Below are 72,089 nucleotides of genomic sequence, written 5' to 3'. Positions count from 1 at the left end.
CTGCATCCGTATGTCCGTTTTGCTGTCCCTGCCCTATGGATCACTGTATATACAACGCTGACCGAGCGCTGTCGATACAGATCAGGAAGCGATATGCCGCTTCATGTTCTGTATGACTGCTGGGGTCGGGAGACTGCAGGCGCTGCCGGGTCTTCCTGAAACCGCAATCAGGCCTGCCTGGGGGCTCTCTGTGGGCTAATATGTCAGCCCTAGTTACAGGAGAAACCAGCATTAACAAAAAATGTGATGTTAAATGCCCCCCAAAGGTCTTGTATGACTTTATGGGGGACACAAAGTGTAAAATAAAAGTAAAATAAAAAATTCCGATCCACATATCTGGTACCAGTCCGTAACAACCGGCTCTATAAAAATATTGCATGATCTCCCCCATCAGGTGAATGCTGCAAAAAAAAATATAAAAAGTATGCTTTTGTCACCTGGCCTCCCAAAAAACATAATATCAAGTCATCAAAAAGTCTTAAGTACCCCAAAATGGTACAGATAAAAAGTACAGTCAGTCCTGAAAAAGGCAAGCCTTCAGACATCTACTTTGGCAGAAAAATTAAAATGTTATGAATGTTAGTATATAGCGATGCAAAATATAACATATTTTTAATAAATGTGATTTTATTATGTAAAAGTAATAAAACATGAAAAAAACTATATATATTTGGTATCACTATAATCGAATAAACCTGCAGAATAAAGTTATCAGGTCATATATACTACACTGTGAATTAAAAAACATTGACAGAATTTACATTTTTGCCCACCTTACCTCCCAAAAAAGAAAATAAAAAGCGATCAGAAAGCCAATTGTACCCCCAAATAGTGCCAATAAAAATTAAAGCTTGTACCGCAAAAAGTAAACCCCCACACAGCTCAGTCAGGGAAACATTTACCCATGTGCTATGCCAGGAGTTAGTAATCCTCCAGGCAGCACGGGCAGGAGCAGCAATGTGCGCTCCTCGCTGCTGCAGCCCCTTTGATAAAATGTACTCCTGAGCTGTCAGCGGTGTACGGAGAACTGAGTGTTAAGCGCACAGGGATTGGTGCGCTTTAGGGAAGTAAAAGTGTCATATAAATAGAAAATTGATTAATAAAGTAAATTAAAAATAGTTTTATTAGGGCATTAGGGACAACATATAAAAAATTGTAACAAAGGTTACACCCTTCTTCCTTAAGTGTTGTATGCACCATTCTACTTGGTGTCAACACCCTCCTTATTCTGGTTACCGACTGCGGCACAGTGTCTGACGAAGACCTACGCGCCGAAAACGTTAACACACGAACTGCCACATGTCTTCTTAATGTACTCGGCAAATAAAAGCATTCCAATTGAAGATTACCTGCTGTGATTCATAATTAATTGTAAACTGGGGTGGGAACCCTTTGCACAGCAATACTTGCACAGTGTGCGACAAAGCTCTGACAATCGTAACAAAGGTTTTGTTACTTTTTAAATTTTGAAATTTCATTGCCATATTGCTTTAATTCCTGTGGAATACCTAAAGGGTTAAAAACATTTCTAAAATCTGTGGACTTTCTAAAATGGGGTCGTTTATGGGTGTTTTCTATTGTAAGCTCCTTAAAGGGGTTGTCCGAGTTCAGAGCTGAACCCGGACATACCCTTTTTTTCACCCAGGCAGCCCCCCTGAGGCTAGCATCGGAGCATCTCATGCTCCGATGCGCTCCCTTGCCCTGCGCTAAATCACGCAGGGCAAGTGGTCTTTTATTTACAATAACACACTGCCGGGTGGAAGCTTCCACCCGGCAGTATGTTCAGTGACGTCATCGGCTCTGATGTTTTACTGGCTAGGGCAGCGCTAAATCCCACCCATCAGTGCTGGTGATGTCACCGGGCTTGCTGGCAGCCCCATGGAGAGCCCCGGTGCGTCACCGGGTCTCCAAAAAACGCCTTAGTCCTGCGCGATTTAGCGCAGGGCAAAGGAGAGCATGGGAGCATGAACTGCTCCGATGCTCAAGTCAGGGGGGCTGCCGGGGTGAAAATGGAGGTATGTCTGGGTTCAGCTCTGAATCCAGACAACCTCATTAAGTGACTTCAGAATTGAATTGGCCCGTAAAAAAGTAAATTTTGGAAATTTTCTTAAAATTTTTAGAAATTGCTTCTAAAATTCTAAACGTTCTAATGTCCAAAAATAAAATAACATAATGCCAACATAAAGTAATAATAATTTAGACTCAAATTTACCATTAACATGACATACAATTTGTCACAAAAAAACAGAATGGCTTGGATAAGTGAAAACTTTCCAAAGTTAATACCAATAAAGTGACACATGTCAGATTCACAAAATTAGGCTTGGTCAGGAGGGGGGTAAATGGCCTGGTCTGAAAGTAGTTAACTTATAGTAAAGAGTCGATGGTCTCACTGTTCTTACAGTAAAAGAGTCCACAGTCTCACTGCACTTAAAGTAAAGAGTCCATACCAGGTCCGGACCTGAATGTGGGGGATCTGGTGTGGTTGTCTACAAAGAATATCAAACTGAAGGTTCCCTCCTGGAAGTTGGGTCCTAAGTTTATTGGGCCATACAAGATCTTGTCGGTCATCAATCCCGTTGCCTTTCGTCTTGATCTTCCTCAGACTTGGAAGATCCATAATGTTTTTCACAGGTCCCTATTAAAACAGTATGTCCAACCCACTGTACCCTCCTCTTTGCCTCTTCCTCCGATTGTCGTTGATGGTAATCTTGAATTTCAGGTCTCTAGGATTGTGGATTCTCGCATTATCCGCGGTTCTCTCCAGTACCTCGTTCATTGGGAAAGTTATGGTCCTGAGGAGAGGATGTGGGTCCCAGTGGCAAACATTAAGGCCACTCGTCTCATCAGGGCATTCCATAGGTCTCATCCTGAGAAGGTGGGCTCTGAGCGTCCGGAGTCCACTCGTAGAGGGAGGGGTACTGTCGCCGCCAGCTCTCTGAGAAGGTCTGACAGACGTTCTTCTGTACCTCTTGCATGATGTTCTTTGTTTTGGTTTCACTTTCTCATCTCCTTTCCTTCTCCCAGCTGTCATCTTTTTACACTGATTGCCTCCCTTTATATTCCCTCCCATACTGCCTCACTTTGCGGTTTATACTTCTTCCTGGATGAGTTGTGCACTAATGGAGGCTCCTTCTCCTGATTCCTCAGATAAGTCTGTTTCCTTTATTTGTGTTTACTTGCTGGCTTGATTGTAGGTGACCCTGACTCCATCCGTATTAAGTGCAGGGAGCCGGTGGTCATGTCCCCTCACTATTATAGGGTTTTCAGGTGTCAGATAGTATAAGGTACGTGGACATGCAATCCTCTACCATAAAGATCTTTGCATGGGCATAGCAGTCAGGGAGAGCTCTAGGGGTTTTATAGGGCTCACCCATATGCTCCTTAGTTTGGGATCAAGCCAGTCGGATGTTTATTTATAAGTTCCAGCTTTCTGAAACTTGTTTTGACCCACAACCATTTTCTCTTTAAGGATCAGTATTATTTACAATTGTGGGGAGTGGTGATGGGGGTGACTTGCGCGCCCTCTTATGCCAATTTATTCCTTGGCTTTTGGGAACGCGAGTATGTACAACAAGCAATGGATGAAGCAGATGGTCAGGTTATATCCTGGATGCGCTTTATAGATGATATTCTGTTTATTTGGCAGGGGTCTAGGACGGCACTGGAGACATTCCTGATACAGCTTAATATGAATGATTGGAATATTAGGCTGACACAGACCATATCTCAACCTCAAATGACGTTTCTGGACATCAACATCAAGATATCTGCAAATGGTGCCCTGCTAACTGGAGTTCATCGTAAAGACACTGCCGACAATGCCCTTCTCCATGATTCTTCATTCCATCCTCAACATCAAAAGCGATCTATACCAATTGGACAGTTCTTACAAGCTAAAAGACTGTGCACATCCACGGAGGACTTTGAAGAGGAGTCAATATTACTTCGGCAACGTTTTGAGCAAAGAGGATACCATCCTGCGGTCATTGAGCGGGGCTACCAACGGGCCCAAAATACATCTCGGCAGACCTTGCTTACAACCAAACATCGCAAAATGTCAGACGGCACGTCTGATAGATCACGATCAGTCTGCATGATTACGGACTATAATGCACAATGGAATAACATCAGAAAAACCTTTGTGACGTTTTGGCCGATCTTGCAGACTGATCATGTTCTTGACTCAGTGCTTACCTCCACTCCCACATGGGTGGCCCGACGCAGTAAAAACCTTAATGACATTCTGGTATCTAGCCATTATGTTCCACCAAAATCTCAAGATTTTTTATCTCAAGCTAGGGGACCAAGGTGGGGGTCGATATCTTGTGGGCACTGTAGCATTTGTAAGGCTATGATTAAGACTGACTCATTTTGTGATTCATCCGGAAAAAGTGTGTATAAGATTGTACATTTTATTAATTGTAGCACAACGGGTGTTATATACTATGCGACATGCCCATGTGATTGATCTACATAGGCATGACAACACGTGAACTACGCATACGGATTCGGAACATCAAAGTGATGTACGCACTGCATCCAAAATCGGTGATCATGATAGAGACAGGATAGTGAAACTCAAACCAGTTGCGCATCATTTTCACCTGAAACATAATAATCGATGGCAGGACCTCAAGGTCCGTGGCATTGATGAGTGAATCTTGGCTCCAGGGGGTGGTGACCTCTTTAGACGTCTAGAACAGGTTGAAAGTAATGGATAATTAAACTCCAGACCCAAGTACCATATGGGCTTAATGAGAAGGTTCCCTTTTGCCTCTTCTCTGTGATTGACTCCTCCTTGAATCTCCTTGCTGTGTCCAGGTTCTTTTATTGTAATTATGATGGTAGTGTGAGTGTGAGTCCTGAATGGGCTGTTAATCGTGTAAATGACTAATCCACTTTCATGTGTATGAATGTAGCATCTACGGTAGGCGCATATAGTGTGTCTCTTTAGGGGCTATTGAGGCGGGTAAGATGGGCATGGGTTCTATCATTGGGTGATGGGGAGATATAATGGCTTAGAATGTGGCATAATTATAATTGTGTAACTACAAATAGTTGGTATTTATGGTTCTTGCTATAGTAATAATCACGGCCGGATGTTTTTTATTTGTATGGATGTCGTTCACCTTAGATCCTGGTTTATTATGATATTGTATATTGATTTAACACATATATGGTATAATACATTTTCTCCACAGGTCTTCTACTACATCATATAATTTTTTTACAGCATCATATAGATTTCTGTGAGCACGCCAAAAAATATTCTTTTTACTTGTTTGTCCTTTTCTTTTTTTGGTATTTTATTTTATTTTTGTTGTTTTAGTTTCATCACTAGATTAGTCATCAAATAATTGACAAATTAATCTACATACACCATGCTATTGGGTATCATCACATAGATAATTGTCATCTTAATGTATTTGCATTATGCACACATATATCACATCGGTGTTTTTTCTAAAATATGATTGCCCTCTAAGCAGGATAGATAATATTTGTCTATTCTCGTTTTATTATGCTCTTCTCCCCTCCCTTGTCTTTCTCTTCCCGCCTTGTTGTCTCTTCTTTTTTTGCTCCCCGGGTGCTGCATTTATACATCTGAATTTGCATTCAAAACTTGCTGAATTGTGGTGTTATATATGTATGGGATGGCGTTTTATACCCCAATTATATTGGGGTTGAGATTTGGTAAAATAACCCCATTGCCTACATTGATAGTAGTTGCCAATCCAGATTGCCCTCACCTAATATGGTGGTTGCGGTGCGCCCGACGGTCCGCGCATGCGCCAGACTCGAGCCTCGCCCGCCGCTCCTGGGTGACGATCGTCGCGCAGTAATTGCGTGGACTCTCCTCCTCCAGAACCGGCTCTGGGCGTGGCTGCGTGCTCGGCGTTCATGGCGGAAGTGCCGGGCGCCAATAATGAGCACTCACCACTTTATATAATTCAGGTGAGTTGAAACGGATAGACGACAGGCCAGCCAATAACATTAGCAAGGGAATCAATGTAAACCTATCAGCAAACACGGTATAGCCACGCCACCTATTTAAGAGACCACCCTCACCACATCAGCCAGTTCCCCTTGAAAAAGCTAAACGCGAAACGTGCGTTGGGGAGTGGACCGGTGGTGTTCGTGTGTGGTATACTAGGTAGGTTGGTCAGTATTTTCTATTGCCTCAGTCGGCCCTTGTGGTGTGTATTATCACCCACATGCTTTGGTGTCTGTTGTACGAATATGCATATGAGTTGTTTTGTACTATGTATTTTTGTGCCATAGTGGTTTGGTGTAATATACCTTTCTATTAGAGACCAATCATAATTATTGCACTTGCACTTTATAAATATATACCAACAGTCCCACCATCGGTCCCCTTGGTTTTTAATACTTTTATGTATTGTGACCTGTGTTAAATGTGTTTTGTGACTTGGGCCCAATTATGTCCTTTTGTGATTCTCAATAAAATCATGTTTTTTTTTATTACTTCAGTATTATAAGTGTTTTTGTACCTAATTGACCCATTCCTTTTGGTTGGTTTTCATGATATAGTTAGGGGTGGGTCCTGGACTTTATTTTGGGCTATATATATGTTCCGTAACACCTTGTTAGTTAGCAAGTGAGCTACTTCTCGCAGCACTACCTGCATTGCTGCTTTATTTACTTTTTTAGATATTTGTCGTGAATCATGTGTTGTTGTAATTATTTGTCATTATTAATTACCTAATAAAGTTTCATATTTTTCATATGTGTGTCCCTATGGGTTTTTTTTGGTGTTTGTGTAATATCATGCATCTTTCCAACATCTTGTTGGTTTAATAGGTTGTACTATGTATATATCTGTATGTAGTAAACTCCAGAGCTCCCTCTAGTGGTGGCTGTATATATCTGTATGTAGTAATCTCCTGAGCTCCCTCTAGTGGTGGCTGTATATATCTGTATGTAGTAATCTCCTGAGCTCCCTCTAGTGGTGGCTGTATATATCTGTATGTAGTAATCTCCTGAGCTCCCTCTAGTGGTGGCTGTATATATCTGTATGTAGTAATCTCTGAGCTCCCTCTAGTGGTGGCTGTATATATCTGTATATAGTAATCTCCTGAGCTCCCTCTAGTGGTGGCTGTATATATCTGTATGTAGTAATCTCCTGAGCTCCCCCTAGTGGTGGCTGTATATATCTGTATGTAGTAATCTCCTGAGCTCCCCCTAGTGGTGGCTGTATATATCTGTATGTAGTAATCTCCTGAGCTCCCTCTAGTGGTGGCTGTATATATCTGTATGTAGTAATCTCCTGAGCTCCCCCTAGTGGTGGCTGTATATATCTGTTTGTAGTAATCTCCTGAGCTCCCTCTGGTGGTGGCTGTATATATCTGTATGTAGTAATCTCCTGAGCTCCCTCTAGTGGTGGCTGTATATATCTGTATGTAGTAAACTCCTGAGCTCCCCCTAGTGGTGGCTGTATATATCTGTATATAGTAATCTCCTGAGCTCCCCCTAGTGGTGGCTGTATATATTTGTATGTAGTAATCTCCTGAGCTCCCTCTAGTGGTGGCTGTATATATCTGTATGTAGTAATCTCCTGAGTTCCTTCTAGGGGTGACTGTATATATCTGTATGTAGTAATCTCCTGAGTTCCTTCTAGTGGTGACTGTATATATCTGTATGTAGTAATTTCCTGAGCTCCCTCTAGTGGTGGCTGTATATATCTGTATGTAGTAATCTCCTGAGCTCCCTCTAGTGGTGGCTGTATATATCTGTATGTAGTAATCTCCTGAGTTCCTTCTAGTGGTGGCTGTATATATCTGTATGTAGTAATCTCCTGAGTTCCTTCTAGTGGTGACTGTATATATCTGTATGTAGTAATTTCCTGAGCTCCCTCTAGTGGTGGCTGTATATATCTGTATGTAGTAATCTCCTGAGCTCCCTCTAGTGGTGACTGTATATATCTGTATGTAGTAATCTCCTGAGTTCCTTCTAGTGGTGACTGTATATATCTGTATGTAGTAATTTCCTGAGCTCCCTCTAGTGGTGGCTGTATATATCTGTATGTAGTAATCTCCTGATCACCCTCTAGTGGTGGCTGTATATATCTGTATGTAGTAATCTCCTGAGCTCCCTCTAGTGGTGGCTGTATATATCTGTATGTAGTAATCTCCTGACCTCACTCTAGTGGTGGCTGTATATATCTGTATGTTGTAATCTCCTGAGCTCCCTCTGGTGGTGGCTGTATATATCTGTATGTAGTAATCTTCTGAGCTCCCTCTAGTGGTGGCTGTATATATCTGCATGTAGTAATCTCCTGAGCACCCTCTAGTGGTGGCTGTATATATCTGTATGTAGTAATCTCCTGAGCACCCTCTAGTGGTGGCTGTATATATCTGTATGTAGTAATCTCCTGAGCTCCCTCTAGTGGTGACTGTATATATCTGTATGTAGTAATCTCCTGAGCTCCCTCTAGTGGTGGCTGTATATATCTGTATACAGTAATCTCCTGAGCTCCCTGTAGTGGTGGCTGTATATATCTGTATGTAGTAATCTCCTGAGCTCCCTCTAGTGGTGGCTGTATATGTCTGTATGCAGTAATCTCCTGAGCTCCCTCTAGTGGTGGCTGTATATATCTGTATGTAGTAATCTCCTGAGCTCCTTCTAGTGGTGGCTGTATATATCTGTATGTAGTAATCTCCTGAGCTCCCTAGTGGTGTCTGTATATATCTGTATGTAGTAATCTCCTGAGCTCCCTCTAGTGGTGTCTGTATATATCTGTATGTAGTAATCTCCTGTGCTCCCCCTAGTGGTGGCAGCTAGTAGTTGGAATTTATATTAGTCAGAGGTTTGCTAATTTCATATTCTCCATAATTTGTCTACACCTCCTTTGTCAAGATTTATGTTCCTTAGGCAATGTGGGCATCGCTAGGCATGTGAAATGTAATTTAGTAATACGTAATAACAACAGTATTTCCATCTGTCAGTATAAAGTAGGCCCTTATCAAAAACAGCGCCACTCTTATCTCTGGTTGTGTCCAGTATTGCAGACCAGTTACTTGATTGTACATAGAGAAAAGGTGTATCAATTTGGATTCTTTATTTTCCAGACACTCCAGTAGATGTCTCCTACCAAGGTTGCACCACTCTGAGTACCTGCCCAGCCAACCCAGTGTCACCAGTTGATATAAACAGCGACATCAGATATAGCTGCACTAAAGCCTTGCACCACTGGTGTGAAGAGGAGAGCCATAACCTGCCTGTCATCAGATAAACATTTCTTCATATACCCCAATACAGCAGTGATGGTAGTCCAAGACTAATGCAACACTGACATATTTAAGGAATTCACAAATCGTGGGCGGGTGGGGGGGCTATTGTACTTAATAAAGAGAATTGCTGTATTCAACAATAAGTGGTTTTTCTTGCTGCTAACGTCGCTGACGGGTCCCAGGCTGTTCCTCAAGCTCATTGTTGAGCTGGTGCCCACTCATTCTTAAAGGGTTTTCTCATTTCAGACAATGGGGGCATATCGCTAGGATATGCACCCATTGTCTTATAGGTGCGGGTCCCACCACTGGGACCCGCACCTATATCGAGAACGGAGCCCCAAAAGTGAAGGAGAGCGCACTGCGCATGCGCAGACGCCCCTCCATTCATTTATCAGGGGCCGCCGGAAAATAGCCAAGCACTGGCTTAGCTATTGCCGTCTGCCCCATAGGAAAGAATGGGAGCATGGGCCCGCGTCTCACAAATGCATTGCAATACGGATCCGTCTCTCCGGTTGTCATGGTATTTTTTTTCTTTTACATTTATTAAAGGTCTGCGCAAAACCGGTTCCATTTTTCAGAACACTTAGGGCTGGATCGGCATTAATGCATTTCAACGGAAAATAACTCCGGCATTCCGGCAAGTGTTCCAGAATTTTAGACTAAGAAAAATACCGCAGCATGCTGCGATATTTTCTCCGTCCAAAAACCGCACAGTAACTGACTGAAGACATCCTGATGCATCCTTAACGGATTGCTCTCCATTCGGAATGCATGGTGATAAAACTGATCAGTTTTTTCCGGTATTGAGCCCTAGGACGAAATCAAGACGGAAAAGTTTAACGCAAGTGTGAAAGTACCATAAGGTGCTTTGGTGGCTGGGCCCCTGTGTTCGTGACGCCAGGACCGTAAGTTGCAAATGTTGAGTGTAGTAGTAATGAAGAGTCAGTTGTCTCTCTCTCAGCTGTGCTAAACTGTACTTAGGTCTGGTTACTGGACTTTAGGTCGGTTCTTGTATCCTTGGATTGGGGTACCTTCGACTGTTGTCCCCTCCTGACACTCAGTAAAGTAAATTAGTATGGAGTCCGTGTGCTCTACAAGCTACTTCCCTTCCGTGTCCCCTGCTCCAGCCAAAGAACAATTTCATCTGGCTGCTATATGTTCTGGCAACCAATAAACACTTTCCTCGGTTGCTATATTTTTCAGGTCTTCTCAGCTCCAATATGGAGTCTAAAACTGGAATAATGTAGAACTGCACCCCTCCCTTCAGGTAGGAAGCAGGACTGGCCCACTTCTGCCCAGAGGGGGGGTAAATGGAATGGTGAGTTCCATTCTCTCTAAGTATATCTCTGTCATTTACACTGTAATAACAGTTGTATAACAATCAAATCACTGCACAATGCAAAGGGCCTAGAAATAATACTAAGATGACATTAATGTTAACCATTAGAGACGGTGACGGAGTGCAGAAATGGTATTACACATCACCTTTAAGTTTCCCTGCTACTGCGATGATTACTGTGCATGAGACAATTATAGAATCTATGGTGCATGCACAAGATTACAGGGCCAGGCAAGAGACCAATGAAGATGGGTGGGCCTTTCCATCAAGGGGAAGGGTCATGGCAGACAGAGGAAATCAGAGGAGCTACGGAGCAATGAGGAACTAAGGAGAAAAGAGGAACTAAGGAGAAAAGAGGAGCTAGAGGGCAAAGAGGAGCTAGGGAGCAATGAGGAGCTAGGGAGCAATGAGGAGCTAGGGAGCAATGAAGTGCTAGGGAGCAATGAAGTGCTAGGGAGCACCGGGAGGAGCAATGAGGAGGTAGGGAGCAATGAAGAGCTAGGGAACAATGAGAAGCTAGGAGCAGTAAAAAGCTAGGAGCATTGAGGCGTTTGGGAGCAATGAGGAGCTTGGGAGCAATGAGGAGCTTGGGAGCAATGAGGAGCTTGGGAGCAATGAGGAGCTTGGAGCAAAAGGGAGCTGGGAGCAATGAGGAGCTAGGGATAAATGAGGAGGTAGGGTGCAATAAGGAGTTAGGGAGCATGAGGAGCTAGGGTGCAATGAGGAGCTAGGGTGCAATGGGGAGCTAGGGTGCAATGGGGAGCTAGGGAGCAATGGGGAGCTAGGGAGCAATGAGAAGCCACGGAGCAGTGAGGAGCTAGGGAAAAATGAGGAGCTAGGGAGCATTGAGGATCTTGGGAGCATTGAGGAGCTTGGAGAGCAATGAGGAGCTAGGGTGCAATTAGGAGCTAGGGTTGCAATTAGGAGCTAGTGAGCCAAGGGGAGCTTGGGAGCAAAAAGGAGCTTGGGAGCAATGAAGAGCTAGTGACCAGTGAGGAGCTAGGTAGATATGAGGAGCTAGGGATCAATGAGGAGGAAGGATGCAATGAGAAGCTAGGGTGCAATAAGGAGCTAGGGTGCAAATGAGGAGCTTGGGTGCAATGAGGAGCTAGGGAGCAATGGGGAGCAAGGGAGCAATGAGAAGCTAGGGAGCATGAGGAGCTAGGGAGCAATGAGGAGCAAGGGAGCAATGAGGAGCTAGGGAGAAATGAGGAGCTATTGAGCAATAAGAAGCAAGGGAGCAATGAGTAGCAAGGGAGCAGTGAGGAGCTAAGGAGCAATGAGGAGCTAGGGTGCAATGAGGAGCTAGGGAGCAGTGAGGAGCTAGGGTGCAATGAGGAGCTAGGGTGCAATGAGGAGCTAGGGTGCAATGAGGAGCTAGGGAGAAATGAAAGCTAGGGGGCAATTAAGAACTAAGGAGCAATGAGGATCTAGGGAGCAATGAGGAGCTAGGGTGCAATGAGGTAGGGTGCAAAGAGGCTCTAGGGAGCAAAGAGGAGCTAGGGTGCAATGAGGAGTAAGGGTGCAAAGAGGCTCTAGGGAGCAAAGAGAAGCTAGAGTCCAATGAGGAGCTAGGGTGCAATGAGGAGCTGGGGAGCAATAAAGAGCTAGGGAGTAATAAGGAGCTAGGGTGCAATGACTCATGAGGAGCTATGGAGCGATGAGGAGCTAGGGAGCAATGAAGAGATAGGGAGTAATGAGGAGCTTGGGAGCAATGAGGAGCTAGGGAGCAATGAGAAGCTAGGGTGCAATGAGGAGCTAGGGTGCAATGAGGAGCTAGGGAGCAATGAGGAGCTAGGGAGCAATGAGGAGCTAGGGTGCAATGAGGAGCTAGGATGCAATGAGGAGCTAGGGAGCAGTGAGGAGCTAGGGACAAATGAGGAGCTAGGGAGCAATGAGGTGCTAGGGAGCAATGAAGAGCTATAGAGAAATAAAGAGCTAAGGATCAATAAAGAAGCTAGGGAGCAGTGAGGTGCTAGGGAGCAGTGAGGAGCTAGGGAACAATGAAGAGCTAGGGAGCAATGAGGAGCTAGGGAGCAGTGAGGAGCTAGGGAACAATGAAGAGCTAGGGTGCAAATGAGGAGCTAGGGAGCAGTGAGGAGCTAGGGAACTATGAAGAGCTGGGGAGTAATGAGGAGCTAGGGTGCAATGAGGAGCTAGGGTGGAATGAGGAGCTAGGGAGCAATGAGGAGCTAGGGAGAAATGAGGAGTTAGGGTGCAATGAAAAGCTAGGGAGCAATGAAGAGCTAAGGAGCAATGAGGATCTAGGGAGCAATGAGGAGCTAGGGTGCAATGAGGAGTTAGGGTGCAAAGAGGCTCTAGGGAGCAAAGAGGAGCTAGAGTGCAATGAGGAGCTAGAGTGCAATGAGGAGCTAGGGTGCAATGAGGAGCTGGGGAGCAATGAGGAGCAAGAGAGTGATAAGGAGCTAGGGTGCAATGACTCATGAGGAGCTAGGGAGCGATGAGGAGCTAGGGAGCAATGAAGAGCTATGGAGTAATGAGGAGCTAGGGTGCAAAAAAGAGCTAGGGAGCAATGAAGAGCTAGGGAGCAATGAGGAGCTAGGGTGCAATGAGGAGCTAGGGTGCTATGAAGAGCGAGGGAGCAATGAGGAGCTAGGGTGCAATGAGGAGCTAGGGTGCAATGACTCATGAGGAGCTAGGGAGCAATTAAGAGCTAGGGAGCAATAAGGAGCTAGGGTGCAATGACTCACGAGGAGCTAGGGTGCAATGACTCATGAGGAGCTAGGGAGCAATGAGCAGCTAGGGAGCAATAAGAGCTAGGGAGCAATAAGGAGCTAGGGTGCAATGACTCACGAGGAGCTAGGGAGCGATGAGGAGCTAGAGAGCAATGAAGAGCTAGGGAGCAATGAGGAGCTAGGGAGCAATGAGGAGCTAGGGAGCAATGAGGAGCTAGGGAGCAATGAGGAGCTAGGGAGCAATGAGGAGCTAGGGAGCAATAAGGAGCTAGGGTGCAATGAGGAGCTAGGGTGCAATGAGGAGCTAGGGAGCAATGAAGAGCTAGGGAGAAATGAGGAGTTAGGGGGCAATGAAAAGCTAGGGGGCAATGAAAAGCTAAGGATCAATGAGGATCTAGGGAGCAATGAGGAGCTAGGGTGCAATGAGGTGCAATACCTGCGCCAGTGTGCATAACCCCAATCCAGTTTACTGCACAATGAGGAGCTAGGGAGCAATGAAGAGCTAGGGAGCAATGAGGAGCTAGGGAGCAATGAAGAGCTAGGGAGCAATGAGGAGCTAGGGTGCAATGAAGAGCTAGGGAAACTATGAAAAGCTAGGGAGTAATGAGGAGCTAGGGTGCAATGAAAAGCTAGGGGGCAATGAAGAGCTAAGGAGCAATGAGGATCTAGGGAGCAATGAGGAGCTAGGGTGCAATGAGGAGCTAGGGTGCAATGAGGAGCTAGGGTGCAAAGAGGCGCTAGGGAACAAAGAGGAGCTAGAGTGCAATGAGGAGCTAGGGTGCAATGAGGAGCTGGGGAGCAATGAAGAGCTAGGGAGTAATAAGGAGCTAGGGTGCAATGACTCATGAGAAGCTAGGGAGCGATGAGGAGCTAGGGAGCAATGAAGAGATAGGGAGTAATGAGGAGCTTGGGAGCAATGAGGAGCTAGGGAGCAATGAGGAGCTAGGGTGCAATGAGGAGCTAGGGTGCAATGAGGAGCTAGGGTGCAATGAGGAGCTAGGGTGCAATGAGGAGCTAGGGAGCAATGAGGAGCTAGGGAGCAGTGAGGAGCTAGGGAGCAATGAGGAGCTAGGGAGCAATGAGGTGCTAGGGAGCAATGAAGAGCTAGGGAGTAATGAGGAGCTAGGGAGCAATGAGGAGCTAGGGAGCAATGAGGAGCTAGGGTGCAATGAGGAGCTAGGGAGCAATGAGGAGCTAGGGTGCAATGAGGAGCTAGGGAGTAATGAAGAGCTAGGGAGCAATGAGGAGCTAGGATGCAATGAGGAGCTAGGGAGCAATGAGGAGCTAGGGACAAATGAGGAGCTAGGGAGCAATGAGGTGCTAGGGAGCAATGAAGAGCTATAGAGAAATAAAGAGCTAAGGATCAATAAAGGAGCTAGGGAGCAGTGAGGTGCTAGGGAGCAGTGAGGAGCTAGGGAACAATGAGGAGCTAGGGAGCAATGAGGAGCTAGGGAGCAGTGAGGAGCTAGGGAACAATGAAGAGCTAGGGTGCAATGAGGAGCTAGGGAGCAGTGAGGAGCTAGGGAACTATGAAGAGCTGGGGAGTAATGAGGAGCTAGGGAGCAATGAGGAGCTAGGGAGCAGTGAGGAGCTAGGGAACAATGAGGAGCTAGGGAGCAATGAGGAGCTAGGGAGAAATGAGGAGTTAGGGTGCAATGAAAAGCTAGGGAGCAATGAAGAGCTAAGGAGCAATGAGGATCTAGGGAGCAATGAGGAGCTAGGGTGCAAAGAGGCGCTAGGGAGCAAAGAGGAGCTAAAGTGCAATGAGGAGCTAGGGTGCAATGAGGAGCTGGGGAGCAATGAAGAGCAAGGGGAGTAATAGGGAGCTAGGGTGCAATGACTCATGAGGAGCTAGGGAGCGATGAGGAGCTAGGGAGCAATGAAGAGCTAGGGAGCAATGAAGAGCTAGGGTGCAAAAAAGAGCTAGGTGTAACGGTCACGTCCACACACACACAGGGGGAAGGGTATTGACCACTGCGCTCCACCCTCACCCCTGGCCCTGTCTACTTGCCTCACGAGTCCTGATGACAGGGGACAACTGGACGGCAGTCCCTAACTTAGGATATGTGCAGGGAAGACAGACAAGACAAAATACGGAACATGAACGGACCGGGTCAGAACCAAGAGAGCTACGCAGTACAACGGATTAAGCAAAGAATGGTCAGGAGAAGCCGGGGTCAAATACCAGGAGAGTAGCGAAGTACAAGAGGAGTCCTAAGAGAGTAGTCAGGTGGGAGCCGAGGTCACAATACCAGGATGTATGCGCAGTACAGGAGGAGCAGGCAGAGGATCGTCAGGGAACAGGATCAGGTAAATATTCAGTAGTCCAACAAATAGCCAGGAACCTAGAAAATTAACAGGCAACCTGTAGCCAGCAGGCTGCCTGTATTTATAGTAGGGAGTGAGGGTCATGTGACGTGGCCAGCGTCACATGACCGACAGACCAACCAGTCGAGCACCGAGTGATCAGCTCGGCGCTCAAGGCAGACTAGGAGAAGGGAGCCACCCAGCTAGTAAAGCCGCCCTGGGAATGAGGTCAAAACACAGATCCTCATTCCCAAAGCTAAGCAACAGGTCTGCGGGCGATGGGGGACCGAGTGCACCTTCGGAACCCCGTGGCAGTACCCCCCTTTTACGAGGGGCCACCGGACCCAAGACTTCAGGCGATGGCTTTTCAGGGTGTTCTAAATGAAATTTACGAACAAGTCTAGGAGCATGAACCTCCCTGGCAGGTACCCAGGATCTCTCTTCAGGTCCATACCCCCTTCCAGTGAATCAGTACTGCAAGGAATTATGCACCTTCCTGACATCCACTATTTTAGACACCACATACTCGACCCAGCATCATTAACAAGAACCGGCGGAGGCGAGGCTTTTGATGGTACTACCGGTTCAAAATATTTTTTAAGCAGAGATTTATGGAACACATTATGAATGTGGAATGACTCGGGCAGCTCCAACCTAAATGATACCGGGTTAATCACCTCCGTGATCTTATATGGTCCAATAAAACGAGGAGCAAATTTTCTAGAAGCTACCTTGAGAGATAGATTCTTGGAGGACAACCATCTTTATCCCAACCTGAAAGTTCACCCCCCTTGAACGTCTCCTATCGGCCTTGAGTTTTTTGAGAACTTTGAGCCTTTTCTAGGTTCGATTGAACCCGGGCCCAAACTGTGCACAGTTCGGAGGAGAGTTTATCAGCTTCAGGGTTTAGAGGAGGAGACGGACGACCCCAGAATGAAAACCATGGTTACAAAAGAAAGGGGAGACCCAGCAGAAGAATTGACACGGTTATTCAGAGCAAATTCAGCCACGGAAGGAATTTGACCCATAATTGCTGGTCATCAGCAACATAAAACCTCAGGAATTGTTCCACAGACTGATTAAGGCGTTCAGTCTGCCATTACTCTCAGGATGGTAGGCGGAAGAAAAAGACAACGAAATTTTACATCTTTGACAGAAGGCCTCCAGAATTTGGACACAAACTGCACACCCCTGTCCGAAACAATATTTTCCAGGATGCCATGTAAACGAACAATCTCTCTCACAAAAATAGACGCCAGGGTTTTAGCATTCGGCAAGTTTAGACAGGGGAATGAAATGAACCATCTTGCTAAATCTAACGACCACTACCCAAACCACAGTCTTACCCTCCGCCAGCGGTAGGTCAGTTATAAAGTCCATCGAGATATGGGACCAGGGTCTACTGGGAATGGGTAGGGGTCGTAGGTTACCAGCAGGGCGAGTCCTAAGGTGTCTTAGACCTGGCACAAACCTCACAGGCTGACACGTAGGACTTGACATCCCTGGTCAGAGTGGGCCACCAATAAGATCTAGGAAACCAGATCCTTAGTGCCCTCAATACCCGGATGTCACAAAAGGCAGAATCGTGACACTCACCCAACAGCTGGAGACGAAATTGTACGGGAACAAACAACTTATCTGTTGGGGTGGATGCCGGTGCCAGATGTTGTTCAGCCTTAATGCGAGCCGAGATAACCTGGTTAGAGCCGCTAAGAAGATGTTTGCTGGTAGGATGGATTCAGGCGGCGTCTCAGTGGGTTGAAAAGCATGGAAGCTCCGAGATAATGCGGTCTGCCTTCACATTTTTACTTCCCGGCTTGAACGTAATGGAGAAATCAAAACGGGTAAAAACAGAGCCCATCGGGCTTGTCGGGGAATTCAACCTCTTAGCGGACTCGAGAAACATTAGGTTTTTATATGGTCAGTGACAACAGTTACTCGATGCCTTGCCCCCTCCAAAAAAATGTCTCCACTTCTCAAATGCCCATTTAATGGCCAACAGCTCCCTATTCCCTATGTCGGAGTTTCTCTCCGTGGGAGAGAATTTCCTAGAGAAGAAGGCACACGGTCTCAGGTTAGTGAGGCTAGCAGGACCTTGTGAAAGGACTGCTCCTGCGCCGTCCTCGGACGCATCCACCTCCACAATAAAGGGTCTCTTCTGATCAGGCCTGGATCAGAATGGGAGCGTTACTAAATGCCTTTTTTAATGTTTCAAATGAAGAAATGGCCTTGGTAGACCCAATTCTCCAAATCCACCCCTTTCTTAGTAAGGGTCGGTCAATGGCTTAGCAATTACAGAAAAATTCATGATAAATTTCGGTAGTAATTTGCGAAACCCAAAAACCGTTGTAAAGCCTTTAAGGATGAAGGCCTTACCCCATTCATTAATTGCCTAAAACCTTACCAGGATCCATCTTAAAGGCGGAGGAGTCAAACAGTGCCCTAGAAACGTATCTCCTGTACACCAAAGACACATTTCTCTTGCTTAGCGGATAGCTGGTTCTCCCTAACACCTCTAATACTTGTTTGACATGGACACATGAGATTCGAAATCAGGAGAGAATATCAAATGTCGTCAAGATGGGACAATAAAAATTTACCTAAGAACTCCCTAAGAATATCGTTCATTAAGTTTTGGAACACATCTGGGGCATTGCTGAGTCCAAAAGGCATCACCTGATATTCAAAGTGTCCTATCGGAGTATTGAACGCTGTCTTCCATTCGTCTCCCTCCTTGATTCGGATTAGATTGTATGCCCCTTTCAGGTCAATCTTGGAAAACCAGGTTGCCCCCAAAACCTGGTTAAATAAATCCGGAATCAATGGGAAAGAGTATCTATTTTGGACAGTGATTTTATTTACTCTCCGGTAATCACTACAAGGCCTAAGACCACCATCCTTCTTTTAACAAAGAAAAACCCTGCTCCATAGGAGAGACTGAGAAGGTCTAATATGCCTTTAGCAAGGCTCTCCTTAATATAATCTTCCCTAGCCTTGCGTTCAGGCCCTGAAAGATTATAAATTCGACCTTTAGGAAATTCGGCCCCCCTCAATTAGCTCTATGGCGCAATCATAAGGTCTATGGGGGGGGTAGAACCTCTGGAGTAAGGGACGAGAACACATCAGAATATTCCTTAATAACAGAGGGTAATGTAGTAGACCTTACTGAAACCCCAGCCTGGACCATGGACAAGCATGAGTCACACTTAGGGCCCCAATTTCACCAACTCTCCTTTGGACCAATCAATTGTGGGGTTATGTAAACTGAGCCAATGCAACCCTAGTACTACCTCAACCGGTAGGTTTTCCCAGGACTAGAAGAGAACATCTCTCAGAGTGGCACACACCCACGGACAGAGAAATTTCAGAGGTACATGACCTCACCGTACCACCAATCAGGGGAGTAGCATCAATAGCCATGACATGGATAGGTGTAGGTAAAGCAAACATTGAAATACCCAATTTACAAGCAAACTCAAAGTCAATAAAGCTGGCCGCTGAACCGGAGGTCAATAAAGGCCTTACCCAGCCACTTATTAACCCCCAGAGAAATTGTTATGGGTACCAAAAAGCTTACTTTAGAAAAATCAGGGTTTACCTGGTCTTTAGGTTGTCTTGCCTTAGAAGACTTGTCAGAGAGGTCCCTCTTAGGACACTTGTTGATCCAATGGCCAGGATCTCCACAGTAGAAGCACTCTCCGCGTCTGCGACGAAGATTACCCCGGGTCATGCAAACCTGCATGGGATCCTCGGTGGAGACCTCAGTGTTGTCCCTGGAAAAGGTCTCTGGCTGGACCACCATCTGAGAACAGAACTGGTCGTTCTTGTCGTCTCTCTCTAACTCGTCTGTCAAGTCGGACAACTAGGGTCATCATCTCGTCTAAGGTCTCAGGAATTTGGTAATTGACCAATAGATCTTTTAAATTATCAGATAGACCAGAACTAAACTGACTCTTCAGGGCTGGTTCATTCCATCCTGAGGGGACACACACCGTCTGAATTGGGTGAAATACTCCTCCGCAGGGAGATGGCCCTGAACCAGTGTCCTAAGAGCTGTCTCGCTACCAGGGCCCTGTCTGGTTCATCATAGAGGGTACCCAGGGCCTGAAAAAACCCCTCCACAGAAGTTAGACAACTGGCCCCAGGAGGTAACGAAAATGCCCAGTCCTGGGGATCACCCTGTAGTAGAGAAATGATAATCCCCACGCGTTGGCTCTCGGGACCGGAGGACACGGGGCGCAAACGGAAGTAGAGTTTGCAATTCTCCTTAAAGGAGAGAAACCTCTTCCGGTCTCCAACCTACTTGCCTCACGAGTCCTGATGACAGGGGACAACAGGACGGCAGTCCCTAACTTAGGATATGTGCAGGGAAGACAGACAAGACAAAATACGGAACATGAACGGACCGGGTCAGAACCAAGAGAGCTACGCAGTACAACGGATTAAGCAAAGAATGGTCAGGAGAAGCCGGGGTCAAATACCAGGAGAGTAGCGAAGTACAAGAGGAGTCCTAAGAGAGTAGTCAGGTGGGAGCCGAGGTCACAATACCAGGATGTATGCGCAGTACCAGGAGGAGCAGGCAGAGGATCGTCAGGGAACAGGATCAGGTAAATATTCAGTAGTCCAACAAATAGCCAGGAACCTAGAAATTAACAGGCAACCCTGTAGCCAGCAGGCTGCCTGTATTTATAGTGGGGAGTGAGGGTCATGTGACATGGCCAGCGTCACATGACCGACAGACCAACACAGTCGAGCACCGAGTGATCAGCCTCGGCGCTCAAGGCAGACTTAGAAGCAGGGAGCCACCAGCTAGTAAGCCGCCCGGGGAATGAGGTCAAACACAGATCCTCATTCCCAAAGCTAAGCAACAGGTCTGCGGGCGATGGGGGACTGAGTGCACCTTCGGAACCCCGTGACACTAGGGAGCATTAAGAGCTAGAGAGCAATGAGGAGCTAGGTGCAATGAGGAGCTAGGGTGCTATGAAGAGCAAGGGAGCAATGAGGAGCTAGGGTGCAATGAGGAGCTAGGGAGCAATGAAGAGCTAGGGAGTAATAAGGAGCTAGGGTGCAATGACTCATGAGGTGCTAGGGAGCAATTAAGAGCTAGGGAGCAAAAGGAGCTAGGGTGCAATGACTCACGAGGAGCTAGGGTGCAAGGACTCATGAGGAGCTAGGGAGCGATGAGGAGCTAGGGAGCAATTAAGAGCTAGGGAGCAATAAGGAGCTAGTGTGCATGACTCACGAGGCGGCTAGGGAGCGATGAGGAGCTAGAGAGGCAATGAAGAGCTAGGGAGCAATGAGGAGCTAGGGAGCAATGAGGAGCTAGGGAGCAAGTGAGGAGCTAGGGTGCAATTAGGAGTTAGGGTAAGTAATGAGGAGCTAGGGAGCAATAGGGAGCTAGGGTGCAATGAGGTGCTAGGGTGCAATGAGGTAGCTAGGGAGCACTGAGGAGCTAGGGAGCAATGGATGAGCTAGGGAGGAATGAGGAGTTAGGGTGCACTGAAAAAGCTAGGGGGCAATGAAGAGCTAAGGATCAATGAGGATCCTAGGGAGCAATGAGGGAGCTAGGAGTGCAAGTGAGGTAGGGTTGCAAAGAGGCTCAAGGGAGCAAAGAGGAGCTATACCTGCGCCAGTGTGCATAACCCCAATCCGGCTTACTGCACAATGAGGAGCTAGGGTGCAATGAGGAGCTAGGGAGCAGTGAGGAGCTAGGGAACTATAAGAAGGTAGGGAGTAATGAGGAGCTAGGGGTGCAATGAAAAGCTAGGGGGCAATGAAGAGCTAAGGAGCAATGAGGATCTAGGGATCAATGAGGAGCTAGGTGCAATGAGGAGTTAGGGTGCAAAGAGGCTCTAGGGAGCAATGAGGAGCTAGAGTGCAATGAGGAGCTAGGGTGCAATGAGGAGCTGGGTAGCAATAAAGAGCTAGGGAGTAATAAGGAGCTAGGGTGCAATGACTCATGAGAAGCTAGGGAGCGATGAGGAGCTAGGGAGCACTGAAGAGATAGGGAGTAATGAGGAGCTTGGGAGCAATGAGGGAGCTCGGGTGCAATGAGGAGCTAGGGTGCAATGAGGACCTAGGGAGCAATGAAGAGCTAGGGAGCAATGAGGAGCTAGGGTGCAATGAGGAGCTAAGGTGCAATGACTCATGAGGAGCTAGGGAGCGATGAGGAGCTAGGGAGCAAAGAAGAGCTAGGGAGTAATAAGGAGCTAGGGAGCAATTGTAACGTCCCAGAGTTATGTTACTAAACTCTTTCTCCCCGCTACAATATGTTAAGTGTATTTGCATTGTCATTCTGCGTAATTTAATATCACATCCTACTAGGGGAAGGCTGTGTTGATAGGAGCTCCCAGTTTTAGGGATCCCAACCCAGGATCGTGTCTCGGCTGAGACCAAAGATCACCAACCCCAGACTGAGCCATCAGCCTCAGTGCTGGAGGAAGCCAGCAGCACCTCCAGTCCTCCAGGAAGAGCCATTCCTGTGGCAGAACTGTGAGTAACCATCCAGAGACCTGGAGAAGCCAAATTCCTCCTCAGCTAGTCAGGCCCACACCAAGCAGAAGATAGAGCAGAAGACAAATTCCGCCCCATATTCTCCAGACACATAGTTCAGAAGCAGGAGAGATATTGATCCCTGCCATACATTGCCAGAAACCTGCTGGGACCTAAAGACTAATGCTGTATCTCGTATGGATTTATGCTGCCTTCAGTAAAGACGAGTTGGATTATATCTCAAGTCTGTATCTCATTTACTTCTACTACAATCCTCAATTACTCCTACTAGCAACACTCATTTATTGCAAGTGAGCCAGGATCCAGGAGTCCAGCCGTACCCAGTAGGAGACACCGTTGACACTACACAGAGACATTATCCCCACTCTGGCATTCCTCACCTGGTACGTGAGTTTGCAACACCTTAAAAGGGCCCTGAGACAGTACCTGCGCACATTGCAATTGGCATCACGAACAAAAAACTCTTAACCATCAGTTATACCTGCGCCAGTGTGAATAACCCCAATCCGGCTTACTGCACAATGAGAGCTAGGGAGCAATGAAGAGCTAGGGAGCAATGAGGAGCTAGGGAGCAATGAAGAGCTAGGGAGCAATGAGGAGCTAGGGTGCAATGAGGAGCTAGGGAGCAATGAAGAGCTCAGGGAGTAATAAGGAGCTAGGGTGCAATGAGGAGCTAGGGTGCAATGACTCATGAGGAGCTAGGGGAGCAATGAAGAGCTAGGGAGCAATGAGGAGCTAGGGTGCAATGAGGAGCTAGGGTGCAATGAAAAACTAAGGAGCACTGATGATCTAGGGAGCAATGAGGAGGTAGGGTGCAATGAGGAGTTAGGGTGCATAGAGGCTCTAGGGAGCAAAGAGGAGCTAGAGTGCAATGAAGAGCTAGGGTGCAATGAGGAGCTGGGGAGCAATGAAGAGCTAGGGAGTAATAAGGAGCTAGGGTTCAATGACTCATGAGGAGCTAAGGGAGCGATGAGGAGCTAGGGAGCAATGAAGAGCTAGGGAGTATTGAGGAGCTAGGGTGCAATGAGGAGCTAGGAAGTCATGAGGAGCTAGGAGCAATGAGGAGCAAGGGTGCAATGAGTACCTAAGGGAGCAATGAGGAGCTAGGGTGCAATGACTCATGAGAGCTAGGGAGCGATAAAGAGCTAGAGAGCAATGAGGAGCATAGGGAGCAATGAGGAGCTAGGGTGAAATGAGGAGCTAGGGAGCAATGAGGAGCTAGGGTGCAATGAGGAGCTAGAGAGCAATGAGGAGCTAGGAGCAATGAGGAGCTAGGGTGAAATGAGGAGCTAGGGAGCAATGAGGAGCTAGGGTGCAATGAGGAGCTAGAACCCGCCTCCTTGGTGCACTGAAGTTCTAATGTGCATATGGAGTTAAACCCTGTTTTCTGCAGAACAGCACAACAGATTTTTGCCATCGGGTATCATTTTAATATTCAACCCCCCACCAGGCATTATGTCTGGTATACATGAGTTGATCCTGCTAATTGGTCCCCTTTATTTGAATCACCATTGACTTGAACAGCAGGAGATCCCCTTGATCATATTGCTGACTTCTCCAATAATCCAGGAAAGTCTCGTTGATAACCATGCAACCTCAGTAATTAATCCTTTACATACCATAGTGTAAAAGGTGTCTTACATCATTGGAAGCTTTCTTCTCATTGTTTGCCAAGCGTGGGCAGTTTTATTTAAAGGAGCTTCGCCATCTCACCCACTCCTTTCCGCAGAGGCGGATTTCCGGTTATCATCTCTCATCTCGTAATTTTTATCATTCCTAGGATTTCCTCCTGGGATTACAGAAATCAATGTGGCATTATTACGTCTTGCTCCATTCATGCAGAACACGATGTTCCGGGGAATTCAGGGATGCATTTGCCACATGTTTTGCTGCCAACTGGTGAACTACGGCAGCGCCAACTGTCTACTCGACAAGAGCATTTAAAGGGGTTCTCCACCTAAGTTTACTTTTTGCAAAAACTTAAATTAATATAGGCAGAAGATAGGGAAAGCCACATCCCTCCCAACTTTAGAAAATCGCTAATAGGGACAATATGTGTGGCGCCACGGCAATTCTTTTCATACTAGTTCACGCCTTCTAAATCTGCTCAAAGCATAACTATACCCACCCAGTCCTCTTAATACCCCCAAACAGTAAATTTTTCCCACTTTGTGCCAGCATACAATAGTAATGCCCACACTGTGCAACCTTCACACTAGACATGCCCACATATGCCATTTCACAGTTGTTATGCCCATATATGTGCCACCTCACAGTAGTTATGCCAGTATGTGCCCTCTCACAGTAGTTATGGCCAGATATGTGCCTCCTCACAGTAGTTATGGCCAGATATGTGCCCCCTCACAGTAGTTATGCCCAGATCTGTGCCCCCTCACTGTAGTTATTACCAGATATGTGCTCCCTCACAGCAGTTATACCAGATATTTGCCCCCTTCACAGTAGTTATGCCCAGATATGTGCCCCCTCACAGTTGTTATGCCCAAATATGTGCCCCCTCCACAGTAGTTATACCAGATATGTGCCCCCTCACAGTAGTTATACCCAGACATGTGCCCCCTCAAAGTAGTTATGCCAGGTATGTGCCCCCTCACAGTAGTTATGTCCAGATATATGCCCCCTCAGTAGTTATGTCCAGATATGTGCTCCCTCACAGAAGTTATGCCCATATATTTGCTCCCTCACAGTAGTATATGCCCAGATATGTGCCCCCTCACAGTAGTTATGCCCAGACATGTGCCCCCTCACAGTAGTTATGCCCAGATATGTGCCCCCCCCACAGTGGTTAGCCCTAGACATGTTCCCCCTCACAGTAGTTATGCCCAGATATGTGCCCCCTCACAGTAGTTATGCCCAGACATGTGCCCCCTCACAGTAGTTATGCCCAGATATGTTCTCCCTCACAGTAGTTATGCCCAGACATGTGCCCCCCCTCACTTTAGTTATGCCCAAGATATGTGCCTCCTCACAGTATTTATGCCCAGATATGTGCTCCTCACAGTGTTATGCCAGGTGTGTGCCCCCTAACAGTAGTTATGCCAGATATGTGCCTCCTCCGTAGTAGTTATGCCCAAAAATGTGCCCCCTCACTTTAGTTATGCCACAGCCTATGTGCCTTCCTCACAGTATTTATGCCCAGTTATGTGCTCCCTCACAGTAGTTATGCCCATACATGTGCCCCCTCACTTTAATTATGCCCAGATATGTGCCTCGTCACAGTAGTTATGCCTAAGATATGTGCTCCCTCACAGTTGTTATGCCCAGATATGTGCCCCCCTCACAGTAGTTTACGCCCAGATATGTGCCCCCTAACCGTAGTTATGCCCAGATATGTGCTCCCTCACAGTTGTTTTGCCCAGATATGTGCCCCCTCACAGTAGTTATGCCCGATATCTTGCATCCTCACAGAGTTATGCCCAGACAGCTGTAATGGTCTTCCACAAAAGAAACTAACTGAGGCAGGATCTGCAGGGCGGAGAAAGACATGTGCCATGAACCACCCTTGAGACTCTGAGAAGCAGCCAAAACTTCTGATAATTGATTATTACAGTTTAAAATCTTGCTATAATTCGGAAAGATATCCAGACCAATTACATCACTAAATAAAATAAAAGGGTTGATACAGAAAATGTGGGTTCCCCCAGTTGTTTAGTGATATGGACATTGGCCTCCATCAGAGATGCTAATCATGGCATGTGTGGGCCAGTTTTCACTGAGTGTTCACTATTACCCATTGAAATCAAAAGTTTCACCATGAACACATACCCACAGTTGACCACTGATGGTGCGATGACCCAGCCATACGAGCACTGGAAGCTGTGCCACAAACCATCATTGCAGCCAGCGACCTGCTTGATGCCAGGACTTTATACTGCAGGCACGCTCCTGATGAAACACTGCAAATTATGTGCCACCTCACAGTAGTTATGCCCAGATCTGTGCCCCCTCACTGTAGTTATTACCAGATATGTGCTCCCTCACAGCAGTTATACCAGATATTTGCCCCTTCACAGTAGTTATGCCCAGATATGTGCCCCCTCACAGTTGTTATGCCCAAATATGTGCCCCCTCACAGTAGTTATACCAGATATGTGCCCCCTCACAGTAGTTATACCCAGGACATGTGCCCCTCAAAGTAGTTATGCCAGTATGTGCCCCCTACAGTAGTTATGTCCAGATATAGTGCCCCCTCAGTAGTTATGTCCAGATATGTGCTCCCTCACAGAAGTTATGCCCATATATTTGCTCCCTCACAGTAGTTATGCCCAGATATGTGCCACCCTCACAGTAGTTATGCCCAGACATGTGCCCCCTCACAGTAGTTATCCCAGATATTGTGCCCCCCCACAGTAGTTATGCCCAGATATGTGCTCACCTCACAGATGTTATGCCCAGATATTTGCTCCCTCACAGTAGTTATACCCAGATATGTGGCTCCCTCACAGTAGATATGCCCAGATATGTGCTCCTCACAGTAGTTATGCCAGGTATGTGCCCCCCTCACAGTAGTTATGCCCAGATATGTGCTTCCTCACAGTAGTTATGCCCAGAGATGTGCCTCCTCACAGTAGTTATGCCCAGTTATGTGCTCCCTCACAGTAGTTATGCCCAGACATGTGCCTCCTCACAGTAGTTATGCCAGGTGTGTGCCCCCTAACAGTAGTTATCCCCAGATATGTGCCTATCACAGTAGTTTTGCAAAGATATGTGCCTCCTCACAGTAGTTATGCCCATTTATGTGCCTCCTCACAGTAGTTATGCCCAGACATGTGCCCCCTCACAGTAGTTATGCCAGGGATGTGCCCCCTAACAGTAGTTATCCCTAGATATGTGCCACCTCACAGTAGTTATGTCCAGATATGTGCCCCCTCACAGTAGTTATGCCCTGATTTGTGCTCCCTCACCGTAGTTATACCCAGATATTAGCTCACTTACAGTAGTTATGCCCAGATATGTGCATCCTCACAGTAATTATGCCCTGATATGTGCTCACCTCTACAGTAGTTATGCCCAGATTTGTGCTCCCTCACAGTAGTTATACCCAGATATTTGCTTCCTTACAGTAGTTATGCTCAGATATGTGCATCCTCACAATAATTATGCCCAGATATGTGCCTCCTCGCAGTAGTTATGCCAGGTATGGTCCCCCTAACAGTAGTTATGCCCAGCATATGTTCCTCCTCATAGAAGTTATGCCCAGATATGTGCACCCTCACAGTAATTATGCCCAGATATGTGCTTCCTCACAGTAGTTATGCCCAGAGATGTGCCTCCTCACAGTCGTTATGACTAGACATGTTCCCCCTCACAGTAGTTATGCCCAGATATGTGCCCCCTCACAGTAGTTATGCCCAGACATGTGCCCCCTCACAGTAGTTATTGCCCAGATATGTGCTCCCTCACAGTAGTTATGCCCAGACATGTGCCCCCTCACAGTAGTTATGCCCAGTTATGTGCACCTCACAGGATTTATGCCAAGGACATGTGCCTCCTCACAGTAGTTATGCCAGGTGTGTGCCCCCTAACAGTAGTTATGCCCAGATATGTGCCTCCTCGTAGTAGTTATGCCCAAAAATGTGCCCCTTCACTTTAGTTATGCCCAGATATGTGCCTCCTCACAGTATATATGCCCAGATATGTGCTCCCTCACAGTAGTTATGCCCATACATGTGCCCCCTCACTTTAATTATGCCCAGATATGTGCCTCGTCACAGTAGTTATGCCTAGATGTGTGCTCCCTCACAGTTAGTTATGCCCAGATATGTGCCCCCTCACAGTAGTTACGCCCAGATATGTGCCCCCTAACAGTAGTTATGCCCAGATATGTGCTCCCCTCACAGTTGTTTTGCCCAGATATGTGCATCCTCACAGTAATTATGCCCAGATATGTGCTCCCTCACAGTAGTTATGCCCAGATTTGTGCTCCCTCACAGTAGTTATACCCAGATATTTGCTTCCTTACAGTAGTTATGCTCAGATATGTGCATCATCACAATAATTATGCCCAGATATGTGCCTCCTCGCAGTAGTTATGCCAGGTATGGTCCCCCTACAGTAGTTATGCCCAGATATGTGCCTCCTCATAGAAGTTATGCCCAGATATGTGCACCCTCACAGTAATTATGCCCAGATATGTGCTTCCTCACAGTAGTTATGCCCAGAGATGTGCCTCCTCACAGTAGTTATGACTAGACATGTTCCCCCTCACAGTAGTTATGCCCAGATATGTGCCCCCTCACAGTAGTTATGCCCAGACATGTGCCCCCTCACAGTAGTTATGCCCAGATATGTGCTCCCTCACAGTAGTTATGCCCAGACATGTGCCCCCTCACAGTAGTTATGCACAGTTATGTGCTCCCTCACAGTAGTTATGCCCAGACATGTGCCTCCTCACAGTAGTTATGCCAGGTGTGTGCCCCCTAACAGTAGTTATGCCCAGATATGTGCCTCCTCGTAGTAGTTATGCCCAAAAATGTGCCCCCCTCACTTTAGTTATGCCCAGATATGTGCCTCCTCACAGTATTTATGCCCAGATATGTGCTCCCTCACAGTAGTTAATGCCCATACATGTGCCCCCTCACTTTAATTATGCCCAGATATGTGCCTCGTCACAGTAGTTATGCCTAGATATGTGCTCCCTCACAGTAGTTATGCCCAGATATGTGCCCCCTCACAGTAGTTACGCCCAGATATGTGCCCCCTAACAGTAGTTATGCCCAGATATGTGCTCCCTCACAGTTGTTTTGCCCAGATATGTGCCCCCTCACAGTAGTTATGCCCAGATATGTGCAATCCTCACAGTAGTTATGCCCAGATATCTGCCCCCGCACAGTAGTTATGCCCAGATATGTGCCCCCTCACAGTAGTTATGCCCAGACAGCTGTAATGGTCTTCCACAAAAGAAACTAACTGTGGCAGGATCTGCGGGGGCGGAGAAAGACATGTGCCATGAACCACCCTTGAGGACTCTGAGAAGCAGCCAAACTCTTGATAATTGATTATTACAGTTTAAAATCTTGCTATAATTCGGAAAGATATCCAGACTAATTACATCACTAAATAAAATAAAAGGGTTGATACAGAAAATGTGGGTTCCCCCAGTTGTTTAGTGATATGGACATTGGCCTCCATCAGAGATGCTAATCATGGCATGTGTGGCAGTTTTCACTGAGTGTTCACTATTACCCATTGAAATCAAAAGTTTCCACCATGAACACATACCCACAGTTGACCACTGATGGTGCGATGACCCAGCCATACGAGCACTGGAAGCTGTGCCACAAAACCATCATTGCAGCCAGCGACCTGCTGATGCCAGGACTTTATACTGCAGGCACGCTCCTGATGAAACACTGCAAATTATAGCGTGGGAAACACCTGCAGCTAGCCAGGGCAGCAATGCTATGCTGTGAGAATTATATAGGCAGAGGTACAGTCACACAGTGGGGACACATTTACTAAAGTGTTTGCGCCTGTTTTTTTAGTCTGTTTTGCACCTCGTTCGACTATTTAGATTTTTCATACTAATTCAGAAGCTTTCTAACTTTTGTGACTTTTTTCCAACCTTTTTTTTGCACCTAAATTTGTAGCACAAACAGTCTAATTTCTACTCCACTTCAGGGCTTTTCTCTGCAAAGATGCAACTTTTTTCATGTGCAAATAAATGAGACCAGTCAAAGTGAATATGAACCTGTCATACTGAAAAGCAACCACCAGAGGGCAGAATAATACCAATACGCCAAGTCTAATTCATCAACGGCTGTGCCACTTTTAATAAATACTCGTCAAAAGACCGACAGATGAATGAAATACACCGGTCTAATTTTATGGCCCAAAACAGGCGAGCTTGATAATTGTGCCCCGGTATGTCTGAAGGAAATGAGACAACTGAGTGAGTGAACTGCTCGGGAATATGTATGGCCCTTCCTATAGGGCACAGGTCCCAGTCCAGCCACCCGAAAACTGCGTCTGACCAGTGAGAGATTGTCTGTCTATGTGCATGAGATTGCTAGGGGCACAATCCCCCCTTATTCATTTGTATGGTGTCATTGGGGTATGTGGGGAAGACGCGTAGTGTGCACCGTCAGTGGTCAACTGTGTCTGAAGAGAGGGTTCATGGTGAAACAGGACACATTCATGTGATAATAGTGAACCCTCTCAGTGAAAACCAAACCCACACATTACATATACCTGGCCGATTATCTGAGATAGCCAAAGGGGCTGTGACACCCTACTTTTAATACTTAATTTTAATATTTTTTTATTAATTTTTTATTACCATCTTTTCCAGGCAGTGACTATACATCAGAGATGCTATCCTAAAAAATGTCAGGGCTGTAATGTCTGAAGAGGTAGTAAGCGGTGGAACTGGTTGGTTTGTTAAATATGGGGGGCCTGTTATGCAGTGAGGTTATATTGTTTCTATTATACTGTACTCTGCTGTATATGCGGGGTGGTGGCATCTGACATGGCGGTCTGTTTAGGGATGAGCCATGCCTCATTAATTTGGAAATTGGGAGTATCAGCCCCAGGTGCCCTTATTAATAGCTCATTTGTATTCTCTCTTTGTAGATGGTAGGATATGGGCGGGTAGGATAAGGGGAAAAGAGAGGAGCCAAAGGAGCATCAAATTCTGCATAGACTCAGAGAGTAGAAGTCTTCATAGTGGTCTGGGTAAGATGGAGAAAAAAAAGGAAAAGTGAAAGACCCCTATCAAAGAGGAGGCTGCTGTGACCGTCAAAATTACCAAAATAGTAGAGGAAGCTCATCCTGGAGCCCGGCCACTGACCACCCCTCAGAGTTGCTATAATCAAGATAATAATAATAAAAAAAATGTTGGAGTTGTGGGAGAGTACAAAATTTATCCCTTCTAGTAGAGAAGAAGGGATTCATTTTAAATTCTAGAAGGGATTCATTTTGTACTCTCCCACAACTATTTTTCTTTGGCTCTGGTTACTATCTGCAAATAACAGGGACCGTCATGGGCACCAGGTTCACCCCCCATCTACGCCAATTTATTTATGGCACCATGGGAACAGGAGACCATCACTCCCAAAGCTGGGGTCAAACCTGGTGCTCTTGCGTAGGTATATAGACGATATCTTAAGTGTATGGGGAGGTTCATATCAGTCATTGACAGAGTTTATAGACTCAATTAATAGTAACCAACTCAATTTTAAAGTTTACACCTAACATCGATTCTAAAATGGTGGAATTTTTAGATCTTAAAATAGAGATATGGGATGGATCATTTATATGTAGAACTTATCAAAAGAAAGTGGCCAAAAACAGCTTTATTTTAATACAAGTTGCCATCTACCAAGATGGCTACTTAATGTCCCAAAGAGCCAATTTCGACGTCTAAAAAGAAAATTGCACCCAAGTACAGTAATTTGAAAAAGAAGCTAAGATATTAAAAACCCAGTTTTTGTAAAAACAATATCCACTAGAGACGTTAGATAAATCACTAGATATAGTGAGAGGCATGGACAGAAAGTCGTTGTTTTGTACAGAAACAAACAGAAGGTAAACAAAGTAAGGCAGATTCATGCAAAATCATATTAGCATTTAACACAAATTATATGAAAGTATCCAAGGTTATTCAAAAACACTGGCACTTGTTGAAGGAGGATAGAATATTGGGACCTGTAATTCCTACTCATAGTATATACTCGGGCACCCAATTTGGGCCTACAAATAGCACCAACACTTAACGACAATAATAAGAAGGCCGCTATACTTAATTGGATGAACTTGAAAGGCTTTTACAGGTGTGGTCTATGCCAAAATTGGAAACAAACCAATTTTCTGAGGAAAACTACTGTAGTAAAATCTACAACAAATTATTTCAAATAGGAGATAAAGGAAACTCTTACATGTAATAGTAAATTGGTCATTGATTTAATAGAATGTCCATGCCAAAAACAGTATATAGGATGAACAAAGAGGGCCCTTAAAATAAGAATCACTGAACACATCAATAGTATCAAAAAGGGATACGAGAAACATACATTATCTAATCACTTCAGAACACCACCATGCGAGTAAACCAATGGGCTTGAAGTTTATTGCACTTGAGTCTGTTAGTGAAAATTGGAGGGGGTGGGGTGGGGCATTTTATTGCTTGGATGTCTAGAAGATGTGAATCAAAGAAGATATATGAATTTGGATCCTTGATACCGAAGGGGCTTAGTGCAGAACTGGAGACCCTTCTGGTTCTTATAAACGGGTTAAGGGAATGGAACGCACGAGGCGTCGATACCAGGCTGTATACCAGCGCATTGACGCCTCCTGCGACCTTCCCCCCACCCTTACGTCTATCAGTTTGGCTTTTTTTTTTTGTATTAAAACATATATATGGTGCGGTAGTTAAATGTATAATGTGTATTAATGGTATACAAAAATGGCGTCTTGGCAACTTCAACACGCATGTGTGAGAAGAGACGCGGCAAAGATCTACACAATCAAGCCATTGCAATCCAAGGCTGATCCAAGGCTGGTGTGCAGACTGCAACACGATCATAAGTAATACATACAGCAAATGCATCAATTGTGGACTAACAACATTGTGTCACGGTCCCCCCTTTGACAGAGGTGAGAAGATCAGATAGACTTGCTGCCCGTGAGGCTATCTGACAGGTCTCTCTGTTTTCCTCTTTGTTTTTTGTTGTTTGGCAGGATCTCACTTCTCGCTTGTTATCAGTGATGAGGCTCTATTTAAATCCGCCTCACACTGCTGACCATGCGGCTGATAGTTCCTGCTGGAGTTGCTAGTGCTTGTTTGTCTTGGATCTCCTGCTTCTCCATTCATATCTAAGCTAAGAACTTGTTGCCTTTGCTGTTTGTGGTTCTCAGGTGTGTTTTGGTTCTAGGCCTCAGGGAAACACGGGCTTCTTCATCTGGGAAGGAACCAGCTGTCTCATCCCCTGCTACCTTTCCTAAGGCTCGTCAGTTTTAGTATTGCTTTAGGTATCCGGCGTATGGGTATTTCCACCATCAGGATCTGCTCTTACTGGCAGTAGTTAGGGAAAGGCCTAGGGATTACTAGGAGGTCACCATCCCTCTTACTTAGCTTTTGAGGCCCAGACTTTTGTCTATTTCATTTGCATGCATCTGGTGTTGTTTTCTTCTTCCCCATTACCCGTGACACATTGTCCCAATAATACATGTGCATATGAAATGAGCTAATTGAGAACGGGAACTGCACATTGAAACAGTATAGCGAATCGTGAGGACGGTTTGCAAGTCTATAATTAATCAAGAGAGCTGTGCAATTTAGTGAATGCAATCAAGTAATAACTGACATTATCAACCACACACCCAGAGTGAAGAAATAAATAAGGAAACTGATTTTTAAAAAATTTTAATATTTTATTTTTTACATATGCGTTAGCTCCGCATTTAAAGGGACCTTGTTCATGAAATGGACGATATGAATTGAGATTTTTAGATATGCATGTACATTAAAGGGAACCTGTCACCAGTTTTATGATGTCCTAACTAAGGGCAACATAAATAAGTGACTGATTCTCTTAGAAAAATGCTGGGTCACTTTCTATAATTGACCCAGTCAATCTGCCAACATCTTGTATTGAAAAGCTCCAGCTGATAATGATGAGTCCTGAATATTTATGAGCTCCTGACTCTTCCCGCCTATTTTTAATTTTATTATTATTTTATGTATTGGTAGACTATCCACAGATTAAGAGGATGTCCCTGACCTCTTCCTGTTCCAGCACTATGTCCACTATCCATCAATGTTTGGCTTGTAACTCTTTGGGGTTCTGCTCCTCTCCTCTGCTCCCTGCTTCACACACAACTTATGGCAGACTCTATCCCCGAGAACTAGCTTCTCTTATGTGGTGCCCTATATCAGACTCCATCCCTGAGAACCAGCTTCTTTCATGTGGTGCCCTATATCAGACTCTATCTCCGAGAACCAGCTTCTCTTATGTGGTGCCCTATATCATACTCTATCCCCGAGAACCAGCTTCTCTCATGTGGTGCCCTATATCAGACTCTATCCACGAGAAGCAGCTTCTCTCATGTGGTGCCCTATATCAGACTCTATTCCTGAGAACCAGCTTCTATCATGTGGTGTCCTATATCAGACTCTATCCCCGAGAACCAGCTTCTCTCATGTGGTGCCCTATATCAGACTTTATCCCCGAGAACCAGCTTCTCTTATGTGATGCCCTATATCAGACTCTATCCCCGAGAACCAACTTCTTTCATGTGGTGCCCTATATCAGACTCTATTCCTGAGAACCAGCTTCTATCATGTGGTGTCCTATATCAGACTCTATCCCCGAGAACCAGCTTCTCTCATGTGGTGCCCTATATCAGACTTTATCCCCGAGAACCAGCTTCTCTTATGTGATGCCCTATATCAGACTCTATCCCCGAGAACCAACTTCTTTCATGTGGTGCCCTATATCAGACTCTATCCCTGAGAACCAGCTTCTTTCATGTGGTGTCCTATATCAGACTCTATCCCCGAGAACCAGCTTCTCTCATGTTGTGCTCTATATCAGACTCTATCCACGAGAATTAGCTTCTCTCATGTGGTTCCCTATATCAGACTCTATCCCCGAGAACCAACTTCTTTCATGTGGTGCCCTATATCAGACTCTATCACTGAGAACCAGCTTCTCTCATGTGGTGTCCTATATCAGACTCTATCCCCGAGAACCAGCTTCTCTCATGTGGTGCCCTATATCAGACTCTATCCACGAGAACCAGCTTCTCTCATGTGGTGCCCTATATCAGACTCTATCCCTGAGAACCAACTTCTCTCATGTGGTGTCCTATATTGCAAAAGGCCTCGCTGGTAAGGTTTGTCTTTTTGCTGATGACACAAAGATAGGTAACAGGGTTGATGTTCCTGGAGGGAAACGCCAAATGGAAAAGGATTTAGGAAAACTAGAAGAATGGTCAGAACTCTGGAAACTTAAATTTAATGTGGATAAGTGCAAGATAATGCACCTGGGGCGTAAAAACCCAAGGGCAGAATATAGAATATTTGACACAGTCCTGACCTCAGTATCTGAGGAAAGGGATTTAGGAGTAATTATTTCAGAAGACTTAAAGGTGGGAAGACAATGTAATAGAGCAGCACGAAATGCCAGCAGAATGCTTGGATGTATAGGGAGAGGTATAAGCAGTAGAAAGAGTGAAGTGCTTATGCCGCTGTACAGAACACTGGTGAGACCTCACTTGGAGTATTGTGCGCAGTACTGGAGGCCATATCTCCAGAAGGATATAGATACTCTAGAGAGAGTTCAGAGAAGAGCTACTAAACTAGTACATGGATTGCAGGATAAAACTTACCAGGAAAGGTTAAAGGACCTTAATATGTATAGCTTGGAAGAAAGAAGAGACAGAGGGGATATGATAGAAACTTTTAAATACATAAAGGGAATCAACTCGGTAAAGGAAGAGAGCATATTTAAAAGAAGAAAAACTACCACAAGAGGACACAGTTTTAAATTAGAGGGGCAAAGGTTTAAAAGTAATATAAGGAAGTATTACTTTACTGAGAGAGTAGTGGATGCATGAAATAGCCTTCCTGCAGAAGTGGTAGCTGCAAATACAGTGAAGGGGTTTAAGCATGCATGGGATAGGCATAAGGCCATCCTTCATATAAGATAGGGCCGGGGGCTATCCATAGTATTTAGTATATTGGGCAGACTAGATGGGCCAAATGGTTCTTATCTGCCGACACATTCTATGTTTCTATATCAGACTCTATCCCTGAGAACCAGCTTCTCTCATGTGGTGTCCTATATCAGACTCTATCCCTGAGAACCAGCTTCTCTCATGTGGTGCCCTGTATCAGACTCTATCCCTGAGAACCAGCTTCTCTCATGTGGTGCCCTCTGGTACAGGCCGCACATTTTTTGGGTGATTTTTAAGTTTGTCTCGTATGTATATCGTTTTAGAAAAGCCGGTCCAGCTAACATACGTGACCAAGAACCCACCAATAGACGCATGATTTTGAAAATGATTCCTTAGTTTAATGGCCACTGCCCCGAGTGGGGCTTCGGCCATATGTGTCAGCCAGACTCACGGGTATTGCTCGTGCCCTAGTTAGCCTCCTAAGGATGGGTGTTTGTGTCCTTCTTGGTGTGGGTTGAATACATTAAATCTTGGCCAATAATTTGCTATTAGGGTTGCTCCGCAATGTAGAGTCTTGGCAATGACAGGAGAAGTGTAAATTGGATTTCACAATTCTGGAAGGTTTCCCTGCAGTTTATGAGGACATTTACACCTCCACACTGTACCAACGTGACCACTTAATAGGTAGTTCTGTAATCTCTTGGCGTGGCAATATAAACTGAGAAATCTTCCTTGTAGGTTGGTATAAATACTAGTCCAAAGGAACAAGGATTTGGTCCACTGCAAACCATCCCTGTGCCACCATGAGGACTGTACTGAACGTCTGCCTCCTACTCTCCATCACTATTGCAACAGGTGAGCCTCGCTTTACTGAACGCTGTTCTGCATGCTCTCTAACACCCCTTTATGTGTCCCGTGACAACCCTTTAATATGAGAACTGCTCCCAAGAACCCATTTTCTCTGCAGCGACCACTACAGGGGAAATGTAGTATTGCGTGCCACCATTCATATGGTCTTATGGCTGACATCTATGTGTGCAGGGCGTTGTTAAGAGTTAAAACATCTGCACTGCCTTTTACAAGAAAACCTTATCCTCCAGTTAAATAGGTTGTCCCATCTGGACCTTTATGGGACAGGACATGACATATATAAATATTTGATTGGTGCACGTCCCACCTCTGGAAGCCATTGCTAGAACGGGACTGGGTTTCATGGCGGTGGCTGCGCATGCGCTCTCTCCATTCACTTCTATGACACTTCCACAAATAGTCTAGTGAGCAGACATTTCAGTGGTGGCATCACAGGTAGCCTGTAATCGGGGCAGGTGCCTGGGAGCCACATACCCTTAGGCAGGATGTGGATGGGTGCTGCAACTGTACATCTGTATGATAATAATGCAATGTAAATGATGACAATAATGGTACTAGGTCAGAGGTCGGCATAGGAGTCATTCAAGTGGTGCTTGCCAAGTGGACCACCATGACTGGTCCAAATGAGGGTTGGAAGCGCTGAACACCAGCAGCAGAGTAGTGTAGCCTGGAGTCAGAGTGGCCGACGAGCACCTTCTAGCCCGCACACATATGGGTGTTAGAAAGAGAGAAACCTGGTCAGGAAGAACAGACCAACCAGCTCGGCACAAGTCAAACATCTGCAGCAGAGGAGGATAGCCTCAAGCGAGAGCGGCCAACTAGCACATCCTAGCCCCAACACCCATGAAGGTTAGTGGCCCTGAGAAATAAGCTTGGTCTTGTAGGACAGACCAGATAGCATGGCATAAGTAGAACGCCTGAGCAGCATAACAGTCTATGTGCATAGTGGGTGTCGTGAGGAAAGATACCACAGTATGAGGAGACACCCGTAAAGAGTGTGCCTCCAAGGAAGACTCCGAGACAGTGTCGTATCCCATGCAAATTGGGTGCAATGTCTGCTGAGAGGGGAAGCCTGTTGCCACTCATGAGAATGTTCCCTCTATGAGAGACACTTGGAACATTGAGCACCCAATCTAAGCACCAAGTCAGCTGCCTCCTCTAAGCGTTCTGTAACCACTAAGCCAGCTGCTTCCTCTGAGCGTTCTGTAACCACTAAGCCAGCTGCCTCCTTTGAGCGTTCTGTAACCGCTAAGCCAGCTGCCTCCTCTGAGCATTTCTGTAACCGCTAAGCCAGCAGCATCCTCTGAGCGTTCGGTAACAACTAAGCCAGCTGCCTCCTCTGAGCATTCTGTAACTGCTAAGCCAGCTGCCTCCTCTGAGCATTCTGTAACCACTAAGCCAGCTGCCTCCTCTGAGCGTTCTGTAACCGCTAAGCCAGCTGCCTCCTCTGAGCGTTCTGTAAACACTAAGCCAGCTGCCTCCTCTGAGCATTCTGTAACCGCTAAGCCAGCTGCCTCCTCTGAGCGTTCTGTAACCTCTAAGCCAGCTGCCTCCTCTGAGCTTTCTGTAACCTCTAAGCCAGCTGCCTCCTCTGAGCATTCTGTAACCACTAAGCCAGCTGCCTCCTCTGAGCGTTCTGTAACCGCTAAGCCAGCTGCCTCCTCTGAGGGTTCTGTAACCACTAAGCCAGCTGCCTCCTCTGAGCGTTCTGTAAACACTAAGCCAGCTGCCTCATCTGAGCATTCTGTAACCTCTAAGCCAGCTGCCTCATCTGAGCATTCTGTAACCACTAAGCCAGCTGCCTCCTATGAGCGTTCTGTAACCGCTAAGCCAACTTCCTACTCTGAGCGTTCGGTAACCACTAAGCCAGCTGCCTCCTCTGAGCGTTCTGTAACCGCTAAGCCAGCTGCCTCCTCTGAGCGTTCTGTAACCGCTAAGCCAGCTGTCTTCTCTGAGCGTTCTGTAACCACTAAGCAAGCTGCCTCCTATGAGCGTTCTGTAACCGCTAAGCCAACTTCCTCCTCTGAGCGTTCTGTAACCGCTAAGCCAGCTGCCTCCTCTGAGCATTCTGTAACCGCTAAGCCAGCTGCCTCCTCTGAGCGTTCTGTAACCACTAAGCCAGCTGCCTCCTCTGAGCATTCTGTAACCACTAAGCCAGCTGCCTCCTCTGAGCTTTCTGTAACCTCTAAGCCAGCTGCCTCCTCTGAGCATTCTGTAACCACTAAGCCAGCTGTCTCCTCTGAGCATTCTGTAACCTCTAAGGCTACTTTCACACTAGCGTTCGGAGCGGATCCGTCTGCATTAAAACTTAGAAAATTTTCTAAGTGTGAAAGTTGTCTGAGCGGATCCGTTCAGACTTTACATTGTAAGTCAATGGGGAACGGATCCGCTTGAAGATTGAGCCACTAAGCCAGCTGCCTCCTCTGAGCATTCTGTAACCACTAAGCCAGCAGCCTCCTCTGAGTGTTCTGTAACCACTAAGCCGGCTGCCTCCTCTGAGCGTTCTGTAACCAGTAAGCCGGTTGCCTCTGGTGATAACTGTAACCATCAAGCTTGTTGTTCCAAGTTATTTCTGGTGTCGACCTAATTCCTTCCACTGTACTGGAGTGGGGAGCCACTGGCTAAAACGTTCCTGCTAAGGACTGACGCCCCTTACTTACGTCATATATTGTCCTAATTTTAAGTGACATCATTTCTTCTACTCTAGTCACAATCAAAGCAACATTAATAATGTCCCCTACGGCAGTAATTTTGCTTTAAAAAAAAATAATAATAATTACACCCCCCCCCCCTCAACTTGCACGTGCTGCTATCCATATGAACGGCCCCGACTGCAGTCGCCACAGACGCCAAGTGGCCATCGTGTGAATGTGTCCTTACTGTCTATGGAGTAGAAGATGTGCTCTAGAAGTGACCTTCTGCCCTTTATACCACAGGGTCATGTCTGGTTTGTCAGACTTGTAAGAACTACACTGGAGACGTCTGCACAGAGCCGACCACTAAGACGTGCGACCCGTCGGTCACCAACTGCATCACCACCTTGACAGTTATGATGATTGGTAATGTATTTTTATTATGCTCTGATTAACCCTCCTCGTGCTGCACCTCATCTCTCCAGACCTCCCTCTGTTGTTCCCGGCCCTTCACCCTTTACCTGTCCTTCTAGATGTTCTCCACTGGCGAGATCTTCTCATGTTACCTCCTACCTAAGTGAGTGGGACCTAAAACAAGTCTGTGCTGTCTGGAGGGGCAGTCTGGTGTACAGCAGAATCTACCACCAACTGCCACCAAATCTGTGTACATAGCTCCATGTCACCCAGAGAAGAAGACAACCGCAGCCTGCCAACCATTCGGGGTGTTCCTGGGCTGGACAGTTTCACCGGCCAGTGTTTTATGTTGGATCCTCCATCTCACCTGGAATATTTTTTTTGTAGGTAAAAACCTTTATCCGATGGTCGAAAAATCCTGTGCAACCACTCCACTGTTGTGTCAGGCAACGTACAACATGTCTTCAGGAATCGAACTGTATAGTGTCTCGAAGTGCTGCCAAGGAGACCTGTGCAACCAAGGATCGATCAAGTGTAAGTGACTCGTAGAACTGGCTGCAGGTGGAAGAGGTGATGGTGACCTTCTATGGTCCAGATAAGCCAGTCCTCTTTGGACTGGATGTGCTGATATGGTTCTAGTGCTGCTTCTGAGTTACGACCTTGTAATCCAAAGCTGCATTCAGATCCTGCAGCCTTCAGAGCTACAATCTTCCAGTAACGGCACAAGGATCTCCAGCCAGAAGGGTTTCCACCAGATACTGAGCAGCATTAGGACGCTGAAGAATAGTGAGTGCAGCTCTGGAGTTGTTCTTATTGAAGTGATCACAATTTTTCATTGATTTTTTACTGCAGTGCCCCCGATAAACAGCACCGAGAACGGGGTGCAGTGTCCGGCCTGCTATGCTAAAGCAAAAACCTGCACACCCACCGGGACCATCAAATGTCGCGGACCGCAGACTAAATGCTACAACTTCTCCGGCGGACTCTACAACGGCAGTAAGAAACTTTTTTTTAAAAAAATTTAAGTAATAGAAATATGGTCCCTGATTTTTAAATGTCGTCAGAAAATATTCACAATCTCAAAAAAATGGAAGTAGCTTTTCTGGAAAGACGTGTAAGGGTTAAGGATGAGACACATTTAGATAGATAGATAATAGATAGATAGATAGATAGATAGATAGATAGATAGATAGATAGATAATAGATAGATAATAGATAGATAGATAGATAGATAGATAGATAGATAGATAGATAGATAGATAGATAGATAGATAGATAGATAATAGATAGATAGATAATAGATAGATAATAGATAGATAGATAATAGATAGATAATAGATAGATAATAGATAGATAGATAATAGATAGATAATAGATAGATAATAGATAGATAGATAATAGATAATAGATAATAGATAATAGATAATAGATAGATAGATAATAGATAGATAATAGATAGATAGATAATAGATAGATAGATAATAGATAGATAATAGATAGATAGATAATAGATAGATAGATAATAGATAATAGATAATAGATAGATAATAGATAGATAGATAATAGATAGATAGATAATAGATAGATAATAGATAGATAATAGATAATAGATAATAGATAATAGATAATAGATAATAGATAGATAATAGATAGATAATAGATAGATAATAGATAGATAATAGATAGATAGATAATAGATAGATAATAGATAATAGATAGATGATATCAGACTCTGTATATATTTTCCTGTATAATCCGATGTTCTCCTCACAGCTCAGTTTGAAGATTGGGCCTACCAGGGATGCACCACAGAGAATGTCTGCCTGCATCGTTCTCCAACCTACCCTGACACTTACTTACAAGAAGGCTACACACTGACCTGCTCCGACTCCAAACCCTGAAGAAACCAGCAGCGGAGGAGCCCAGAATATTTGTTAAAGGGGTTGTCTGACATTTTCATACTGACGGCCTATCCTCAGGTCGGATCATCAATATGAGGGGGGGGGGGGGGGGCGACACCCAGCCCCTCCGCCGATCAGCTGTATGAAGGAGACCTCCTTCTACCATATCCAGCACAGCGCCACAGATTGTGTAGTGGCTATACTTGGTATTGCAGTCTAGGCTGATACACAATGTTGCGCCTGCACATGTGACCGATGAAGTTGACTTCACTGGCCCTAGAAAAAGCGGTGGTACTCACCAGAGCGCCTGCAGACTCTTCAAACAGCTGACTGGAAGTGGTGTCAGGAGTCAGATCCCCCCCCACCACCACCACCACCGATTATCTGAGGATAGTACCTCAAAATCAAAGTCTTGGACAACCCCTTTAAACCTTTCACTGTCAGTTGTTACAGTCAAATCTGTGTCTCCGGTTGTCAGATGTATTTTGTGCAGAATAAATATTCTACAACGTAAAGAGGAAACATTATACGAGTTTTATCTTTATCTGTGTAATTGTTCGTTCTCATCGGTCTCTGTGACGTGGATGCCTTTGGTAACTTCACTGATTTGCCGGACTCTTTAAAAAAAAGTTTGTAGTCGAAGAATAAACTTTTCCAAGGTGGTGGAAAAATGGGGTGAGGCGTGGACGGATGGGCCGGCCTGTCTCATTTATCATTTTCTACGCCTGTTTTTGGCGCATATTTAAGCTTGCCGTGCAGCCAGCACCTCTACATAACTTAGGGACATCAAGCGCCAGCACAGGGTTATTAAGACCGGCGTCTAAAACGACCCCAAAAGTGTCCATATCTGGTAATTACTGCCTTTAAATGCTTCTCTGCTTTGGACAATTCCTACTTATTATATTGGTCCCTTGACTGATGGGACCAACAGCATAAGGCCTCTAGCACACGAACGTGCCGTGTTTTGCGGTCCACAAATTGCAGATCCGCGAAACACAGATGTCGCCCGTGTGCCTTCCACAATTTATGGTACCGAACAGATGGCCCATTATAGAAATGCCTATTCTTGTCCACAAAATGGACAAAAATAGGACATGATCTATAATTTTTGCGGGGCCATGGAACGGAGCAACGGATACGCTGACGTGTTGTCCGCATCTTTTGCGGCCCCATTGAAGTGAGTGGGTCTGCACCCGATCCGCAAAAAATGTGGCTCGGATGCGGAACCAAACCACGGTCGTGTGCAAGAGGCCTAAGTGCTCAGTTCCCCTGTAGTGCTCAGATCCCCTGTAGTGCTCAGATCCCCTGTAGTGCTCAGTTTCCCTGTAGTGCTCAGTTTCCCTGTAGTGCTCAGATCCCCTGTAGTGCTCAGATCCCCTGTAGTGCTCAGTTCCCCTGTAGTGCTCAGTTTCCCTGTAGTGCTCAGATCCCCTGTAGTGCTCAGATCTCCTGTAGTGCTCAGATCCCCTGTAGTGCTCAGATCCCCTGTAGTGCTCAGATCCCCTGCAGTGCTCAGTTCCCCTGTAGTGCTCAGATCCCCTGTAGTGCTCAGTTCTCCTGTAGTGCTCAGATCCATTGTAGTGCTCAGTTTCCCTGCAGTGCTCAGATCCCCTGAAGTGCTCAGTTCCCCTGTAGTGCTTAGTTCCCCTGCAGTGCTTAGTTCCCCTGCAGTGCTCAGTTCCCCTGCAGTGCTTAGTTCCCCTGTAGTGCTTAGTTCCCCTGCAGTGCTCAGTTCCCCTGCAGTGCTTAGTTCCCCTGTAGTGCTCAGTTCCCCTGAAGGGCTTAGTTCCCCTGTAGTGCTAAGTTCCCCTGTAGTGCTCAGATCCCCTGTAGTGCTCAGATCCCCTTTAGTGCTCAGATCCCCTGAAGGGCTTAGTTCCCCTGTAGTGCTCAGTTCCCCTGTTGTGCTCAGATCCCCTGTAGTGCTCAAATCCCCTGTAGTGCTCAGATCCCCTGAAGGGCTTAGTTCCCCTGTAGTGCTCAGTTCCCCTGTAGTGCTCAGATCTCCTGTAGTGCTCAGATCCCCTGTAGTGCTCAGTTTCCTTGTAGTGCTCAGATCCCCTGTAGTGCTCAGTTCCCCTGTAGTGCTCAGATCCCCTGTAGTGCTCAGATCCATTGTAGTGCTCAGTTTCCCTGTAGTGCTCAGATCCCCTGTAGTGCTCAGTTTCCTTGTAGTGCTCAGATCCCCTGTAGTGCTCAGTTCCCCTGTAGTGCTCAGATCCCCTGAAGTGCTCAGATCCATTGTAGTGCTCAGTTTCCCTGTAGTGCTTAGTTCCCCTGTAGTGCTCAGATCCCCTGTAGTGCTTAGCTCCCCTGCAGTGCTTAGTTCCCCTGTAGTGCTTAGTCCCCCTGCAGTGCTCAGTTCCCCTGTAGTGCTTAGTTCCCCTGTAGTGCTCAGTTCCCCTGAAGGGCTTAGTTCCCCTGTAGTGCTCAGATCCCCTGTAGTGCTCAGTTCCCCAGTAGTGCTCAGATCCCCTGTAGTGCTCAGATCCCCTGTAGTGCTCAGTTTCCCTGTAGTGCTCAGATCCCCTGTAGTGCTCAGTTCCCCTGTAGTGCTCAGTTCCCCTGTAGTGCTCAGATCCCCTGTAGTGCTCAGTTCCCCTGTAGTGCTCAGATCCCCTGTAGTGATCAGATCCCCTGTAGTGCTCAGATCCCCTGTAGTGCTCAGTTCCCCTGTAGTGCTTAGTTCCCCTGCTGTGCTCAGTTCCCCTGTAGTGCTCAGATCCCCTGTAGTGCTCAGTTCCCCTGTAGTGCTCCGATCCATTGTAGTGCTCAGATCCCCTGTAGTGCTCAGTTCCCCTGTAGTGCTCAGTTCCCCTGTAGTGATCAGATCCCCTGTAGTGCTCAGTTCCCCTGTAGTGCTCAGATCCCCGGTAGTGCTCAGTTCCCCTGTAGTGCTTAGTTCCCCTGCAGGGCTCAGATCCCCTGTAGTGCTCAGTTCCCCTGTAGTGCTTAGTTCCCCTGTAGTGCTCAGTTCCCCTAAAGGGCTTACTTCCCCTGTAGTGCTCAGTTCCCCTGTAGTGCTCAGATCCCCTGTAGTGCTTAGTTCCCCAGTAGTGCTCAGATCCCCTGTAATGCTCAGATCCCCTGTAGTGCTCAGTTTCCCTGTAGTGCTCAGTTCCCCTGTAGTGCTCAGTTCCCATGTAGTGCTCAGATCCCCTGTAGTGCTCAATTCCCCTGTAGTGCTCAGATCCCCTGTAGGGCTCAGTTCCCCTGTAGTGCTCACTTCCCCTGTAGTGCTCAGATCCCCTGTAGTGCTCAGTTCCCCTGTAGTGCTCAGTTCCCCTGTAGTGCTCAGATCCCTGTAGTGCTCAGATCCCCTGTAGTGCTCAGATCCCTGTAGTGCTTAGTTCCCCTTTAGTGCTCAGTTCCCCTGTAGTGCTCAGTTCCCCTGTAGTGCTCAGATCCCTTGTAGTGCTCGGTTTCCTTTTAGTGCTCAGATCCCCTGCAGTGCTTAGTTCCCCTGTAGTGCTCAGTTCCCCTGAAGGACTTAGTTCCCCTGTAGTGCTCAGTTCCCCTGTAGTGCTCAGTTCCCCTGTAGTGCTCAGATCCCTGTAGTGCTCAGATCCCCTGTAGTGCTCAGATCCCTGTAGTGCTCAGTTCCCCTGTAGTGCTCAGTTCCCCTGTAGTGCTCAGATCCCCTGTAGAGCTCAGATCCCCTGTAGTGCTCAGTTCCCCTGTAGTGCTCAGATCCCCTGTAGTGCTGAGATCTCCTGTAGTGCTCAGAACCCCTGTAGTGCTCAGATCCCCTGTAGTGCTCAGATCCCCTGCAGTGCTTAGTTCCCCTGTAGTGCTCAGATCTCCTGTAGTGCTCAGATCCACTGTAGTGCTCAGATCCCCTGTAGTGCTCAGATCTCCTGTAGTGCTCAGATCTCCTGTAGTGCTCAGATCCCCTGTAGTGCTCAGATCCCCTGTAGTACTCAGATCCACTGTAGAGCACAGTTCCTCTGTAGTGCTCAGATCCCCTGTAGTGCTCAGATCCCTTGTAGTGCTCGGTTTCGTTTTAGTGCTCAGATCCCCTGTAGTGCTCAGATCCCATGTAGTGCTCAGATCCCCTGTAGTGCTCAGTTTCCCTGTAGTGCTCAGTTCCCCTGTAGTGCCCAGATGCCCTGTAGTGCTCAGATCCCCTGTAGTGCTCAGATCCCCTGTAGTGCTCAGTTCCCCTGTAGTGCTCAGTTCCCCTGTAGTGCTCAGATCTCCTGTAGTGCTCAGATCTCCTGTAGTGCTCAGAACCCCTGTAGTGCTCAGATCCCCTGTAGTGCTCAGATCCCCTGTAGTGCTCAGATCCCCTGTAGTGCTCAGTTCCCCTGTAGTGCTCAGATCTCCTGTAGTGCTCAGATCTCCTGTAGTGCTCAGATCCCCTGTAGTACTCACATCCACTGTAGAGCACAGTTCCTCTGTAATGCTCAGATCCCCTGTAGTGCTCAGATCCCTTGTAGTGCTCGGTTTCCTTGTAGTGCTCAGATCCCCTGTAGTGCTCAGATCCCCTGTAGTGCTCAGTTTCCCTGTAGTGCTCAGTTTCCCTGTAGTGCTCAGTTTCCCTGTAGTGCTCAGTTCCCCTGTAGTGCTCAAATCCCCTGTAGTGCTCAGATCCCCTGTATTTCTCAGATCCCCTGTGGGGCCACCATAGGGGAAACATAGTTTTACATGTGTCCATTCACCGTGTAACAGGAGAGGACAGGTCCTTCAGGGTGAGAGATGCTCTTTGTTACCGCTCTCCACTCTGGTCAAACCGTTTTCCGCGAAAATAATAGGACATGTTATATTTTTTTGACGGACTGGAACCACGGATCACGGACGCAGATGACAAACGGTGCATTAGCCGAGTTTTCAACGGACCCATTGAAAGTTAATGTTTTCCGCAGAAAATCACAAAAAACTGAACAACGGACACGGAATAAAACAACGGTCGTGTGCATGAAGTCTATCAGCATTTTGAAACAAAAAGATCGCTTTTTGTGATGTAAGGTGCCAAAAAATGGCTTTTTTTTACACCGTTTTTGTTTTTATTTTTTTACGGTGTTCATCAGAGGGGTTAGGTCATGTGATATTTTTATACATCAGGTTATTACGAACGCGGCGATAACTAATATGTATACTTTTTTAATTTATTAAAGTTTTACACAACAGCATTTTTTAAACAAATAAAATCAGGTTTTAGTGTCTCCATATTCTGAGAGCCATAGTTTTTTTATTTTTTGGGCGATTGTCCTAGGTAGGGTCTAATTTTTTGTCGGATGAGGTGACGGTTTGATTGGTATGATTTTGGGGTGCGTATGACTTTTTGATCACTTGGTATTAGACTGTTTGTGATGTAAGGTGACAAAAAATTGCTTTCTCACATCATTTTTAATATTTTTTTTACGGTGTTCAGCTGAGGGGTTAACTCGTGATAGTTTTATAGAGCTGGTCGTTAGGGACGTGGCAATACCTAAGATGTAAACTTTTTTTATTTATTCAAGTTTTATACACTAATATTTTTTAAACAAAAAAAATAATCATGTTTTAGTGTCTTCATAGTCTGAGAGCCATAGTTTTTCTTACTTTTTGGGCGATTATTTCACGTAGGGGCTCATTTTTTACGGGAAGAGGTGAAGGTTAGATTGATACTATTTTGGTGGGGAAACGCCTTTTTGATCGCTTGGTGTTGCACTTTTACGCTGGGTTCACACCTGAGCGTTCGCGATGGAGCGCTCTGTATGCGCGATTGTATGGGCGTTTCCAATCACCCATACAGAGACAAGCGAACGCCCATTGTCGCGCGTGACCGCTGAAGTCTATGTACGGGAACGCGCGACAAGACGCCCCAAAGAAGCTCATGTACTTCTTGGGGCGTCGGGCGTGAGAACGCTCAGGTGAGAACCATTCCCATAGGGAATCATTGCTTCTTGCCTGTTGAGCGTTTTACAGGAACACGCTGTAAAACGCTCAGGTCTGAACCCAGCCTTAGTGATGCAAGGTGACAAAAAATGTTTTTTAGCACAGTTTTTATTTTCCTTTTGACAGTGTTCACCTGAGGGGTTAGGTCATGTGATATTTTTATAGAGCCGGTCAATATGGACACAGCGATATGTAATATCTCTACTTTTCTTTTTCCCCCTATTTTTTACCATTTTTTTTTTTTACTTTATTTTGGAACGTTTTTTTTTTTTTTTTACTTGAAACTTACATTTTTTTATTATTTTATTACTTTTTTTTTCACTCTTTATATTTGTCCCACTTTGGGACTTTAACTTTCCAGGGTTTTATTCCTGTTTCAATTCAGAACACTACATTCTGTATTGTACTGAATTGAACTGTCAGCCTCTCACAAAGTGAGAGGCTGACAGTTGCCTAGGAGACCAAGCGCTCAGGCTGGATCTCCTGGGCTGGCAGCTCCGATGCCTGTGTAAGGCATCGGGGCTGTCATGGCAACCATCGACCCCCTGCCCCCTCCCTCTGTATACCCCGCACATGCCATGGTTAGCTCTGACCGCCGCACGTGAAAGGGTTAATCTGCCGGCATCAGCGCACACAGTGATGCCGGCGGATGCAGCAGGGGCCCGGCTATCAGTAACAGCCGGGCCCGTGCTGCGGAACGGGTGGGTGCAGCCCCATTCCCATCACGTACATGCACGTGAGGATGCGGGAAGGAGCCACATTCGCTCACGTACATGTACGTGAGGATGCGGGAAGGGGTTAAGGAATGCTAATATAGTGAGTGAGGAAGTAGCTAACTTTCTACTGCACCAATAAACCATAACATTAAAATCATTATTATTGTGTAGTGACCCATCAACATCTCTGAAGTGTCTTCTGGTATCAAATCCTGCAAGTTTCTTAAAGCGGCCTCCATAGAAGGTCAGTTGATTTGGAGGTCTTTTTGTCATGTTCCTCATTCCTGGACAGTCTACAGTGTGCCCGAGGCATTATCCTGATGAGAGAGGTCACTGCCATTAGGGGACGCCACTGCCATGAAGGGGGTGTACCGTGGTTAGGTAGGAGGTACATGTCACTGTGAGATGTGTGGAAACACTGTGGAAACAGCTCTCATTGTCTGAACACTGTTTGTATAGATGAAATTATCTAGACTGAAGTTCTGCTGTTTGGCCACAAGATGCCGCTGTTTCCAAAACACAGCTAACAGGCTGCATATATTTCCATATTCATGAGAGGTGGAGTTTCAGAGCCTGGAGAAGAAAAGGAAGCAGCCATCTTAGAGGAAGCTGAGACTGAGGAACTGTGTGAGCAGAGAATCCGATGGCATCCAGGTGTAAGAGCATCTCTCGGTGACCAGAGATGCAACTAAGTGAGGATGATTGTGTTCAAGACCCTGATCCTGTCCAGAAGAATGAGGATTTCTTCCAGTAGCGCTAATAAGAGCTGAGGAGCAAAGCTACATACACTGCAGTACCGCATGTTTGTTGAGGAGGCATTTGTTCTGTTCAGAGCAGGGGCGTAGCGTGGGGGGGGGGGGGGAACAGTGGGGGCCGTTGCCCAGGCGCAAAATTGCAGGGGGCGCCAGGCAGCTGAAATTTCAATGAGGGCTATGGGAGCCTATGACTCTGGTCCCCTCCTTTCTTCCTCATAGGCAGTAGAGCGACCGTAGTGTCTAGAATGGAGTTGATCCTAGGAGGTATGATGTCAGGGGAAGAGGCGGAGTCTCATCACATAGGGGGCGGAGTCTAAAGATGAGCGGGAGATTCTACAGAGCAGGATGTTGGAGAGAGGAGCAGAGTCTGCAGCAGGTCGGTGTGTGGAGGAGAATAGTGACTGTTATTTTTACTTGGGGGGCTTTTTGCAGGGTCTGAAGGGAGGAGGAATAATCCTTGTACTGGAGACTGTATGTTAGGGGTCTGAAGAGAGGGTAGTGGGGGGGATATTATTTACATGGGACTGTATGCTGGAGAGGCTGAAGGCAGGGGGGGTGATATTATTTTACAGAGGATTGTATGCTGGAGGAGCTGAAGGCAGGAAGAGTGCTGAATTTTACATGGGACTGTATGCTGAAGACAGGGGGAGTTTTGTATTTTACATGGGAGTGTATGTTGGAGGGGCTAAGGCAGGGAAGTGATGTGTCTTACATGGGACTGTATGCTGGAGGGGCTGAAGGCAGGGGGAGTGATGTATTTTACATTGAACTGTAAGCTGGAGGGGCTGAAGGCAGGGGGAGTGGTGTATTTTACATGGGACTGCAAAAAGGTCTGGAAGGCAGGGGTGTGATGTATCTTACATGGGACTGTATGCTGGAGGAGCTAAAGGCAGGAGGAGTGATGTATTTTACATAGGACTGTGTGCTGGAGGGGCTGAAGGCAGGACGAGTGATGCATTTTACATGGGACTGTTTGCAAGAAGGGCTGGAAGGCAGGGGTGTGATGTATCTTACATGGGACTGAATGCTGGAGGGGCTGAAGGCAGACGGCAAAGAGAGGGAGTGTGATATTATTTACATAGGACTGTCTGTATGCTGGAGGGGCTGAAGGCGGGGAAGTGATGTGTCTTACATGGGACTGTATGCTGGAGCGGCTGAAGGCAGGAGAGTGATCTACCTTACATGGGACTGTATGCAGGAGGGGCTGAAGGCAGGGAAGTGATGTGTCTTACATGGGACAGTATGCTGCAGGAGCTGAAGGCAGGGGGAAGGTTGTATCTTACATGGGACTGTATGCTGGAGGGGCTGAAGGCAGGGGGAAGGTTGTATCTTACATGGGACTGTATGCTGGAGGGGCTGAAGGCAGGAGGAAGGTTGTATCTTACATGGGACTGTATGCTGGGGGGCATAATTATTACTATAATACTACAGAGGGGGCATTATAATATTAATAATAATAATAATAATACAGAGGAGGAAATAATAATAATAATACAGAGGGGCCAGTATATATTATAATTATACAGAGGGCATTATAGTTATGGGCACTACGGGGGAGGGGAGGTCTGTTATCTGAGGAGGATAGTAAAGTGAGAAATCCAAACATTTTACAGAGATGAGAAGCGGCTGAAAGCAGTTATCATGACGGTCCTATCTCCGAATGAAGATGCTGAGGAAAGTCTACATCACAGGAGACGTCACTGGATGTAAGAGGTATGGTGCGGTATTCTCCTGTATATTTCATAGCAATGTATGTTATGTCCATCCACATATCTGTTTATTATAGAATTTGGGCCACACTGTAGCAGCCTGGCCCCAGAATTCAGGTCACACTGCGTGTGTTCTGAATTCTGGGGGCTCACACCCATCTACTACATCATCTGTACTCAGAGAGTTATCCCTGTGTTATCTGTAGTGTTACATAGGACTGCAGGTGACATCTACTACATTATCTGTACTCAGAGAGTTATCCCTGTGTTATCTGTAGTGTTACATAGGACTGCAGGTGACATCTACTGCATTATCTGTACTCAGAGAGTTATCCCTGTGTTATCTGTGGTGTTACATAGGACTGCAGGTGACATCTACTGCATTTAAAAAAAATTAAAAAAAATACAAAAAACACCAAAATATTAAGTATAAATCACTCCCTTTCCCAATTTTACATATAAAATATCTAAACAATAAATAAATAAACATCACTTTTTTTTTTCATAAATGAAAATGCACAGAATATCGGTATAAGTTATTGGCTATCGGCCTGAAAGTTCACAGGTTATTGGTATCGGTATCGGCTCTGAATAATGAATATCGGTTGATCCCTAGTGTGAATTAACACCAAGACTGCAAAGTTACGTGCTGTTTTGTGCAATTGCCTCAAGTGTGAATAAACACTGATGTTTTGAGTTAAGAACTTGTACTTTGCCTCTGTACTGCCCCCGCTTACTCTATCTACCACAGCGAAACCCCACAGATCGTGCACGCACCTCATCACAGTGTTGGCGCCTAGAGACTGAGACCAGGCCTGTATTTAGTGTCGGGTTATATAAAGACCAAATGCTTTATATAAAAAAAAAATACTGATTAAATGAAAAATTATGCAAATTATATTGATCCGCGAGGTGGACATATATACACCTCCAAGATTTTGATTGAGAACCTAATTATTTTGTGAGAAGTCACAGCTGGAAGAAACGTTGTGATTAGGCTAAAACTTACAATTTAATAGATATACACTAAAACTAGGGAGAAGTGTGAAGATCCCTAAATCTACAACAAACACAAAATATTGTTATATACTATATGTTGATGCTAGACGTATACGAGATGTGTGATGATCCCTCCAGTGCATGTGGCTGCACTAGGAGGTGCGGAGCAACTACAGCATCAGCTAGTCATACAACATATGTATAGTTGCTGGATATAAGATGGTAACCTCATGCACTGACAACACCTGTGTAAGAACCACTGTGGCGTGCTCAGATCACAGGTAGTCATATGCTATAACACAGGGTTACCAAGTTTAGGACTGAAAAAGTTGCCAGGGGGGAGGGGAGTAACCACCTTTGTATAGGTGACCCTCAAAAATGAACACCAGGTGAGAAAATCCTCCCTACAAACCCCTCTATTCAGCAAAAACTCAAAGTCCTAACCAATCCAGATGACGGCTATCTGCCTTGATTAGCATGTGGATGCGCTCTGTCCATGCCCTAAACCTATGTTCAAGCTCAACGTTTCGCCTTGTGGAGGCTCATCAGGAGCTAGGTTAACTGTAGGACAAACAAACATGTAGGTGCCGTCAGCCTCTGATGGTGAGGCGACAGCTCCGGCGCTATGATGGCCGTAATACGGCCGCCGCTCTCTGCAGTTTAAAGAGGACCTTTCACTAGAATAAAACATCTAAACTAACTATACAGACATGTAGAGCGGCGCCCAGGGATCCCCCTGCACTTACTATTATCCCTGGGCGCCGCTCCGTTCTCCGGTTATAGCCTCCGGTATCTTCATAGTTAGGCTCCACCCAGGGGAACCTGCCGGCGTCTCATTCTCCCATGCTGTAGCGCTGGCCAATCGCAGCGCTCAGCTCATAGCCTGAGAGAAAAAAAAGACTCTCAGGCTATAAGCTGAGCGCTGCACTCTTCAGGACCTGACGTGGGTACCCTTTCTTTTCAAAACGACCTTGAAGGTCCCTTGCTGCCACCTGATAGTCAGTAAGCCTGGAGCAATTTCTGCACTACCTCAGATGTTGCCCTTTTGGTATACCTTTTTTTCAAGGCCTGAGGGTGGCAGCTGTCCCATTGGAGGAGGCTGTTTGTGGCCGCCGTTTTGCGGAAAAGACGTGTGCAGAGATTCCCCTCCATATCTCTGAATATTGTGAGGTCCAGGAATGTAATCTGATGTTTCTGAATCTCAGACGTAAAATACAGACCCCGTTCATTTTTATTGAGGTAGGTGACAACGTTTTTAAAGTCACCCTCACTCCCTGACCAAAGGATCAGCACGTCATCGATATAACGTAGCCACAACCCTATGTATTGGGTCCATTCATTTGTTTCCTCCGCAAAAACAACCTCCCGTTCCCACCAGCCCAGGTAGAGGTTGGCAAACACGGGCTCCCCATCGCCACTCCCCTGAGCTGGTGGTATAGTCAGCGGTCAAACAGGAACACATTATGTTCCAAAATGAACTGCAGCAGTTGTAGTACAAACTAGCCATGTCGCCACAGATAAGTACCTCATTCCTGTAAGAAGGTCCCCACAGCCCCACACCCTTTGACATGGGGTATGGAGCTGTAGAGCGCCTCCACATCCAGGCTAGCGAGTAAAGTCTGGTCATCAATCTGAATACCCTCCAATTTATTGATCTCGTCCGTTGTGTCCCTCACATATGACGGAAGGGCCAGCACAAACGGTCGCAAAATCTTGTCCACGTATATGCTTATGCCCTCCGTGAGACTACCAATCCCTAAAACTATAGGTCTCATTTTCAAGGGGGTGACCCCTTTATGGATTTTGGGAAGGCTATAGAAACAGGGAACTACCGGGTGTTTAGGGAGCAGAAAATCTAATTCCGCTTGATTAATAAAATTCTCCGCCAGTGCTGACATAAGAATGTTCCTCAGTTCACTTGATATCCAACACTTTGTAACAACCACTATCATTCAGGATGTTCAGGCACATAGTCCTGTATTGTTCCCATCCCATGATTGCGATGTTCCCCCTCTTATCAGATGGCTTCATCACAATCAATGAATCACGTTCAAGGGATAACAGGGCATCCATCTCAGAACGAGAGAGATTGGAATTCCCAGTTCTGCATCCCTCTAGAGTGCTCAACTGATCAGTGGTGACTTTAAAGAAAATGTCCATCGCCTTATTGCCACTTATTGGTGGATTTTTGGTGGATTGGGATTTTAGATTAGTGAAAGGCCCTTCGCCAGGGTGCCTCTCACCCTCTTCCAGCAAACCTGCTAGAACACGGACGTCCTCCAGGTCATCTGGGTTAATTTCAAGAACCGCAACTGCACTTTATCATGTGTGGCGAATTTTTTTTTTTTCCACTTCAACTTTCTTACAAAGAGAGTCAAATCCTTGACCCACTTGAATAAGTTGAATTTATTGGTCGGGACAAAGGATAAGCCTTTCTTCAGGGCCCGTGTCTCAAGTGCATTGAGGGGTCTATCAGATATATTTATAATTTACATGTCGTCAGAGGATGTTGTCTCGCCTGACATTATGCCCCCCATTCTCGACCAACAGGACCCCATGTTGTAGCTTGGTAAAACAGGGTACAAGCGTTTATGCAAAAATATAAATGGTTTATTATAAATGAATCAACATAAATTTCAATAATATACAATGATATGCTGTACCCAGAATTCGCCACTATATGGTGTCAACAAAATACTACTCAACCAACACAAGAATATTATGTAATACGGCTTTAAAATTGTGAGAGATATAAAATCAATGGATCATGCGAAAAAAAACTCAATCAAGAAAATGACAGATACGAGCCCTTGCTCTGCCCAAAATGATGACTAATCTCAGATAATGGTAGTATTGCAACAAAACTTAGAAATTATTGACTTGATATAAAACAGAGAGTTTCTCCAATGTTATCCCCTTAATCAGTTATATGCATCGTAACTGAAATCAGCGAAAATATTAATGTAGCAACTAATGTTACATGTTCGCAAATGAGCGGGTATCTAGCTAAGTATCAAGCCAATAATTTAGATCAATACTACATAAAACAAAAATATACATTACCCAAGGGTCAAGTGACGTGCAGAGTCTTGGGGCAGTCAGCTCTCGAGAGTTTTTTCCGATAATCCAAATCTTTCTCCAGAGATCTCCCTTTCTTTCTTTCTTTTTTCTCTTTCTGTCTTCCTCCTCTCTTTCTGGTATCTGGTTTCTTAACCCAAAACTTATCAGATGAACACACCTTCCTAGTTTGTAACGTTCCAATAATTGTTGGATAAGCGTGTGCATTGATAAGGAATGTGACATCATAACACTACCCAGAATGCACTTTTGCTACTGGTGTAGTACATATCTAGGTGGCACTGTTGTATAAGCTATAAGCATCATACCATTAAGGGTTAACTCATACATGCCTGATATTTTCAATACTACACACCTCTGACATCTGGAGGCCTTGTCTCAGAGCCAAGGGACAAACTTTGATACATGAATGTATACTTTGAGGAACATCTAGACACGAAATACAATGTCCAGATAAGAAATACAATGAAGCCTCTACAACTGCAGGTGTCGTGTATCTTCTAATGTCTAAATGTATAATAGATTGTTACAATAACACTAGCTCTTTGACCGGTGCAGTAATCTTCCCATGGACCTTCTTCGGCCTACATTGTGCCCGCCAGTAGGTAAATTACTGCACTTTCCTCTTGCATCCATCGGAGGGTGTCGTGCAGTGCAGCACAAGGGTCTCAGCCTTCGGGCTAGGTGTATGTAAATTTATTGTATGTTCCCAGCATTTGTGGTTGTGTTTATTGCCACATTAAAGTAAAATTCTGTTTTGGCAAAAAGCTGGTGTTGGGGTAGCTTTTTTCGTTCGTGACTTCACTGTATCCTGGGGAGCCCACCCCGGTACATGGCTTACATCACATCCATATGATGTCAGAACCCAAGTTTCCAGCAGAATATTGCACAGACCATCACACTGCCTCCGTCAGCTTGTCTTCTCCCTATAGTGCACCTGATGCCATTTCTTCCCCAAGTAAGTGAAGCACACACATGGCCGTCCACATGATGTAAAACGTGATTCATCAGACCAGACCATCTCTTTTCAATGGTCTATAGTCCATTTCTGATGCTTGTGTGCTCACGGTAGACATTTCAGCAAATGTTGTTGCCGTACCATTCCTGACCACTACCCAGTGTACGGAGTTGTGCTGTTCCAGTGCCTATACAAAGGCGCAGCAGCCCATTCAGGCAGCTTACCGGGGGTGGGTGTCTAATGTGTCAGAACATTTATCTAATGTTTATGACCTATTCTAAGTAAGGATTTAACTTTTAATTAGGCTTCTTCTTTAATAATTTATATTAACACAGAAAGTATGAAACATGTCCAGAGTAGCAGGTAATCTTTCCAAGGAGGGATCTAATATTTAAGTTGATCACTACTGATATTTTGCAATGTTCCCAAAGACACTCTATTGGCTCAAATCATTTGGTACAAAATAATGATTAGATACAAGCTGCTATGATGTCACTATGTTCTCTCCATTACTTCTGTATCTGCCAATAGAAAGTCCAATGACAGTAATTATACCTGGAGAAGGGGTTCATTAATTATGTGATATTTGGGAGGCACCCACCTTCCATGTATTCTGCATGTGGTATTTAAAAGAGAAGACAGACAGTAATTAGTTCTGTCCAATGAGTATTGTTCTCCCACCCCTGGGCTCTCACTATATATACAGTGAGGATTCTACGAGGCAGCAATATCCTTATACAAAGGCATGCAAGATCAAGGAGTCACCATGAGAACATTCTTGGCCATCATCTTCATCGTCTCCGCTACCATTAAAGCAGGTGAGATCTTATCTTGATCCTTCAGCATGCTCAGAAATGAAGAAGATAGTCAAGTAGAAGTTGGGTTGGGGTAGACTTTTTTTTAGTTTGATCTAATTCACCTTATTCATGGCTGGTGTGAAGCTGGGCAGGAGTCTTCTCAGCAGGCACCAGAAAATTAGCAAACATGGTAGGAGGATTGGAGCAGAGGGATACATCTCTGTTTTCTTATACAGAGAATTTGTTAGAAGGGCACCAGTAAGCAACAGGCCAAAAAGTAGGTCAGGTGAGTCAGCATAAACCAGGACCAGAGGAGGCATTTTTCAATAAACCTGCATTGCTTCCTAGGTCTTCTTGTCATCTTGTTTTTTTTAGAAGGACAGTACTGATACAGGGGATCTAAACTATTATTTAATACATTGTATAAAACCTAAGTTTGTCCACTGAGTTCAACCAAAGTCTCAATGACAAAACTCCACCTGAATTTTATGGACCAAGTTGATACATATTCAATTTCTAGCTGTAATTCAGTTGACGTTTTCTGACCATTATCCAGGCATGTAAGAGGGGATGCACATTATTTTACTTATAAGTTATGAAACAAATTCTCAGCCCCCTTACAGATGTCAGACTCAACAGTTGCACCCAGGGATGAAGCGTCTACTGGGGCTCTGGGGTAATGTCCATGGCTGGAATGGGGCTACAGCCTCTAGGTAATATCATAGCTATGATGACTAAGAGGGCCCACAGCCATCCTACTTTCAGTGCAGCCCCTACAGTATGAGAGACATGTCCAAACTCCATCATAGAGCTTTGTTCATTCTACAGAGCACAGTGGTCCATTTATTTGGTGCACCATGGAAGGTCACAGCTTATGGATCTCCTCCAAGGTTGTTTTCTGATGTTTCTATGCACTATATACATCTTGGTGGAATAATTCTTAAAATGTCCTAGACTCAACTTAGTCAACTCCACCGATTTCAGCAGGAACAGCCAACTATTTAATGTGAATGGAGACCTCCTGACTCTCCACTAACAGATATCAAGGGAGACAATGATTGAGAAGTCAGATTTAAAATGCTAAATTTTTTGTTCTCATGTTGTCCGGTCAGGAAACCCTACTGAGCTGAGCATGCTTACGTATGGAGGAGTAGAGAGAGACAACTGATGGCCTAACAAGCTATTAATACATATGGCTGGCCTTAGATACTTAACCACTTCTTATGGAAACCTTCTACGTTCCTTTCTCTCCAGGTAACTGCGTGGTGTGCACTGAATGCCGTAATAGCACTACTGCCGACTGTGTGGGGAACCTGGTGACTTGTGGGACCTGCATGACAATAGTGAATGAGACAATCTCTAGTAAGTACTGTATATAACACTGAGACTTCGTATCTGTGTTTTACTTCACGCACAACCCTAATACACTGTAATACACTATGATACACCATGACTGGGAACTTATTATGCCATGTAACCCATACAGTGATTTTATGGTTGTTTCTACAATAAATTCTAATGATCCACTGTGTTTCACCTAAGGAAGGGTCTTAGGGGGAGGAGCATGGCACGGGAGATTTCTCTTTGGTGTTCTGTAATTCCATGTCATGCTCCACCCCTGAGGAACTGCACCAGACATAAGACACAGCATATGTATCTTCTCTGGAGCTCAAAACAAAATCTGCAACCATATACCACTTATAATATGAAGTCTTCTTATGTGGGAGTAGCGCCTCTAGACCCCCCTCAGGCATCATGGGCCAGGTATAACATGTCTCTGCACCCATACAGCTCCACACCTGTGCCCCCTGTATTATTTAGACTGGTTGGTAACTCTCAATATGTATGAACGGAACAGAAGCATCATGGATCATACAGTCCTTCTGATTGGTTACAACAGAAATAATAGTGATGATAATGATGTCTATGTCTCCATAGAAGATGGAAACAGCATCTCCTACTCTGTGGAAAAGACATGTAATCTGAACGCCAACATCTGCAATATCACATACAGTGTGAACAGTGATCAGTACCAGGCCAGGTACACGGTGAACTGCTGCAACAACGACTCCTGCAACCAAAAGTCTCTTGAAGGTAAGCTGCCATCATAGGTCCCAAAGGGCTCATGAATGGCGAATCTTTTTCATAATAATGCTTAGGAGCCTTAGCACGCGGCGAGTGTAGGGACGTACACAGATATCATAAGGCCCCTCCCATTTCTGACAAATTTAGATTTTTTTTTATTAAGTGGAAGAAAATAGTAATAAAAATAAAAAAAATCTCAACCTCACCAACTTTACCTAACCGTTATTGGAAAAAGCGGAACCTGTACTTAATAAATATGGATATGGCTCTGATTCTAAGCACTATACTTCTCAATGTCTGTAGACCAGACAAGTGGCATAAATATACAGAGAAATCTCCCCCATACAGCTCCTCCTGCTTCCCTTCAGGACATATAAACGTCCTTCCTGCAGCCACCACTAGGGGGAGCTCAGTGCAGTTACCAGGGATCAGCAACCTCCAGCTGTTGTGAAACTACGGTAAAACTCCCAGCATGCTACATTCACTTCCATGGATGGTTTGAAAACAACAGAGCAAATGTGCATGCTGGGAGTTGTAGTTTCACAACAGTTGAAGTGCCAAAGATTGATGACCACCGCAGTTACCACTGAACTCAAGGGAAGCTGAAAGAAATCCCCCTGGTGGTGGTTTCTGGAATATAGCTGTTGTTTTAGGTCGGGAACAGAAGGAGGAGTTCAGCCCTGGTCCTAGTCCTGAATTCGGGTCCCATAGCAGTCACATGGTCTGACTCCACGTTGGGTACGCCACTACCTGAGGGAGTATATAGGATGTCCCCCATTTAACCAATAACTGATTAGCGCATTATAAGGCTTATAGTTCTCCAGAAATCATCCCCAGGAAACACCAGGATAGGTAAGGGACACCCACCGATCACCAGAATGTGGGTTAAGGTCCTCTGACCTAGTAGTTTGAATGGAGTGGTGGTCACGAGAACGCACTGCTGTGCAGTCACATCATGAGACGGAGGGAATTTACTGCAGGACGTACAGATGCCACATACCCCACAAGGTCATACGGCCGCACATGTTCCAAATCCTCTCCGATCAAGCGCCTCTGCTCCAATCCTCACCGCCCGGCTTTGTTTTCACCTCGGTAGTGACGTTTTCGCCTTATACTGGACGTGATCAGTCAATCACTGGCCTCAGCAGTCTCATGTGACTGGCAGCTGCGGTCTCGTGCATTATACATCACTGCAGACAAAAATATGATGCTACGGCGCAGCGGCAGGCGGAATCAGATCGGCCCTGTCAATGATGTTGAAGGGGAGGTGGCTAGCAAGATGAGTGGAACAGCTAAGGTGCACTGAGGGCATGGCCTCGGTGCACTTGAGATCTCATTTGTAAAATATTCACTAGAAGCCATTTTTCTCTGAGATGGAGAGAAAGGTAGCCATTGATTTTACAGGGCAGGCCCTGCGTCTGGTTTGGCAGTATGGTGCACTGGGAGGGGGCCTCATATCCTCTATGTAAGGCCCTCATAGGATGCTACATTTAACTGAAAAAGGTCCATCGTGGGCCACACGTGGGTTTCTATACAGACATGTAGCTTGAAGTTCTTGGGCCCCAATGCAAAATCCATAACTCCCCACTACCACCACCACCACCATGTGCCATTTGGTGCCTTCTTATGGGGCACAGGTTCTTTTTAGCCTCCTTAGGTGCCACAGTCCAGGTGTAACTTCTATCTCCGCACCTCCTACGCTGAATATTTCATATTCCGACCAGTTTGGACTCATTTTATCCCTTATGTTCCCAGTCACTCCCTGGAATAACACAAAGAACGGCCTGGAGTGTCCAACGTGCTACGCAGATGGCGAGGAGAACTGCAAGGCCAAGGCCACGGTGCAGTGTACTGGAGACGAGAACACATGTCTGGTCTTCTCAGGAAAAGACTCACGGGAAGGTAAGTCCTGCAAACGGATCAGATGGGAGTAACCTACATACCGATACTCATGGGCAGAGCACGACACAGGATGTTCCTTGAATGTTTGTGTCATGCCCCGCCCCCTCGGATCGCCTATGGAGTCTGGAGTGTTCCTTTAAAACATATAAAAAATGTAAAAATGTATTAAAAATATTACTCCCATCGTGCACCAGGACAGGACACACTTTAACCAGCTGATAACTTGCTGGAATTATAAAGGGACTTTTTAGTTTTAAGGTTTGTAACTTTCTAATTTATTCTATTTTTCAACTCATCGTGTCCTGACCTGGTCTTGTTCAGTGTATCAGCGTTCTCTCTATCTAAAATAAAAGATGAAGCAAATTTACCAAATCTCCCGTAGTATTGTGTCTACATTTTCTAGGCAGACTTATGCATCTCCATGGTTACAGACTACAAGCAAACCTCTTGTAGTCGGACCCTGCAGTCATACCCTAATAGATGGATAAGAAGCACTGCACAGATGGGACAGGGTCCGACCACTCAGAGATTACTTCTAGTCTGTAGCTATGAAGATGCATGGGAGCTGTATACACAGTATGATAGATAGTGGTGAAGGTGGACCAGCCCTTTATGTACTATAGGGGTTAACTCCATCATGTTCTTGATTTTGCAGAAATCTGCCAGACGGTCGCATTCCAGGGTTGTGTGTCGGCGCCCGTGTGCGGAGGTTTAAGACATCTCTACCCAGACAATGTCCAGTGTCCGGACAACAGCACCATGATTTGTTCAAATCAGAGGAACGCCACATACGAACCGTGACTTCTGCATTCTGGACCGTGACACGTGAATGGCTGCGTAATGCACATTCTGGCTCGGCTCATACATGGAGAGGACATGGACATCACCTGTACCAAAATAAAGAATATTAATAAGTCGGCGGTCAGCACCAGGGCTGGGAGGAACTGAAGAGCCCGTTACTCAACACCTCATAAATGATGTATCTGTAGGACAATAAATTATGTGCCGTACCATAATAGTGACGTCTTTAATGAACCTACACAAATGTAATATAAAGAGTACAGTGCTTTTCCCAGAATCCTTCCCTATATCAACCTCATGGAGAACACAGATGTAGGAAATAGGGGTCCGTCACAGATAATGAGATCAGCGTAAGGCCTCATGCACACAACAGTATTTTTTCACGGTCCGCAAAACGGGGTTCCGTTGGTCCGTGATCCGTGACCGTTTTTTCGTCCGTGGGTCTTCCTTGATTTTTGGAGGATCCACGGACATGAAAAAAATGTCGTTTTGGTGTCTGCCTGGCCGTGCGGAGCCAAACGGATCTTACAATGCAAGTCAATGTGGACGGATCCGTTTGACGTTGACACAATATGGTGCAATTGCAAACGGATCCGTCCCCCATTGACTTTCAATGTAAAGTCAGGAGTTAATATACCATAGGATCAGAGTTTTCTCCAATCCGATGGTATATTTTAACTTGAAGCGTCCCCATCACCATGGGAACGCCTCTATGTTAGAATATACCATCGGATTTGAGTTAGATCGTGAAATTCATATCCGACAGTATATTCTAACACAGAGGCGTTCCCATAGTGATGGGGACGCTTCAAGTTAGAATATCCTAAGAACTGTGTACATGACTGCCCCCTGCTGCCTGGCAGCACCCGATCTTTTACAGGGGGCTGTGATCTGCACAATTAACCCCTCAGGTGCCGCACCTAAAGGGTTAATTGTGCGTATCATAGCCCCCTGTAAGAGATCAGGTGCTGCCAGGCAGGAGGGGGCAGACCCCCTCCCTCCCCAATATTATATTCATTGGTGGCCAGTGCGGCCTCCCCTCTCCCCCCCCCCCAGTTAAAATCACGTTCCCCCATCATTGGTGGCAGTGGAGAGTTCCGGTCGGAGTCCCAGTATAATCGCTGGGGCTCCGATCGGTAACCATGGCAACCAGGATGCTACTGCAGTCCTGGTTGCCATGGTTACTTAGCAATTTTTAGAAGCATTATACTTACCTGCGAGCTACGATGTCTGTGACCGGCCGGGAGCTCCTCCTACTGGTAAGTGAAAGGTCTGTGCGGCGCATTGCTTATAGCACAGACCTGTCACTTACCAGTAGGAGGAGCGCCCGGCCGGTCACAGACATCGCAGCTCGCAGGTAAGTATAATGCTTCTAAAAATTGCTAAGTAACCATGGCAACCAGGACTGCAGTAGCATCCTGGTTGCCATGGTTACTGATCGGAGCCCCAGCGATTAAACTGGGACTCCGATCGGAACTCTCCACTGCCACCAATGATGGGGGAATGTGATTTTAACTAGGGGGGGGGAGAGGTGAGGCCACACTGGCCACCAATGATAAGGGATTCGGAACGTGATTTTAACTAGGGGGGGGAGAGGTGAGGCCGCACTGGCCACCAATGATGGGGGATTTGGAACGTGATTTTAACTGGGGAGGGGGGAGAGGGGAGGCCGCACTGGCCACCAATGAATATAATATTGGGGAGGGAGGGGGTCTGCCCCCTCCTGCCTGGCAGCACCTGATCTCTTACAGGGGGCTATGATACGCACAATTAACCCTTTAGGTGCGGCACCTGAGGAGTTAATTTTGCGGATCACAGCCCCCTGTAAAAGATCGGGTGCTGCCAGGCAGCAGGGGGCAGTCATGTACCCAGTTCTCAGTATATTCTAACTTGAAGCGTCCACATCACTATGGGAACGCCTCTGTGTTAGAATATACTGTCGGATATGAGTTTTCACAAAGTGAAAACTCATATCTGAAAAAGCTTTTATGCAGACGGATCTGTGATCCGTCTGTGTGAAAGTTGCCAACGGATCACGGACGCGGATGCCAATCTTGTGTGCATCCGTGTTTTTTCACGGACCCATTGACTTGAATGGGTCCGTGAACCGTTGTCCGTCAAAAAAATAGGACAGGTCATATTTTTATGACGGACAGGAAACACGGATCACGGCCGCGGATGAACAACGGTGCAGTTTCCGAGTTTTAAACGGACCCATTGAAAGTCAATGGGTCCGCAGAAAATCACGGAAAACGGAACAACGGCCACGGATGCACACAACGGTCGTGTGCATGAGGCCTAACTCAGCAAATTAGTACTAAAAAAATACATCTGTCCCTTTAAAAGGTGTGGCTAGTCCAGGGGCGGGGCTTATGGTTCCTGTAGTGTGACTACTGGCCCTAACACCGTAAATCTTTTTTTAGGCAGTGAGTGTTCCTATCAGCCTTTAAGATTAGGCTAGTTTCACACTAGGATCTCTGCCGGTCCCCATTACAGTTAATGTCACCGGACGGAGACTTACAAGCTTCTGGCAATGCCGGAATGGAGAGCGATCCACAGGCTGTTCCCTGTCGGATCGCTAGTGTGAAACTAGCCTTAGATCATGTAAAGTCGGTGTAAAGAATCATCCTTACTTGTGATAAATTTAGATCCAACTTTTACTATTTTCCCTTATTTTTAGTTTATTTGTATTATTTGCAATAGAGAAGAAGCTTCAGTTTCTACCTGGAAACCGTCAGCAAGTTGCTGTCGATGGAATCCATATTCTAATTAGGTGCTCCTCAACATTGAAATTGCAACATCAGGAAGAAAAAAAGTCCTGGAATTATGCAAATCACAGGATTTATAGACATGTTACTGATATGCAAATGATATAAAAATGGAAACTAAGTGTTCAAACATCTTGATGTATTCGGTACGGAGAATGAGCGCCACGCGTCAGAAATACCTGCACTTCCACGCCTATCAGCGAGGTTATTAATGGTCATTTGAGGAATGTTCTGTCTTGCTGAATGCACTTGGGCACGCAAATCATCAAGATCCGCTGCTGGCAGCTCCATATCCCAGATGTGCTGGATGGAAGACACGTCTGGAGATGCTGCAGGCCATGGTAGCACGGTTGGGCCACGCAGGCTGCTCACAGTAGCATGAGCAACATGTGGCCTGCCACTGTCCTGAAAAACGGCTCCTGGGACACTTTGGAGAAATGGCTGTACCACTGGTTTCACGACCAAATCAATGTAACGCCGAGCTGTTAGTACCTGAAATGAAGATGCCTTCTGATGGTTTGTGTAGACTCCGTTTGCCACCCCAGTCTTGTAATTCATTGCTAAAATACTTAAATGGTTAGAGTATTCTTTTTCTTGTGCACTGAAAATTCTAAAATGGTTGAGTATAGACAACAAATAGTTAATTGGCAGTCTTAGTGCAGTTGCCAGGGTGATGGACTGGCCCTGCTCCCTGGTTAGAAGAGTCTTTACTGAGACTGAAAAGCTGCCAGAGAAGCAACTGAACTGAGATACTACCCGTGAAAGAAAGAGAACCACTTACGGTATAATGCTTGGAGAGGCAGTAAACAGACTTAACTTGCATGTGGAAAGGGTTAATTGCCTCCGGCACCCACCATACTGATGTGGACTGGCCATCCGAATTAGAGATCTGCACCCCGCAAACGGGGCATTGCAGAAAGTATTAATGAAAACACAACTGAAAGCCTGGGGTTATCCTCAGAAAATTACAAAATGTAATTAGAGAAAGATTCTGGAAGAATTACTACCATCATTACTACAGCCTATACACGGCTACTGGGTGCCTATTCTGCTATATGTACTGCAACTCCCATCATCTATTCACTAAAGAGAGACTTTATTTATTGTAACCACATGTTCCTGGCCATTGACTCTACAATTCATCTGTGGGCCCTCTATGTGCACCTGCTATCTTGCCTTGCACCCTGTTACCCACCTAACTATCAAGAACACCCCAACCACCAGCAGGCAGGAGACCCCAAAGTTCAGGGTCTACCCCAAGGGAAGAACACTCCCATCATTGCACATGTAACCCAGGGAGCTCTAGACAGGGTGATATGCCACTGTGAGGACCACAACCAATCTCATTGCCACCACTACTACTCCCATCCTCTCCAGCTCCAGCAAGCACACCTTCTCCTGTGGGCTAGTGCAACCGGCAGCCTCCCCCCAGAGCCCTCTCTATATACCGCGAATCCCAGGTGTAGGAATTGCCGAGTGGTATAGTGCAGCTGAAAATGTCTCTTTATGTGTGTCATGTTGCTCCTACCTGGATGCGGCTGGACCCCAGGCTTTGGCCCTGAAGCAATAAATAGAGGGAACAATTGAGGGATAAAAATTACAACTTGAGTCCAGACTTTGAGATTAAAGGGTTTCTATCACTTGGTATGACATAATTAGCTGTCAGACACTAGCGATCTGCTAGTGTCTGCTCTGGCCAACCATCCTACTATAATCACTTGTGGGGCAGCGGTTTTGCTAAAAAACTAACTTTTATAAATATGCTAATGAGCCTCTAGGTGCTATGTGGGCGTCATTAGCACCTAGAGGCTCCGTCTACCTTCATACACAGCCGCCGCCCAGCGCGTCCCTCCAGCCCGCCCATGTCCTCCTCCGTGTGACGCAGCGGCCGAATTCTCGCGCATGCGCCGTGCGCGGCTGTATTCGGCGCATTTGAGATGTGAGCTCGGAGCGGTCAGACATTCAATGCGCATGCGCCGAATACATCCGCGCATGCGCATTGAATGTCTGACCGCTCCCAGCTCACATCTCAAATGCGCCGAATACAGCCGCGCACGGCGCATGCGCGAGAATTCGGCCGCCGCGTCACACGGAGGAGGACATGGGCGGGCTGGAGGGACGCGCTGGGCGGCGGCTGTGTATGAAGGTAGACGGAGCCTCTAGGTGCTAATGACGCCCACATAGCACCTAGAGGCTCATTAGCATATTTATAAAAGTTAGTTTTTTAGCAAAACCGCTGCCCCACAAGTGATTATAGTAGGATGGTTGGCCAGAGCAGACACTAGCAGATCGCTAGTGTCTGACAGCTAATTATGTCATACCAAGTGATAGAAACCCTTTAAGTTCAATAGCAGCTTTACTTTGCATAAACGTTCTCCAAAACGGTTTACAGGCTTTGTCTTGGTTCCAGCAGGCTTTAGCATAAAACTGGAAGGCAAACTCCACTCTGCTATATCTGTTTCTCTCAGACTCTGCTGTACTGACAGGCTGGCTGTATAATTTAGCGTCTTCTGTATGCAGCAATTCAAATTTGTAGTCTGACTTTAGGTTATGCCAGGGAACTTTCCTCCTGGCTCCCAAGACTTCAAGCTTTGGCCTCCATGGCCAGCAGAACTTAGGGTGCTCTGGCTGGCGTGGGCACGTCCAGCAGAGACATACCCCTGCACACCCTTCCCCTAGCTGGGGGTAAACTAGACTGACTAGAACTTCTGCCCCACCCTTCCTGCAGGAAGTAGGGCTGGTTAGAATGGAATGGTATGTTCCACTCTGTCTAACTATAGCTCTGCCATATTTGCTGACACCTGCTGGTGAACAAGGCACATTAAATGAACAGTTACATAACTTTAGAAATGCACAGTGTGAAGGACCTGGAATAAATGCATAAGATGACATGAGGTCAGACCAATAAAGACAGTAGCAGGGTGTAGAAGTGGTAACACCACTCTGGGGTTTTAAGCTAGCGCACTGCAGTATGTGACTTTCAATTAGATTTTCAGTACAGAATAGATCACTACGCGCCATTCTTCTGATCAGACGATCCGTCCATGCAGAGGTTCTCCTCTCTGCACCTCTTGCTGTCACTCGAGTCCATCGCTGTTCTCCCAACCACCAGGACATTTAGCGTGGACCATCGCTGACATCTTGGCACCTATCAATCTGCTGGAGTGATAAACCAAGGCCTCTCAGTTCAAGGATTCTGTCCATCTTAGTTTGTGGCAAGTGATAACAGGCACGTCGATAAACAGGAGGCAACACACAATCATCCTACACGACTTGAGCTGATTTTTGAAGTTTCATGGGGCTAAAAAACCTAAATCTTCAATCTAGCTTTTATGCCCCTCCCATATGCCACAGAGCTAGGTGTTTGAAAATTTCATAATCTGCAGATCTTAGAGACAATTGCTTCTCCTTCAATTTGCATCGAGGCCAACAACTGTCCGGAAGCAGTGAGGTGTATAAATGGCAGTCACAGTTATGGTCCATCGGGTACTGGGAGCAGAGGACATATGGGCATGGTGATGGAACTGGAGCGCAGGGGACAGATGAGTTTTTTTTTTATACCTGTACCCTGCCTAGACATATGAAAAGAGGTTCCTGGTCTGGGAGAACCCCTTTAGAATGAAATGGTATGTTCCACTCTCTCTAACTATATCTCTGACAATTATGCTGCCACCTGCTGGTGAACAAGGCACATTACATGAACAGTTACATAACATTAGAAATGCACAGTTTGGAGGACCTGGAATAAATGCATAAGATTACATGAGGTTAAACCAATAAAGACAGTAGCAGGGTGCAGAATTTGTAACACCACTCAGTATGTGACTTCCAATTTAATTTGCAGTACAGAATAGATCACTACACACCATTTTTCTGATCAGACGATCCATCCATGCAGAGGTTCTCCTTTCTGCACCTCTTGCTGTCATTCCAATCCATCGATGTTCTCCCAACCACCAGGACATGTAGAGTTGACCATCGCTGACATCTCGGCACCTATCAATCTGCTGGAGTGATAAACCAAGGCCTCTCAGTTCAAGGATTCTGTCCATCTCAGTTTGTGGTAAGTGATAAACAGGAGACATCACACAATCATCCCACACGACTTGAGCTGTTTTTTTTACGTTTCATAGGGCTAAAAAACTTAAATCTTCGATCTGGATTTTATACCCCTCCCACATGCCACAGATTGGAACTAGGTGCATGAAAATTTCATTATCTGCAGATCTTAGAGACACTTGCTTCTCCTTCAATTTGCATAACCTTACTGCTAGTCCTTGGTGATGCATTGTTCAATAGTTAGTAGTGATATTTTTATTTCTAATTTCACTCGGTTTTCAGTTTCTTCTAATCTGTACAAAAAGCTCCTATTGCTACTCTACCTTAAAACCATCACCGAGTTGCTGTTGGTTGATCTAGTCTTCCTAATGTATCTCTAAAGTTAGTGAAGACATTGAAGGGGTTATCCGAGAGTGCAGGCAGGGTGCAGGGCTTACAAATAAAAGACTCGCCTGTCACCAGCACTCTGGTTCTAGCACCAAGCTCCCTTTTCCTTCACTGTTGGTCCCTGCTGGACCAGAAATGTGAGGTGTCCTCTGCGCACATGTCATTACGGCCGGTCAGTCAGTGGTGGCAGCGGTCACTTGCCGTACCTGTACATGTTACCGTCGAGGCCAACAACTGTCCGGAAGCAGTGAGGTGTATAAATGGCAGTCACAGTTATGGTCCATCGGGTACTGGGAGCAGAGGACATATGGGCATGGTGATGGAACTGGAGCGCAGGGGACAGATGAGTTTTTTTTTATACCCTATACCAGGGTTCCTGGTCTGGGAGAACCCCTTTAACTTTTTCTGTTTTCATTTAGTCTATGTTTATGTGTATAATGTAGAAAAGCCTAATGTTACTATCTGGAGACTGTCAGCAAGCTGCAACTGACTGATCTATTAATAAATATCTTTATTATTTTAGAATATAATGATGTCCTTGTAACACCCCAGAGTTGTGTCACTACACGCCTCTACCCTGCTGCTATCTTCTAAGAGCTTTTACACTGTCATCTGATGTAATTAATATTATATCTTCACAAATGTGCATGTAAAACCATGTTAAACACAATTGTTTCTTGTAATTTTCCAGGTTTACCAGCAGGTGGCAGCAACACATTGGCCAGGTGTTAGTCCTAGTTTAGTATATCTAAGCTGGAATGGATTATTCCAGCTTAGCTCCCCCTCTGTGGAGAGGTGGGCTGTTCCCACATCCTGCAGCATGGGTGGAGAAGGAAGTTAGCGTTAGTGTAGTCCACCCCCTGCTAGGGGTAGAGTGTGTGTGTGTTAGGAGATCCCAAAAAGATTTTTTATTTTTGTGTTTTTCCTTCTTGTTACAAATTACAAGTTATGCAACGTTACAAGCCTGCACCCAAAGAAAAGACTCAAACGTGTACCTGAGCTCTTTGTGACTTATACTGTTCTAATCTTGCACTAATTTTGCTTAAATGTTTACAGGTGTAGCAACCTTCAAGTACTTATGCCGATTGTATGGACTCTTTTACAGATGCCGCACTTAACTTTTGCCTTTAGCCAGATCAGTAGCACCTTACTTCTGTGTGCCTTGATTTACAGCTCTGTTCTCTTTATACAGACTGCCTCTGCGGACGTTAATACTAATGGCATCGGGAACGGCTAGGGGAGTAATATACCCCTCCTGTTTGTTATATGTGCCAGGATTGGTAATGGGACTACTAAACCCCCATTCTGGTTTGTCTTCCAGGAGTTTCATGGGATTACTATACCCTCCTCCTGTGACTGCCAGAAGCGTTTGGAGAAGCTGATGCCTCCCCCTTCTGTGCCTTTGCCTAAGGTATGGCGCCTCCACCTTAGAGCTGTTTTTGCTACTCATAGTCACAATAGTGATCGTGATATAAGCCTTATATTTTGACTTTGGTGCAAGGAAGGGAATACAGGATAAAGCCACCCTTCCATTTGCGGGCATTTCATTACACAATGGTGGGTCTACAGAGTAAAGACACCCCCATTCTTTCTTTTGGTGTTTTCAGAGCTCAGAACACTTCAAAGTTAGTCAGTAGTGATTGCTTAGTGCAGACCGTTGGTTCACTAGGTTTACCGAGAGGGAGACTGTTAATTAAGACACCCTACTCATGCGGGCAGGAACCTTGGGGTAGCCGTTATGTGTTTGTCTTTGTATGTCTTTATGTGTACTTCATGCAGCACTTTGTATAAAATTGGATACCCCAGAGCTTGTTCTCTCACCCTAAGCATAAGCCGAGGGCGGTTTAACTCAAAGTAAGGGGGAATGTAACACCCCATAATTGTGTCACTACACGCCTCTACCCTGCTACTATCTTCTAAGAGCTTTTACACTGTCATCTGATCTAATTTATATTATGTCTTTACAAATGTGCATGTAAAACCATGTTAAACACAATTGTTCCTTGTAATTTTCCAGGTTTACCAGCAGGTGGCAGCAACGCATTGGCCAGGTGATAGTCCTAGTTTAGTATATCTAAGCTGGAATGGATTATTCCAGCTTAGCTCCCCCTCTGTGGAGAGGTGGGCTGTTCCCACATCCTGCAGCATGGGTGGAGAAGGAAGTTAGATTTAGTGTAGCCCACCCCCTGCTAGGGGTAGGGTGTGTGTGTGTTAGAAGATCCCCTGTATAGGGAAGACAGCAATGATCATGTCTCGGCTGAGACCTGATTATATACCCAGGCTGAGCACCTGCAGCCTTAGCTGGATGAAAAGAAGAAGAATACTGCAGACAATCTCCAGAGTTCCAGGAAGAAAGCATCCCCTGAGAATCTATCTGTGAGTTAATACCAGAGACTTAGGAGAAGCCATTCATCCTCAGCTAGTCTGTCCCCACAAAGCAGAAGGTACATAAAAGTGCAGAAGATTAGTTCCTGCCACCATTACAGAGCTACCAAGCAGATGAATTATTCTGCAAGCTCACATTTAAAGTGCGGAAGCATTTATTCCTGCCAATGATTGCTAAAATCTGCTGGGACCAGAGACCAAAGCTGTATACTGCTTGGATACAAGTTATCTTCAGGAAAGAAATGTTTGAACTTCACCTAAAGGTCTGGACATAATCAAAATTTCTCTATTACTCCTACTATAAATACACTCAAATGTATTGCAAGTGAGCCAGGAGCCAGGAGTCCAGCCGTACCCAGGTAGGAGACACCGTTGACACAATTATCATTACCCTATAGAGACATTATAGGCTATTACGCCACTCTGGCATTCCTAATCTGGGACGTGCGTTATAACACTTTGGAAGGTCCCTGGGGTAGTCCCCCGCGAACGCTGCAATTGGCGTCACAAACAAATATAGACTATTATTAGTGATGAGCGGCAGGTGCCATATTCGATTTCGACGAAATTCTCGAATATTCGATAGAATATTTGTTTTATATTCGTTGAAATCGAATATTCGTCATTATTCTTGTTATCGCGATTAATATGCGATTTAAATAATCGCGTATTGCGATTTTTAACTTAAAGGCTACTCTCCTATTGAAATAGCAATGCAATTAATTCAAGTTATAATAATCAAATTTAGATTTTAACTTAGCACTGCTATATTCCATATTCGTTAATTCTAGCTTAATATGGAATATAGCAGTGCTAAGTTAAAATCGAAATTCGATTATTATAACTTGAATTTTTTTTTTTTTTTTATTGTTATATTTTTTTCTTTCCCACTTCCCTAAAATTGTTCTTACCTGTCCTTTGGATTCCTGGCTGCTCCAGTCAGTGCCCGTTGCCGCTTCTGCCGACTTCCGTTCTCATGCAGCGTCCCCATCACCATGGGAACGTCTCCATATACTAGAATGTACTGTCGGATTTGAGAATTACGTGAAAAATCGCAATTCGATTATTTCAAGTTATAATAATCGAATTTCGATTTTAACTTAGCACTGCTATATTTAATTCTAGCCTAATATGGAATATAGCAGTGCTAAGTTAAAATCGAAATTCGATTATTATAACTTGAATTAATCGAATTGCGATTACAACTTGGACCTGGTTTACTATGGTTGGCTTGGTAGAATTAGCGAA

The 72,089-nt window shown here is 45.8% G+C and overlaps 2 protein-coding genes across 2 annotated transcripts; both read left to right on the top strand.

Annotated features, from left to right (window-relative positions):
* Positions 1-36,482: 36,482 nt before the first annotated feature.
* LOC120991424 (phospholipase A2 inhibitor and Ly6/PLAUR domain-containing protein-like) lies at positions 36,483-42,089 on the top strand. Its single transcript, XM_040420244.1, has 5 exons — positions 36,483-36,599; positions 39,551-39,673; positions 40,049-40,195; positions 40,514-40,657; positions 41,435-42,089. Exons 1-5 carry the CDS (start codon positions 36,548-36,550, stop codon positions 41,560-41,562), a joined length of 594 nt encoding a protein of 197 aa, XP_040276178.1. The 5' UTR covers positions 36,483-36,547; the 3' UTR covers positions 41,563-42,089.
* Positions 42,090-56,375: 14,286 nt separating this feature from the next.
* LOC120986782 (phospholipase A2 inhibitor and Ly6/PLAUR domain-containing protein-like) lies at positions 56,376-61,436 on the top strand. Its single transcript, XM_040415488.1, has 5 exons — positions 56,376-56,475; positions 57,709-57,816; positions 58,393-58,548; positions 60,295-60,441; positions 61,097-61,436. The coding sequence occupies exons 1-5, from the start codon at positions 56,403-56,405 to the stop codon at positions 61,240-61,242; spliced, it is 630 nt and encodes a 209-aa protein (XP_040271422.1). The 5' UTR covers positions 56,376-56,402; the 3' UTR covers positions 61,243-61,436.
* The last annotated feature ends 10,653 nt before the right edge of the window (positions 61,437-72,089 follow it).

This window comes from Bufo bufo, chromosome 1 (assembly GCF_905171765.1).
Source record: "Bufo bufo chromosome 1, aBufBuf1.1, whole genome shotgun sequence".
Classification (NCBI taxonomy): Eukaryota; Metazoa; Chordata; class Amphibia; order Anura; family Bufonidae; genus Bufo; species Bufo bufo.
This window is presented reverse-complemented; position numbering and strand designations above follow the sequence as displayed.

Coding starts and splice junctions, on each gene's coding strand:
- LOC120991424 (XM_040420244.1), top strand. CDS start 36,548: ATGAGGACTGTACTGAACGTCTGCCTCCTACTCTCCATCACTATTGCA. Junction 36,600..39,550: donor CTCCATCACTATTGCAACAG/GTGAGCCTCGCT, acceptor TTTATACCACAG/GGTCATGTCTGGTTTGTCAG. Junction 40,196..40,513: donor CAACCAAGGATCGATCAAGT/GTAAGTGACTCG, acceptor TTTTTACTGCAG/TGCCCCCGATAAACAGCACC.
- LOC120986782 (XM_040415488.1), top strand. CDS start 56,403: ATGCAAGATCAAGGAGTCACCATGAGAACATTCTTGGCCATCATCTTC. Junction 57,817..58,392: donor AGTGAATGAGACAATCTCTA/GTAAGTACTGTA, acceptor ATGTCTCCATAG/AAGATGGAAACAGCATCTCC. Junction 60,442..61,096: donor AGGAAAAGACTCACGGGAAG/GTAAGTCCTGCA, acceptor TTGATTTTGCAG/AAATCTGCCAGACGGTCGCA.